The sequence below is a fragment of the Primulina tabacum genome, chromosome 15 (genome assembly GCF_025594145.1).
Source record: "Primulina tabacum isolate GXHZ01 chromosome 15, ASM2559414v2, whole genome shotgun sequence".
In the NCBI taxonomy this organism is placed as follows: Eukaryota; Viridiplantae; Streptophyta; class Magnoliopsida; order Lamiales; family Gesneriaceae; genus Primulina; species Primulina tabacum.
In genome coordinates this window covers 18428176-18500264 of record NC_134564.1, presented here as the reverse complement: position 1 = coordinate 18500264, position 72089 = coordinate 18428176, and the positions used below count along the sequence as shown (strand labels likewise).

The window sequence follows — 72089 nt, the reverse complement described above, 5'->3', positions numbered from 1 at the left end:
ATTTACGTACCGTAAAAAAATAAAATCCTGCATGTAAAAATACCCAATAAAATCCCATTTTTTAAAAATACACTTAAAAACACCTTAAATAAATTAATAAAATTTAATCATGTTATAAAATAATTTTCTTGAAAATTTTCCGGTCTCCGTTCCTTGGTCAAGCGTGAAATGGATCTAGGAACCCTAATGCGTGAACTTTTAAAATTTCATGAAATAATTAATACCATGCATGAATTATGCATAAAATGCATACAAATAATTAACACATAATGTAAATAAAACCTATATTGATGAAATTTAAATAAACAATGAATTAAAACACACAATAATGAAAAAAACAAGCATTTAATGCTTTAAAACAATTTAATAAAATACCAAAGAACTTTAATAACTTGCATGCACGTGGTTCACGTGGACCTTCAAATTTTCGGAACGTTACAGTATCAGCTCCATTCGATGGATCAATCTACGTATAAGCACGGTACCGGACGGCGGAGACATCAGCGACACTATCACCCGTCAACTGAGCATTGACTTATCATATCATCGTATCATGTCAATGAAAATACGAACGTCGGGCTCCCTCTGGGGCCGTCTCCCGTAAACAGGTTCCCTATGGGCCTTTTCCGTCACGATATCTCCAATCATATCATTGTACATATATCTTCAGTCACAACACACTCCCATCTTTCAAAAGCATCATCATTTTTATCACTTATCAAAATCATACATTTACATAATTTTTTCTTAAAATCAAGCATGCAACGTATTTTCATAATTATGTAAAAAGGCGTGTACTAGGAAACATAAACGTTTAAAAACATGTCAAATTGTGCTCAGGACACTGCCAGGACTTAAAACTCGACCCGAGTGCAAAATGACCATTTTTCCACTAAAAACTTAAAATGATCGTTTTATCCCGGGACCTCAAAATTTAGACCCGAAACTCACCAAACTCCTCAAAACACCTCAAAACATATTTATAAGTGTTTTTTAGACGTAAAATCGAGTCCGATTCAAAACTTACATGATTCGTTTTAAAACTTGGATCGGGGTCCCGGTTTTAACCCGAATCAACCCGAAACTTAACCAGATCTCTTCAAGCTTAAACCATGCCTCAACCATACCCTACCTGCCCTTAAACCACCTAGACCAGCCTACTTAAGACCTTCGAACAACACCTGAAATTGCTGTATTTTTCTGCACCAAAGCGAGCCGAACCCTAGTGCACTACCCTCGAATTCTCAACCCTAGACCAAACCAACGGGGACTAGACCTGAACCAGCCCTTCCTAGCCCACCTATGGACCCTGCTGGACCACACCATGGCCTGATTCAGCCCTCTTTGGCCGAGCCTACCCTAGCAGCTTGAGAAAACATGAAAAAAATGAAAGGGGATCGGTTAAGGTGTCCGAATGAGCAACGGAAGTTTCAAAAATATTTTTCATACATGAAAATCGAGCACCCTAAACTATATTGTGTAGCAAATACAATAAAACACAAAATGACATTCATAGAGTGTTTTAGAAAATTACCAATCAATCTTAAAAGATTGATTATGGCTCCAACTTAGTTGTCAAACAACTAAGCTCTTCAATGGCAAGATTGATCTACAAGCTTCCCTTGAGCACTCCTTGCTCAAAATCAAGCCCACCACCAACAAGGAAGATCCACCTTACATTTGCACTAGAAAATGTAAGGCATTTTTCTTTGAGAAGTGTGTGCATTCATCAACAAGTGAAGAAGCAAAATTAAAGGGAAAAAATATGTGTAAATTTCGGCCAAGTCTATTTAGGAGAGAGGGATGAGTGTTTTTCTTGGTGTGTGAAAAAGTAAAAATGAGCATGTGCATGCCATGTCTTGGATGTTGAAAAAGTAGCCTACAACCCTTCACCTCCCATGCATGCAATTCTAGTTGGGCTTGTAACAATTACAAGGCCCGTGGACTTTTATTTAATTATCTCAAACATATTTGAGACTAATTAAATCTTACTTGATTTTACTCAAGTCCACTAGTTTAATAATTATCTCTAATTGGGCTCTACAAGGCCAATGTTGTTTAATTAATTCAACACTTGAATTAATTTAATTATTTGGACTCTACTAGGTCCACTTGTGTTTAATTAATTCAACACTTGAATTAATTTAATTTAGTCAATAACAATGTTTATGAAAATCACAATTTTCAAATACATTATTTGTTTGGCCAACTTTTAATTTAGAAACACTTACTCAAATTAAAAGTCACATTCCCCTTATAGAAGTCATACTTCTAATTTTCCTTGCACTTATAAACTATTTTATAAGCCGTTCAACACATTGAACTACTTTTACTTCTCAACGGGATCTAGAAAGTTAGCACTTGTGCGGCCCTCATGGTTCAATGATACAACTAGCCATGGATTCACATACCAATGTGATTCGGGACTAAACATTTCCTTATATGAGCATACTTCAGTTGCTCTATTCTTACTTATCAACTCATTGATAATAAGAACGTCAGAACTCAAGTCTGATAGTCCCAACCAATCATGTTAAACGCCTAGCAGCATCGCTTACATGATTTGCTATGTATCAAATGATAGTACCTGCGTGGGACTTGGACGCTAACTCTTCTTCTTAATCATCATTAGGATTAAAGGGATCAACTAATTAAATTGGGTCATAATTTTTTTTTTTAATGTTGAACACTATATAAACAAGTGTACAAAATCTATAAAAAAAATAGGTTCCATCTCATTCAAATCACAAGATCAAGTTAATATCTACAACATGATCCAAAAGTACAAGTCTTGTACCGAAGTAAATCAAAACAAATTACCGTTCATTCACTACATATCAAGTGATGAAAACAACTCTACTTCTGGGTCCGAATCTCCACTCTAAGCTCAATCTCTCATCCTCTTCTCGACCCTGATCATGTCCCACCTGTTGTCATGCACACATACAAACACAACAACAGCCGGATAACTCCGGTGAGAAATATATTCCCAGTATAAACAATGTATACATGCAATCATATAAACAGATATAAAAGTATGGAACAGCTATCAATAACATGTATCATAATCTGAAAGACATGAATGGATATAAAACTGTAAATCAAACTCTTTGACTCTTAATCTCTGACTCGACTCTTATCTAGGGATCCCGGTTCCCGGACTTTGGTACATCATATCGAATCTCTACAATAGGAGTCGATCTACTCCTAAGCAACATCGATATAAACAAAATGTCCAATGACTTGGTACCTCTGCCAAAGACTTGGCTCCTCTGCCACAGACTCAATACATGCTTTGCTATAAGTCAATAGACTAAGCATATCAATCTCAAGAATTGCAAACATCCAAGCAATTACAATAAAGTATGTGGTTTTGGAAAACTCAAGCAATCTCTGACTCGAGTTGTATCTTCCCGGTTAAACATTGATTTATACCTTTCTTTTGTCGATCTGTAGAAGTCGAAGTCTTGAATTCGAAGCTGTCAACACTCAATCTGGCAATGACATTATTGAGGAGTACAATATCAATATACAACCCAACACAAGAATTCTCAATTTAATCAAATTTCGACGGCATAATGGCACAATCTCGATATACCCAGCAATACCATATCAACAGATACAAATCGTAACTCATAATCGATAACAACCACAATATGATATTCTCAAATCGGTATAATCTCAATCAAATTCAACCTGAAAATGATAACAATTTCATACGGTATCCGTTCTTCAATCCGGTTTCGATTATACACTTAGAACAATCTCAGGAACAGATAATATTGATCAAATCATGATTCCTTCAATACCATATTTTCAAATCATAACGAAACATAAAAAAACTTACGTCCTTTTGAAGCTCTTGTCGATAGAACTACGGTACTGAATTCGGATTTAAATTCTGACTGGCAGATCTCTAAAAATCACAAGTCTAGAATTTGATATTCCTGAAGCTTTCCTTGAACTATCCTCCTTTTTTGCTGCTGAATCTAAAGGAAAAATGAAGGAATTTACATGTTATATGCATGGCCAAGACATGTGGCTCATTCTTCATGCTGCACGTCTCGCGCATATGCGCGACCATCATCGGCGCATATGCGCGAGACTCTCTGTCTCGGCAATTCCTGAATTCATCATCTCGTGCATATGCACGCCCTGTCCCCGCGCATATTCGCGAGACCTACTGTCTCGGCACTTCTTCATTCCACATGCTCGCGCATATGCGCGCTCTCTTCCCGCGCTTATGCGCGAGATCTTCTGCCTTGCTCGCGCATATACGCGGCTCTTGTCGCGCATATGCGCGCGAGACCTTATGTCCTCGCACAATACAATATCACATGCTATACCAAATCTGGTCTCGGAGTTGTCCTTCTATAATTAAATCAATTCATAATCAATAATCTCATATTAACAGAATAAAATCTCGAGCATTACAATTCTCCCCCTCTAATATCTGATTTCGTCTCACAGGCAATCAAATCACATAAAAGAAGGAGATATACAGAAGCTAAATAAGAAAACTCACATCAATGAAATAACTCTTGAAATTTCTGTCTCATATCTGATTCAGTTTCCCAAGTAGCTTCTTCAATGCCTTGACGACTCCACTGAACTTTCACAAGCGGAATAGTCTTCGTTCTGACCTGCTTTTCTTTACGATCTAGAATCTGAATTGGTTTCTCGAAATAACTCAGAGTTTCATCAAGTTCTGCCTCATCTGGCTAAAGAACATGAGAAGCATCAGGAAGATACTTCCGTAGCATAGATACATGAAAGATATCATGTATACCAGATAGGGAAGGCAGAATAGCAAGTCAATAGGCATGAGTACCTATCTTCTCAAGAATCTCATACGGACCAATATAATATGGAGATAACTTTCCTTTCTTGCCAAATCTGACAGTGCCTCTGAAAGGAGAAATCTTCTGAAATACTCTGTCTCCCTGCTCAAATTCTAAAGGTCGACGTCTAATATCTGCATATTTGGCCTCTTTATCCCGAGCTGTCTTCATTTTCTTCTTTATCAGCTTCACTTTCTCAGTTAATCTCGAATCATATCAGGCCCAAGTTCAGGTACCTCAGATATCTCATCCCAATAGAGAGGGGATCTGCACTTCTTGCCATACAACGCTTCAAATGGAGCCATCTCTATGCTCGTCTGATAGCAGTTGCTGTACGAAAACTCACAAAGAGGCAAAGAATCTTGCCAACTAGTGATAAAATCTAGCACTACAGCATATCCTCCAATGTCTGGATAGTCCGCTCTGACTGTCCGTCTGTCTGAGGATGATATGCAGTACTCAAATGTAATTTCGTACCTAGAGATTGTTACAAATTGTGCCAAAAGTGTGAAGTAAATCGAGGATCACGATCTGATACGATAGACTTCGGCACATCATGCAATCTGACCACTTCTCTGACATAAATCTCTACCATATGGTCATGTCTGTACGTCATTCTGTACGGAATAAAACATGCTGATTTGGTCAATCTGTCAATAACAACCCAAATCGCATCGCAACCTCGGGAGGATTGTGGTAGCTTTGTCATAAAATCCATAGAAATGTGATCACATTTCCATTTTGGAATAGATAAGCTATGCAACAGACCTCCTGGTTTCTTTCTTTCTGCTTACCTGTTGGCAATTCAAATATTTGGATACAAACTTTGTAATGTCTGCTTTCATTTGTTTCCACCAAAACTGTTTCTTCAGATCATTGTACATTTTTCTTCCACCAGGATGAATACTCAAACGACTACAGTGTGCTTCGGTCAAAATCTGTTGTTTCAAGTCTGAAACATCTGGCACAACAATTTGATTATTCACATATAATACATCATCACGAACCTTATATTCTGATTGATGCCCTGATCTGACCATCAAAATCGAGTTCTGAACATTCTGATCAACTTTCTGTGCTTCTTTAATTCAAACAATCAACTCTGGTTCAACTTGAATGGCGTACAGTCTCAGAGGTTGACAATCTATCTCAAATACTAATCCAAAAAGACAGCAATATTAAATCAAATTCGACACACCAATCGTCGATAAGGATAAAGAACATACCTTTCGACTCAGTGCATCAGCTGCTACATTCAATTTTCCCGGATAATATTTGATTTCACAATCAAAGTCTTTCAATAAATCAAGCCATCTACGTTACCTCATATTAAATTCAGACTGTGAAAAGAGATATTTCAAACTTTTGTGATCAGAATAAATCTCAAATTTCTCACCGTATAGGTAGTGTCGCCAGATCTTCAATGCAAATACAATGGCAGCCAATTCAAGATCATGAATCGGATAGTGAGTCACATGTGGTTTCAGTTGTCTCGAGGCATAAGCAATAACATGTCCTCGCTACATCAAAACACAACCCAATCCTCTGTTAGAAGCATCACAATAAACAACAAAATCATCAGTACCTGACGGGATAGTCAACACCGGAGCACTGGTAAATCTCTTCTTCAATTCTAGGAAGCTAGATTCACACTCTTCTGACCAAACAAAAGCTGCATTCTCCTGAGTCAACTGAATAATCGGCTTTGCAATACTGGAGAAATATTTAATAAATCAACAATAGTATCCTGCTAAACCCATAAAAGTGCGTATCTCTGGCACTGATGTCGGTCTAGGCCAACTGATCACATCCTTAACTTTGCTAGGATCAACAGAAATATCATCTCTAGATATAATGTGTCCCAAAAATATCACTTGCTTCAGCCAAAACTCACATTTAGACAGCTTAGCATAAAACTTCCCAGTTCTCAGAATTCTCAATACAGTTCTCAAATGTTCAGCATAATTAATCATATTCTTGGAATAAATCAGAATATCATCAATAAAAATAATTACAAAGTCATCAAGATATTTCTGAAATATTCGATTCATCAATCCCATAAATACAGCAAGAGCATTCGTTAAACCAAACGGCATGACTATAAACTCATAGTGGCCATACCTGGTTCTGAAAGCTGTCTTCGAGATATCAAAATCCCTGACTCTCAGCTGATGATATCCAGATCTCAGAACGATCTTGGAATAAACAGAAGAGCCCTGCAACTTATCAAATAAGTAATCAATACGAGGCAAAGGATATTTATTCTTTATCGTAGCCTTGTTCAGTTGCCGATAGTCAATGCAGAGTCTCATTGAACCATCTTTTTTTCTAACTAATAATACTGGAGCACCCCAAGGAGAAACACTCGGTCTGATGTAACCCTTGGCTAGGAAATCTTCTAGCTGATCTTTCAATTCAATCGGTGCCATTCTGTAGGGAGTTTTAGAAATAGGAACTGTTCCTGATATCAATTCAATACTGAAGTCTATTTCTCGGATTGGAGGCAAACCCGGAATTTCATCTGGCAAGATATCAGCAAACTCACATACCACTGGCAAATCGGCCAATGACGGGCTCGATTTCAGTACATCTACTGAATACACAAGGAAGCCCTCTGCTTCTTTCTATAATAATCGAGTTATAGATAAACCAGATATCAAAAGGATTCGAGATCTGGAACCCTTACCGTAAAATTCCATTCATCAGCCATTTCATGTCTGAATCTCATAATTTTCTGGAAACAATCTACGGTATCTCTGTACTTGGTCAGCATATCAATATCGATAATGCAGTCAAAATCAGACAAACCTAGTACAATACAATCTAACTCAATCTCATTGCCATCATACTGCAGTATACAATGTTTAACAGATTTCACTGATATAAGACCTCTCCCCAAAGGTAAAGAGACAGATACTGCAGCAGATAATGACTCAACAGGCAAATCATGAATCAATGCAAATCGCTCAGATATAAAAGTATGGGATGCACCGGTATCAATCAATACATAAGCAGAGTAACCACAAAGAGAACAGTTACCTGCAACAACATCATCAGGTGCTTCCTGTGCCTGCTCTTCAGTCAATGCAAATAATCTGGCCTGCTGTCTCGGAGGCTGGCTAACAGTCTGGCTTCCTCCTGACCTCAGCTGTGACTGAGTAGTAGGTGTTGGCTGGAAAAGTGAACAGCAGATGATCGTCTATCAGTCTGAGCCACTGATCCAGATGATTCTGCTCCCTAGGATCTTTGAGAACTTTGATGTGGACAGACCCTGGCAAAATGTCCTTGCTGTCGACAGATGTTGCAACTACCAAACACTCCTTAGCATTGCTCTGTGGGATGTCTTCCTCCACAAGTTCAGCAATAGACCAAGGTATAAATTTGGCTCTGTCGTGAACCACTGGAGCTAGATGACCTACTACCAGACTTTTTGAACTGTTTCCCTCGGGCTTTCAAATGATCTTTCTTCCCACTGCTGCTACCGCCACTATCAAATTTGGGAGGGGGTTGGTGGAATGGAACTGAAGGTTGTGGCTGTTTCGGTGCTGGAGCAACATACGAAGATCCCTTCTGTCTAATCAAACCCACTTCTGCTCCTTTCGCTCTATGCATCAGCAAAGTTATTTGGTCGTCCGGCATTTACCAATGTAAAGATCTCGGGATTCAATCCATTGATGAACTGATCAGCCACTGCTTCATCATTTTCAGCAACATGCGGAGCAAATCGTAACAAGGTAGAGAACTTGGCTACATATTCTTCAATATTCAGCTGACCCTATCTCAGATTAGCAAACTCTGTACCCTTGTCTTTTCTGTACGATACTGGGAAGAATCGTTGATAAAATTCAGTCTTAAAGATCTTCTAAGTAATAACTGTACCTCGATGCTCCAACGATCTCTTGGTCGTGAGCCACAAATTCTTTGCAACGTCATGCAACTGGTGCCCAATCAGTCTAACTCTTCGCTCATTTGTGTAGTCAAGGGAATCAAACAGCATCTCAATGTCATCTAACCAACTTTCACAGTCAATAGAATTATCTGTTCCCTTAAAAGTCGGTGGTTTGAATGACTGAAACCTCTTCAGCAAGGTTTCCATGGGTGTTGCTTTGACCTCCATCGGATTATTCGTGGTACTACCCTGTTCTGGGATTTTACGAGGAGGCATATCTGATTATCAAAAGGATTAGCAATCAAATATAACAAATCTGTTTCAGTCCTCCTCTGATCATCTTACTGCTGATCAAGAATTGGTTTTGATTCATTCTCAAGTCATACATGTTTCCAATCAAATCAGATACTCATGTAAACATTGTTAAAGCAGTAAAACATGCTGTCATCACAAAAGCAAGGAAAGAAAACTCAATCTACCCCGCTCACTCTCTTCTAAGTCAGTCTAAGGAACCTACTGCTCTGATACCACCTGTTGTGGGGACCCGGACACTAACTCGTCTTCTTAATCTATCAACTAATTAAATTGGGTCATAAATTTTTTTAAATGTTGAACACTATATAAACAAGTGTACAAAGTCTATAACAAAATAGGTCCCATCTCATTCAAATCACAAGATCAAGTTAATATCTACAACATGATCCAAAAGTACAAGTCTTGTACCGAAAAAAATCAAAACAAACTACTGTTCATTCACTACATATCAAGTGATGAAAACAACTCTACTTCTGGGTCCGAATCTCCACTCTAAGCTCAATCTCTCATCCTCTTCTCGACCCTGATCATGTCCCACCTGTTGTCATGCACACATACAAACACAACAACAGCCGGATAACTCCGGTGAGAAATATATTCCCAGTATAAACAATGTATACATGCAATCATATAAACAGATATAAAAGTATGGAACATTTATCAATAACATGTATCATAATCTGAAAGACATGAATCAATATAAAACTGTAAATCAAACTCTTTGACTCTTAATCTCTGACTCGACTCTTATCTAGGGATCCCGGTTCCCGGACTTTGGTACATCATATCGAATCTCTACAATAGGAGTCGATCTACTCCTAAGCAACATCGATATAAACAAAATGTCCAATGACTTGGCACCTCTGCCAAAGACTTGGCTCCTCTGCCACAGACTCAATACATGCTTTGCTATAAGTCAATAGACAAAGCATATCAATCTCAAGAATTGCAAACATCCAAGCAATTACAATAAAGTATGTGGTTTTGGAAAACTCAAGCAATCTCTGACTCGAGTCGTATCTTCCCGGTTAAACATTGATTTATACCTTTCTTTTGTCGATCTGAAGAAGTCGAAGTCTTGAATTCGAAGCTGTCAACACTCAATCTGGCAATGACATTATTGAGGAGTACAATATCAATAGACAACCCAACACAATAATTCTCAATCTAATCAACTTTCGACGGGATAACGGCACAATCTCGATATACCAGGAATACCATATCAACAGATACAAATCGTAACTCATAATCGAGAACAAACACAATCTGATATTCTCAAATCGGTATAATCTCAATCAAATTCAATCTGAAAATGATAACAATTTCATACGGTATCCGTTCTTCAATCTGGTTTCGATTATACACTTAGAACAATCTCAGGAACAGATAATATAGATCAAATCATGATTCCTCAATACCATATTTTCAAATCATAACGAAACATAAGAAAACTTACGTCGTTTTGAAGCCCTTGTCGATAGAACCACGGTACTGAATTCGGATTGAAATTTGGATGGGCAGATCTCAAAAAATCACGAGTCTAGAATTCGAAAATCCTGAAGCTTTCCTGGAACTCTCATTGTTTTTTGGCTGCTGAATCTCAAGGAGAAATGAAAGAATTTATATGTTATATGCATGGCCAAGACATGTGGCTCATTCTTCATTCTGCACGTCTCTGTCTCGGCAATTCCTGAATTCATCATCTCGCGCATATGCGCGCCCTGTCCCCGTGCATATGCGCGAGACCTACTGTCTCGGAACTTCTTCATTCCGCATGCTCCCGCATATCCGCTCCCTCTTCCTTTGCATATGCGCGAGGTCTTCTGCCTTACTCGCGCATATGCGCGGCTCGTGCCGCGCATATGAGAGAAACCTTCTGTCCTCGCACAATACAATATTACATGCTATACCAAATCTAGTCTCGGAGTGGTCCATCTATAAATACATCAATTCATAATCAATAATCTCAGATTAACAGAATAAAATCTCGGGCATTACAACCTGCAAGAACCATTCAATTATAATTAACGTACAGTATGGTCCCTTCAACTCATATATCCCGACCGATTCGACAACTATTGGTATATCGAGAGCTGTCAAAGAATCGATACTGTGTCATGTCGTAGTTGCATCGATGGTGTAATCTAAGAAACCCCTTTCTTAATTACCATCATACTCTGATCAGAGATTTCAAACTACATATACATAGGATATCCATACCCGAAGGTAAGCGGTGAATCCCTGACTACAATGCATCGACTCCTATATGTTTCGACAAAACACCCAACCTTGCCACCTGATGACCCCATATGAGTCGGTAAACAAGTCAAAGTGAAATGCTAGCATATAGAGTCTCAATGTTGTCCCGGGTCATAAGGACTAATGATGTACAACCATAAACTAGGACGTTTCCACTCGATAAGTAAGAACCACTTGAAAAGTTCTTTATGGATGGTTGTTCAGTGCACTCTACAAGGGGCACCTATCTGCATGTTCGGACATCACAATGTCCCCTGCCAATGAAACATGGTACTCACATCGCAGATACTAGTCTCAAACTCGAGCGGCCTATATCCTTCTTAGCGGCGACTGAATCGACTAGGAACTGTTTAGAATATATAGTATTGCAAATATGAGTTTCATGATACTCATCATATGAGCATCTCATATTCTTTCTACTATTTGTATAATTCAAGGACTTTATCTATACAACTAGCATGGATATACAGATAAAGATGTGCCAAAACAATAATTTCAAATATTATTAAAATAAAGATTGTTTATACATAGAGTTTCATTGTGAAAACTCGGCCAACACTTGGCTCGACGGACACCTACTCCAACAATCTCCCACTTGCACTAGAGCCAACTAACCATATGCTTCAAACCCATCGATTCACGATGCTTTTCGAATAATGGTCCAGGTAAAGGCTTAGTTAGTTGATCAGCAACATCATCTGCAGAGCCGACTTTCTCAATCGACACTTCTCCTCTTTCCACAATCTCTCAGAGGATGTAGTACTTTCTAAATACGTGTTTGGATTTCTGATGAGACCTTGGATCCTTTCTTGAGCTATAGCTCTCGTGTTGTCACAAAACACCGGGACAGGAGCAACTCAATTAGGAATGACACCCAACTCTTGGACGAAATTCCTTATCCAAACAGCCTCCTTTGCTGCAGCTGATGTAGCAATGTATTCGGCCTCAGTGGTGGAATCCACAGTACTGTCTTGCTTGAAACTCTTCCAAGAGACAGCAGCACCATTGAGCATGAATACGAACCCAGAGGTTGACTTCGAGTCATCGATATCGCTTTGGAAGCTAGAGTTGGTATAGCATTCCAAATTCAGTTCTCCACCCCCATAGACCAAAAACAACTTATTGGTCTTTCTCAAATACTTGAGGATGTCTTTCACAGCTTTCCAGTGTGGAAGACCTGGTTTCGATTGATATCTACTCAATATACTTAGTGCAAAATCCATGTCAGGACGTGTAGAAATCATCACATACATAATGCTACCAATCGCAGCTGCATAAGGAATGCCTGTCATCGCCGCTATCTCTGCATCATTCTTGGGAGACATAGGCTTGGATAGGGACACGCCATGACACATTGGTAGATGTCCTCTCTTAGACTAATCCATCGAGAACCGCTTCACGATGGTATCAATGTATGTGGACTGAGTGTGTGGGGTCCTTAACTCCTAATCGTTATTACAATTCAATTTGATTAGGGTTAATTAATTACAGCGGAAAACGATTTTAAATTTTCTTTACAATGAGCCCAAAACATTTTGTTTGAATACTAAAATAGTATTTTATCTCATATCCTAAAACATACCCACACATAATCAAAGCCAACCACATACAAACAACTCATATCCTCGGGACATGCCCCGGTATATAGATACATATACATATATACTGAGAAAGACCACGAAACCTCAAATCAACCATGACTCCCTCCAGAAGCACCCTCTCCGATCTCCTGATATCCTGGAGTACCTGTCATTATCCACATACAAAGACAACAACAGCCTCATCTGGGTGAGCAAAGCTCAGTCTGAAGCAACCCTAATATATACCACATATATCTAAACAATGATATATGATATGCAATGCATGTATGTCGTGGAGGTATCAGGTCAAATGCTCATCCACTGAGCACATGCCAGAATCAAACGAATCGCTATCAAATCAATGCTTGAGCTAGCACACCGGCCTTGATCAGGGATACTCGTATAATAGCATCAACAAAGCGCCATCAAATCCCAAATCTCAATCAATCATCGGGGCCACTAATGTCTATGCTTTAAGGGCCACATAATGCCAAACATAGCATTGTGTTCACAAATTCCAGAGTCAAATCCAATCATATCAGGGTCTCCAAGGATCATAGCTCAACGTGTATGTCATGTATGCCACCTAAAATCAATAAAATAAGGCATATAGACATATATTCTCATTCTAATCCATCAAATCAATCCAACATATGTCATATGATACAGATACCTATCATATGTTAATCGATCGCAACATATCTCAATTCTTCGTTCCAGTCGATGTAGCTTGAAAATATCAGTATAAAAATTTATCTACATCAATAACATATTCATTTCAATCAATAACATCATTCAAAATCAATATTATAAATTTCAAATAACTTTTGAAACTTTGAAAATTCGTATCAAATCGAAATCAGAACATAATTCAATTCCGACTTCAAAACTTAGTTTTTTGTCGGTTATTCTACCACATATATGATTCTCGACTTCAAATACATGTTATTCCAGCACTTCAATAAGTAAAGGTGCTGAAACTAGAAAAAACTTACCTCAAAAGAAAGCTCTCGACGCGAGGATTTCAATTATATAATTTTTTTCGAGTTTGGACAACGTTTCGAGGTAAATTAATACGATAGAACTTGGTTTCTCTTTTTTCCTCTCTCTCGAAGCTTTATCTTTCTCGAAGCTTTAAGAATTTGAAAGGATAACAACCAGGTCTTATCACAATTCAATTGCCTTTCATGTCATTACAAAATTTTCCTTAAAAATTAAATCAACTATTTTTCATATTATTCACCAATTTGCCATCAAAATTTATTTGATTTTTTAAAATTTATTGGATTTATATTTATTCACAATGTTTAAAATTTAAACATATGGATTATATTATGAGTTGATTTGCGACTAATAATTTACATCATTTATGTTAGTTATATCATGGTTATGACGGGGTCTTACATTTTTCCCCCACTTAAAAGATTTCATCCTCGAAATCTTAAGTGTTCATATATGTACATAATATTGGAAAACATCTAATATGTCACCAGTTATAGTACATATCAAAACTAAAATGAGTAAATGGATCACTATATATTGAATACAATGGAACATGTGAAATAGAATCAAACAAGTGCGGATATGATTCTCGCATCTTGCTTTCCAATTCCCACGTTGACTCCTCCACACCATGTCGTGTCCATTGCACTCGAACTAGAGGAATCGATTTATCACGCAATACTATCTCCTTCCGATCCATAATGCAAACATGTTGTTCAAAATAGGAAAGTGAAGGATCAAATTCAACATCATCAGGTGAAAGTACATGTGATGGATCTGCTTCATACTTTCTCAACATAGAAACATGAAATACATCATGAATGGCAGATAAAGCTGGTGGTAATGCCAACCGATAGGCAAGATCCCCAACTCGATCAAGGATCTCGTATGGACCAACATATCGAGGTGATAATTTCCCTCGCATGCCAAATCGAACAGTGCCTCTGAAGGGAGATATTTTCAATAACACTTTATCACCTTTCTTGAATTCTAAGGGTCGTCTTCGTTTATTCGCATAACGCATTTGACGATCTTGAGCAGCTTTCATCCGCTGTCGAATTAACTGAACCTTATCATTCATTTCCTATATCATTTCAGGTCCAGTCAATTGTTTTTCACCAATTTCATCTCAGAATAACGGTGACCGACATCGTCTCCCGTATAAGGCTTCAAAAGGTGCCATACCAATGCTCGTTTGGAAGCTATTATTGTAAGAAAATTCCACTAATGGTAAGGCATCTTGCCATCCCATTCTGAAATCCATCACAACCGCACATAACATATCTTCTAACGTTTGAATTGTACGCTCAGTTTGTCCATCATGAGTTTGAGGATGATAAGCAATACTCATAGCCAAATGCGTACCCATCGCTTCTTGGAAACTAACCCAGAATTTAGAAGCAAACCTGGGATCACGATCTGATACAATTGAGACTGGAACACCGTGCAGTCTCACAATATTCTCGATGTATAAACGGGCCATTCTCTTACAAGGATAAGTTCGCTCATACGGAATGAAATGTGCAGATTTTGAAAGCCGATCAATAATGATCCAAATAGCATCACAGCCCTTGGGCGAACGAGGTAAATGAGTCACAAAATCCATAGCATTATGTTCCCAATTTCATTTCGGGATTTCGAGACTATGGAGTAATCCTCTGGGTTTTTTCTCTCAGCTTTCATTTGCTGGCAAACAAGACATTTCGAAATAAACTCAGCAATGTCCTTCTTCATACGTCTCCACCAAAATTGAGGTCTCAATTTCAAATACATCTTTCGGCCTCCAGGGTGAATAGTGTATTTGCTACAATGTGCTTCTCGAAGAAGAGCGGATTTCAAATCAGAATTATAAGGAACTACCAGCCGACCATTAAGTCGTAAAGAACCATCAGAAGAAATCTGAAATCCAGACTGATGTCCTACAGATACAAGCTCTGTTGACTTTTGGATCTGAGCATCACTTCGTTGGGCCTTTCGAATTTTCGATATCTAGTTCGACTCAATTTGCAATGCTGAGACAGTGACAGAATGTCAATTCGAGTGAAAAAGTCCAACCAGACGTACATATATCCTCATGTACCTTGGCGACACAAACAGAAGCTAAAACAGAATCATGCACCTTACGACTAAGGGCATCCGCAGTAACATTCACCGATCCAGGGTGATACTGAATCTCATAATCAAAGTGCTTCAGGAGATCCATCCACCTGCGTTGCCTCATATTCAAATCAGATTGAGAAAAGAGATATTTCAGACTCTTATGATCTGAATAGATAACAAACTTCTCTCCATACAAGTAATGGCGCCAAATCTTCAGTGCAAACACAATGGCGGCCAATTCAAGATCATGAACAGGATAATGTGTTTCATGAGATTTCAATTGACGAGACGCATAAGCAACCACTTTGCCATGTTGCATCAGAACACAGCCCAAACCTTTACCAGACGCATCTGTACACACTACAAATCCTCCGGTACCTGAGGGAATAATAAGCACAGGTGCTGTGGTCAATCTCATCTTCAATTCAAGAAAACTAGCTTCACATTCATCTGACCAAATGAATCGCTGATTCTTCTTTGTCAGTTGAGTAATAGGTTTAGCTATTTTCGAAAATTCATCAATAAAACGACGATAATACCCAGCCAAACCCATGAAGCTACGAATCTCAGGAACATTCGTAGGTCTCGGCCAATTTAATACAGCTTCAACCTTCAAAGGATCAACAGTTATGCCATTTCTCGAAATGACGTGGCCCAAAAATACTACTTTATCCATCCAGAATTCACATTTGGACAATTTAGCATATAAATGGCTAGTACGAAAAGTTTGAAGTACTAGTCTCAGATGTTCAGCATGCTTCTTTTTCGATTTCAAATACACAAGAATATCATCAATAAAAACAATAACGAATCGGTCAAAATAATCTCGAAAGATACGATTTAATAAATCCATAAAAACAACAGGAGCATTCGTGAGATCGAAAGGCATAACAAAAAACTCATAGTGGCCATACCTGGTACGAAAAGCAGTCTTAGACACATCTTCTTCTCAAACTCGGACTTGATGATAACCAGAACGAAGATCAATCTTAGAGTAAACAGAATTACCCTGAAGCTGATCAAATAAGTCATCAATACGAGGAAGTGGATACTTGTTTTTCACAATATCCCGATTCAGTAGCCTATAATCGATACACATTCGCATAGTACCATCTTTTTTTCGAACAAATAAAATTGGAGCTCCCCAAGGCGATACACTTGGTCGAATATATCCCTTATCGAGAAGATCCTGTAATTGTTCTTTCAATTCCTTCAATTCCAATGGTGCCATGCGATAAGGAGCTTTAGAAATAGGCACAGTTCTCGGCATAAGATCAATACTAAATTCAGCATGCTCCTTTTTCGATTTCTAATACACAAGAATATCATCAATAAAAACAATAACGAATTGGTCAAAATAAACTCGAAAGACACGATTCATTAAATCCATAAAAACAGCAGGAGCATTCGTGAGTTCGAAAGGCATAACCAAAAACTCATAGTGGTGATACCTGGTACGAAAAGCAGTCTTAGACACATCTTCTTCTTCAACTCGTACTTGATGATAACCAGAACGAAGATCAATCTTAGAGTAAACAGAAGTACCCTGAAGCTGATCAAATAAGTCATCAATACGAGGAAGTGGATACTTGTTTTTCACAGTAGCCCGATTCAGTTGCCTATAATCGATACACATTCGCATAGTACCATCTTTCTTTCGAACAAATAAAAGTGGAGCTCCCCAAGGTGATACACTTGGTCGAATATATCCCTTATCGAGAAGATCCTGTAATTGTTCTTTCAATTCCTTCAATTCCAATGGTGCCATGCGATAAGGAGCTTTAGAAATAGGCGCAGTCCCGGCATAAAATCAATACTAAATTCAGCATGCTCCTTTTTCGATTTCTAATGCACAAGAATATCATCAATAAAAACAATAACGAATCGGTCAAAATAATCTCGAAAGACACGATTCATTAAATCCATAAAAACAGTCGGAGCATTCGTGAGTCCGAAAGGCATAACCAAAAACTCATAGTGGCCATACCTGGTACGAAAATCTGTCTTAGACACATCTTTTTCTCCAACTCGTACTTGATGATAATCAGAACGAAGATCAATCTTAGAGTAAACAGAAGTACCCTGAAGCTGATCAAATAAGTCATCAATACGAGGAAGTGGATACTTGTTTTTCACAATAGCTCGATTCATTTTCCTATAATCGATACACATTCGCATAGTACCATCTTTCTTTCGAACAAATAAAAGTGGAGCTCCCCAAGGCGATACACTTGGTCGAATATATCCCTTCTCGAGAAGATCCTGTAATTGTTCTTTCAATTATTTCAATTCCAATGGTGCCATGCGATAAGGAGCTTTAGAAATAGGCGCAGTCCCGGCATAAGATCAATACTAAATTCAGCATGCTCCTTTTTCGATTTTTAATACACAAGAATATCATCAAATAAAACAATAACGAATCGGTCAAAATAATCTCGAAAGACACGATTCATTAAATCCATAAAAACAGCAGAAGCATTCGTGAGACCAAAAGGCATAACCAAAAACTCATGGTGGCCATACCTGGTACGAAAAGCAGTCTTAGGCACATCTTCTTCTTGAACTCGTACTTGATAATCAGAATGAAGATCAATCTTAGAGTAAACAGAATTACCCTGAAGCTGATCAAATAAGTCATCAATACGAGGAAGATGATACATGTTTTTCACAGTAGCCCGATTTAGTTGCCTATAATCGATACACATTCGCATAGTACCATCTTTCTTTCGAACAAATAAAAGTGGAGCTCCCCAAGGCGATACACTTGATCGAATATATCGCTTATCGAGAAGATCCTGTAATTGTTCTTTCAATTCCTTCAATTCCAATGGTGCCATGCGATAAAGAGCTTCAGAAATAGGTGCAGTTCCCGGCATAAGATCAATACTAAATTCAACTTCTCGATGAGGCGGAAAATCAGGAATCTCATGGGGAAATACATCCGGGAACTCTTTCGCAACAGGAATATCAGATAAAGAAGGCTCCGACTTAGAGACAACAATAGCGTATATAAGATAATCCTCATTTCAGCTAAACAAAAGTCGAGACATTTCCAAAGAGGATACCAATGGAATTTTATCTTGAGAACCCTTGCCATAAAAATTCCACTTGGGTCTATCGATAGGTCGAAATCAAACCACTCCATGAAAACAATCAACAGTAGCTCAATTTGTTGTCAGGACATCCATACCAACAATACAATCAAAGTCATGCATTGGGAGGACAATCAAATTCAGGAATATCACATTATCCTCATATATCAATACACAATTATGTACAACTTTCTCAGACAGAATAATCTTCCCTGCTGGCGTGGCTATCGACAATGTATCATATAACAAAGTACACATAATATCATGCGATGCAACAAATATATGAGATATGAATGAGTGAGATGCTCTTGTATCAAATAAAACACATGCAGGATAGTCGCAAAGCATGCAAGTACCTACAATCACACCACCAGGATCTTCTTTTGCCTGATCCTCAGTCAAGGCATACACTCTAACTTGAGGAGGGCCTTGGGCACTCTAACTACCAGGTCCTCGATATCGTGGAACATTTGACTGCTTGAAAGAGGGAACAGGAGCAGCAGGTCTCATCATACTGGGGCCACCTCTAAATCCTGGCTGGGGTTGAGAAGAAGTCGTACCATGTTCGGACATACTTGAGAGAAATGGCTTTCCTGTCCACACTGATAACAAGTACCAAACATACCTCGACACTGCTCGATAGTATGTTTGCCTCCATAATAACTACAATAAGGAGCAATCATGGGATTCCTCTCTGGGATCCACTAGAACTCGAAGAAGAGGAAGAAGCAGAACCAGTCTTCTTAAACTTCCTGCCTCTTGGACGCAAGGTAGGCTTCTGAGCTGACACTGAAGGTGGAGGAATATACTGTGGACCTCCTCGCCTTAGTCCAGCTTCGGTGGCCTTAGCTCGTTCGACTGCCTCCGCGTAGCTCGTAGGTAAACCAGAAATGACAAAAGTATATATAGCAGGATGTAAACCATTTACAAACCTGTTATATTTTGCTTTTTCATTCGCAGCTACGTGAGGTGCATATTTCAACAACGTGGAGAATTTCGAAGCATACTCTGCAACAGTCATCGTTCCCTGCTGCAGACTATTGAATTCATTCTCTTGGGCAGTATAATAAGAAGAAGGGGAATACTGCTCCAGAAATTGTACCTTGAAGACATCCTATGTGACTTCAATCCCGGTCTCTTTCAGTCTAATCTCTGCGGCTTCCCACCAAGATTTTGCTCGGTCCTTAAACTTATAAAGAGAAAGTTTCATTCGCCGAGCCTTAAAATATTCAATAATATTAAACAAATGCTCGATATCCTTCAACCAGGCCTCTTCTCTTTCAGCACTCTCAGTGCCAAAGGACCTCGGTGGTTTCAAATCTTGGAATCGAGTCATCACCATATCCATGCACATTCATTCGAATTGTCAAACCATCCTCTCAGTACTACTACTCGTAGTTTCATTTGTGGGATCCATCTACAATGGGATGAATATCACAAATCAATATCAATTACACATCATCATCATCTCATATCATCAATCTCATCAACAACTCACTCAAACTAAATCAAGTAGGAGCAAGTAATACAAATAAATCAAACACATACGCACAATTCATTTGTGCCTATTCACGTGTACACAAGACTCAATCGAGCATTCCCAGCTATGCTCTGATACCACTCTATGTGGGGCCCTTAACTCTAAATCGTTATTACAATGCAATTTCATTAGGGTTAATTAATTACAGCGGAAAATGATTTAAAATTTTCTTTACAATGAGCCCAAAACATCTTGTTTGAATACTAATATAGTATTTCATCTCATATCATAAAACATGCACATACGTAATCAAAGCCAACCACATAAAACAACTCATATCCTCGAGACATGCCCCGGTATATAGATACATATACATATATACTGGGAAAGACCACGAAACGTCAAATCAACCATGACTCCCTCCAGAAGCACCCTCTCCGGCCTCCTGATATCCTGGAGTACCTGTCATTGTCCACATACAAAGACAACAACAGCCCCATCTGGGGTGAGCAAAGCTTAGTCTGAAGCAACCACAATATATACCACATATATCTAAACAATGATATATTATATGCAATGCATGTATGTCGTAGAGGTATCAGGTCAAATGCCCATCCACTGAGCACATGTCATAATCAAACGAATCGCTATCAAATCAATGCTCGAGCTGGCACACCGGCCTCAATCAGGGATACTCGTATGATAGCATCGACAAAGCGCCATTAAATTCCAAATCTCAATCAATCATCGGGGCCACTAATGTCTATGCTTTAAGGGGCACATAATGCCAAATATAGCATTGTGTTCACAAACCCCAGAATCAAATCCAATTATATCAAGGTATTCAAGGATCATAGCTCAACGTGTATGCCATGTATGCCACATCAAATCAATAAATAAGGCATATAGACATATATTCTCATTCCAATCCATCAAATCAATTTTACATATATCATATGATACAGATACCTGTCGTATGTTACTCGATCGCAACATACCTCAATTCTTCGTTCCAATCAATGTAGCTTGAAAATAACAATATAAAAATTTATCTACATCAATAACATATTAATTTCAATCAATAACATAATTCAAAATCAACAATATAAGTTTCAAATATCTTTTGAAACTTTGAAAATTCGTATTAAATCGAAATCAAAACATAATTCAATTCCGAATTCAAAACATAGTTTCTTGTCGGTTATTCTACCACATATATGAATCTCGACTTCAAATACATGCTATTCCAGCACTTCAATAAATAAAGGTTCTGAAACTAGAAGAAACTTACCTCAAGAGGAAGCTCTCGACGCGAGCATTACAAATATATAATTTGTTTCGAGTTTGGACAACATTTCGAGGTAAATTCAGACGATAGAACTCGGTTTCTCTTTTTTCCTCTCTCTCGAAGCTTTAAGAATTTGAAAGGATAACAACCGAGTCTTATCACAATTCAATTGCCTTTCATGTCATAATTACAAAATTGCCCTTAAAAATTAAATCAAGTATTTTTTATATTATTTACCAATTTGCCATCAAAATTTATTTGATTGTTTAAAATTAATTGGATTATATTTATTCACAATGTTTAAAATTTAAACATATGGATTATATTATGAGTTGATTTGCGACTCATATTTTACATCATTTATGTTAGTTATATCATGGTTATGACGGGGTCTCACAGGGTGAGACCAAGCAAACTTCTTGATCGATCTCTATAGATTTGTATTTCCCAATACAAAAGATGCTTCACCCAAATCCTGCATCGAGAACTTACTCGCTAACCATATTTTAGTTGATTGCAACATCCCTACATCATTCCCAATGAGTAGAATATCAACAGCATAAAGCACAAGGAATGTCACAACACTCCCACTGACCTTCTTATACACACATGATTCCTCATGATTATTAGCAAAACCAAACTCATTGATTGTACTATCGAATCTGAGGTTCAAACTCCTAGATGCCTGGTTTAGACCATAAATAGATCTTTGAAGTTTTGATACCATATGCTCACTTCCGATAGATGTAAATCCTTCAGGTTGAGACATGTAAATCTCTTCCTTAATATCCCAGTTAAGAAAGGCTGTCTTGACATCCATCTGCCATATCTCATTGTCATACCATGCAGCTATGGCTAGCAATATCCTTATAGACTTGAACATTGCAACTGGAGAAAAGGTTTCCTCAAATTCAACTCCTTGTCTTTGAGTATATCCTTTTGCCACCAATCGCGTCTTGAAGGTCAATACATTCCCATACGCACCAAATTTCCTCTTGTAAATCCATTTACACCCTATGAGAATAGTTCCCTCAGGTGGATCCACAAGATTCCATACTTAGTTCGAATTCATGGAATTAATCTCAGATTCCATTGCTTCAAGCCACTTGGATGAATCAGCATCAGATAACACTTCTTTGAAGGTCCTTGGATCACATGCATGGTTAGGCCCATCATGGCCCTCTTCAAGAAGCAGACCATACCTCAGAACTGGTCTCGAGACTCTCTCGGATCTTCTAGGAGCTTGTAACTCCTCTCTTGTCTCTTCGGGTGTGGGTTCTTCAATTGTGGGTGTCTCTCGAATCTCTTCGAGTTCTATCATCTCCCCTTTTCTATCCAATAGAAATTCTTTTCCCAAAAAGGTTGTATTTCTAGAAACAAACACCTTTGTTTCTTGGGGATGATAGAAATAGTATCCAACTGAATTCCTTGGATATCCCACAAAGTAACATAAAATGGATCGACTATCCAATTTACCACTATCTGCTTCACATAAGAAGGGCATCCCCATAGTCTAAGATAAGAATATTTGTGAGGCTTACCCATCCATATCTCATATGGTGTCTTATCAACTGCCTTTGAATGGACATTGTTCAACAACAGTGCCGCTGTCTCAAGCGCGTATCCCCAAAAGGATGGCGGCAACTCCGTGAACCCCAACATAGATCGAACCATGTCCATCAAAGTCCGGTTACAACGCTCCGAAACACAATTCAACTGTGGTGTAGCAGGCGGAGTCCACTGTGAGAGAATCTCATTCTCCCTAAGATACTCTTGGAACTCGGCACTTAAGTACTCACCACTTCGATCCGATTGAAGTGACTTGATGCTTTGTCCCAACTGTTTCTCTACTTCACTTCTGAATTCTTTGAACCTTTCAAAGGCTTCAGACTTGTATTTCATCAAATACACATACACATACCTTGAAAATTCATCGGTAAAGGTGATGAAGTAGGCATGTCCATGCTTAGTGGTGATGCTAAGCGGACCGCACACATCGGTATGGATCAAATCCAATAACTCTTTGGCTCGCTCCACATGGCCCTTAAAGGGAATTTTGTTCATCTTTTCTTTTAGATAGGATTCACAAATTGGGAGAGAATTAATATCAGACATATCAAACACGTCCACTCCCACTAGCTTGTTCATCCTTCTTAGAGAAATATGTCCTAATCGAGCATGCCATAATTGTGTCCGTATTAAGAGTATCTTGCTTTCGCATGTTTGTTGTTGTTATTGCTTGGACATTGTTTAGTGGAATATCTTTCAATTTAAGTTATGGAGATCGTTTTCAAGTTCTCTAGTACCAATCAAACATTCATTCTTGTAAATGTTGCAAACACCTTTGCTAAATAAACAAGAATATCCATCTTTATCAAGCATAGAAATTGAAACAATTTTTTTCAACAAATCAAGTACAAACAAAACATATCTTAAATTCAACTTAAAATCATTATTCAAAAGCAAGTAAAAATCTCCTACGGCCTTGGCAGCAACTCTTGCTCCATTGCTCATCCTCAAGAAGGTCTCACCTTCCATAAGTCTCCTACTTCTTCCCATCACATGCAAATCATTATAGAGATGTGAGCCACAGTCGGTATCCAATACCCAAGAAGTAGAGTTAATTGAAATGTTTACTTCAATATAGAACATACCGTTTCTAGAACCCTTCTGGGCAAGATATTTTCTGCAGTTACGCCTCCAATGTCCAGGCTTCTTACAGTGATGACATATGTCAACAGTCATGTCAGCTTTAACGGGTGTAGCTGCCACAGCGGGACTCGGAGCTTGCCTCTTCAAGGGCACGTTCTTCTTGGGACGTTGGAAAGAACGCTTCTTTCCCTTCCCATGTGGACCAGTCTTCGTACCAAATGAAGAGCACACATAAAGTACCGACTTCTCTTTCTTTATGGTGGCTTCAAACGTAACAAGCATATTCACCAACTCCTCAAGGGTTGGCCCCATCTTGTTCATGTTGAAATTCACCACAAAAGGATCAAATGAGCTAGGCAATGACAAGGGCAACACGTCGGTGGTTAGCTCCGATGGCAATGTAAGATCCATGACAACAAGCTTATCCACAAGCCCAATCAACTTTAGGCCATGCTCATGGACCGAGGCCCCATCTCGCATGCGTAAAGTGATCAGCTCCTTGATAGTAGCATGCCTAAGAGGCCGTGTTTGCTCACCAAAGAGCTCCTTAAGATGCAAATGAATGTCATCAGCACTCTTTGCATCCTCAAAACGCCTCTGCAGCTCATCATTCATAGAAGCCTGCATATAACATTTAGCTCGCAAGTCATGGTCACACAAATCCTTGTAAGTCTGCAATTCCTCAGGAGTGCAGCTAGTCGGAGCCTCAACAGGGGGCGACTCAGTAAGTGTATACGTTATCCTTTTCGAATTCAAGACGATTTTTAGGTTTCTTAGCCAATTGAGGTAATTAGGTCTGGTTAATAAGTGTTTGTCAAGTATTGCAGATAGCAGATTGCGAATCGAAGACATTGTCAAAAAGTACTGAAAAGTATAACAAATAAATGTTAATGACTATTTTAAAATATTTAGTAAGATATAAAGTATGGACTTTTACTTCATAAATTTTCGCTCCCACTGTTTTGGCATTTTTCACTACCCTCAAGTGAAAACGGAAAACTCCTTTCCTCAGTAGGTACGTAAAGTCCAATTAGCAAATTATGATCCCGAATAATATCAGCCAATCATAATTCCTAAATGGTAGTTTCCAATTCCATCACCATGGAATCCTATACGTAAACTTTTGTCTCACGTTTGATTAGGACCCAATAATATGATGTCTTTTATCTTACGTGTCAAGCCTTACCCATCGACGTTGAACCTTAATGGACTGTCGTCATGAGTTCCCTCAATAATATGAGCCAAAATCATGGGAGTTCCACGTAGTTCACATCACCATGTCAATGGATGTCATAACTTTCTGGTGTCCACAGCTCCCCCAATAATATGAGCCGAGCCCCGAACACAGGTAGCGTTCATCATACACCAATTGTCGATGCAATACATGAAAATTATAAACACCATTATAATTCCCCTTTTTGGGCTTGATATTAATTTCGAATCTTATTCAAAATGAGGGTTTTTAATTTTGAAAGGTCTCATCATTAATTTTGTTTAAAAGCTCGCCATGTTTGATCGTATGTTTGCCGGATTCATGCAACTTTGTTATTATCATAATAATAACGCACATACTCATTATTTATAACATATCATGCATATATTATAAATAGTAAACAAAACAAGGATGATCAATTGCCCCAATACTAATGGCCCGTGTGTGCTAAGCACGGGCCTAAGTCCAATCCTAGGGAAATGCATGGGATGCAAATGCTACTTTTACATAAGCCTCTAATATTTACATGTGTTCGATCTTCATTATCATCAAGGCCACCATCTTCCAATCTTGATCTTCCACTACACTAATATTCACAAATAAATATTCATGGCAAATAGGGATACATCTCATGAGGTGGGAACGTGCCATAAACCAAGCCCACTTTTTAAATATATAATTATTACAATCATTCAACACAAAATATCCTAGCATACACCTAGCAAATTGAGCTTGGGCTTTTGAACATCCTTCATGCATAATATCACATATCATACACCATCAATTAATTATCACAATAATCAATTGATCCAATATTATATATCTTGATCCAATCACTAACCACCACGATTATAAACCAAATTAACAAAGTATACAAACTCTTTTGTCTACTTTCTAATTAATTTATTTATAAACGAATTTCTTGTAAATCACCATTTACTATAAATTATTAAAGTCCAACTTCAATTATTTATTTCATGAGAAAATATGTACAACTTTTGTAAATTTAAACTTACGAGCCCAAAAAAAAATCGTGTTTCACCAAAAATATTTTGGCCCATTTAATTTCACAAATTGTATTAGCCATCTAATGGCCCAACAACTTCAAGGCCCATGACACTTTGATATTCCAAAACACTTTTGGAAACCTTAGTCGTCATTGCCGTCGCCGGAGCTCTGTCGCCAAATTCTGGCCAACTTACAAATTTTTTTTTATTTTCAAAGGGGGATGTTCGGGCAGGCTCTTGGGCTGCCCTTGCTGCCCCTTTCGGGCAGCTCGGGCAGCAACTTGCTGCCCAAAACCGTCCCAAAATCCGACCTTCGATTTGTTGTTTTGATTGTCTCATGCGGTTAGAAATTGACCTCATTATAATATCATGTATATGCTACATAAAATAGTGACCATAGCTAATGATACCACTTGAAAGGGGATCGTTTAAGGTGCCCGAATAAGCAACAGAAGTTTCAAAAATATTTTTCATACAAGAAAATTGAGCACCCTAAACTATAGTATGTAGCAAATACAATAAAACACAAAATGACATTCATAGAGTGTTTTAGAAAATTACCTATCAATCTTAAAAGATTGATTATGGCTCCAAGTTAGTTTTCAAATAACTAAGCTCTTCAATGGCAAGATTGATCTACAAGCTTCCCTTGAGCACTCCTTGCTCAAAATCAAGCCCACCACCAACAAGGAAGATCCACCTTACATTTGCACTAGAAAATGTAAGGCATTTTTCTTTGAGAAGTGTGTGCATTCATCAACAAGTGAAGAAGAAAAATTAAAGGGAAAAAATATGTGTAAATTTCGGCCAAGTCTATTTAGGAAAGAGGGGGGAGTGTTTTTCTTGGTGTGTAAAAAAGTAAAAGTGAGCATGTGCATGCCATGCATTGGATGTTGAAAAAGTAGCCTCCAACCCTTCACCTCCCATGCATGCAATTCTATTTGGGCTTGTAACAATTACAAGGTCCATGTATTCTTATTTAAATGTTTCAAACATATTTGAGACTAATTAAACCTTACTTGATTTTACTCAAGTCCACTAGTTTAATAATTATCTCTAATTGGGCTCTAAAAGGCCCAATGTTATTTAATTAATTCAACACTTGAATTAATTTAATTATTTGGACTCTACTAGGTCCACTAGTGTTTAATTAATTCAAAACTTGAATTAATTTAATTTAGTCCATAATATTGTTTATGAAAATCACAATTTTCAAATACATTATTTTTTTGGTCAACTTTTAATTTAGGAACACTTCCTCAAATTAAAAGTCGCATTCCCCTTATAGAAGTCATACTTCTACTTTTCTTGCGCTTAAAAACTCCTTTATAAGCCATTCAACACATTAAACTATTTTTACTTCTCAACGAGATCTAGAAAGTTAGCATTCAATTATGGTTAGCGTACAGTACGGTCCCTTCAATTCATATATCCAGACCGATTCGAAAACTATTGGTATATCGAGAGCTGTCAAAGAATCGATATTATGTGTCATGTCGTAGTTGTATCGATGATGTAATCTAAGAAACCCCTTTCTTATTTACCACCATAATCTGATCAGAGATTTCAAACTACATACACATAGGATATCTATACCCGAAGGTAAACGGTGAATCCCCGACTACAATGCATCGACTCCTATATGTTTCGACAAACCACCCAACCTTGCCACCTGATGACCCCATATGAGTCGGTAAACAAGTCAAAGTGCAATGCTAGCATATAGAGTCTCAATGTTGTCCCGGGTCATAAGGACTAATGGTGTACAACCATAAACTAGGACGTTTCCACTCGATAAGTGAGAACCACTTGGAAAGTCCTTTATGGAGGGTTGTTCAGTGCACTCTACAAGGAGCACCTATCTGCATGTTCGGACATCACAATGTCCCCTACCAATGAAACATGGTACTCACATCGCAGGTACTAGTCTCAAACTCGAGCAGCCTATATCCTTCTTAGCGTGGGCTGAATCGACTAGGAACTGTTTAGAATATACATTATTGCAAATATGAGTTTCATGATAATTATCATATGAGCATCTCATATTCTTTCTACTATTTTTATATTCAATGTGTAACGTCCCAAAAATTTGAAGGTCCACGTAAACCACGTGCATGCAAGTTATTAAATTTCTCTGGTATTTTATTTAATTATCTTAAAGCATTAAATGCTTGTTTATCTCATTAATTTACGTTTAATTATTTTTATGCATTTTATGCATAATTCATGCAAGATGGGATTTAATTAATAAAATTTTAAAGTTCATGCATTAGGGTTTCTAGGTGCATTTCACGTTCGAACGAGGATCGGAGACCGGAGAATTTTCAGAAAAATTATTTTATTACACGATTTATTTTTATAAATAAAGCTAAAGCATTTTTAAGTGTATTTTTCAAAATGGGAATTTTTGGGTATTTTTACCCGCAGAATCTTTAATTTTTACGGTACGCAAATTTTATCGAATCGGGGGACTTTTTAGTAGTTCAGCTAATATTTTCAATATCTTTTCATCACGAAATATTTTACGGGAGTGAGTTTGGGCTTAATGGGCCTACTTTTGAGTTTATAGGACTTATTTATCTTTTTAATCTTTAATTAAACAATTTAGGCCCATTAACTAATATTTTATCTATATAATTAACCCTTAAACACCATTTACCCTAAACCTAAAATTTGTACCAGCCGACACCTCATTCAGAGCACTATCTCCCTCTCGTTTTCATCAATTATAGCTAGAGGCCCCATCAGTTTTCCACTTGTTCTTGCATAGAACTTCCTCCGGCTTCCATCTCGGGTCCCTCGCGTGTGTACATCATTTAAGGCATGCTTTGTATCCCCTTTGCTGTATCATTCACGTATATATATACTTGATGTGTGAAACTATTCGATCGGTCCTTGAACAGGAAGAATTCTTTTCGGTTTTTCATCTTTGCCATGCATTTATTTTAATTGCTACTCATGATTTCTGTTATGTGGTGCAAGGGGCTGCTGTGTTGGGTTGTCAAGGGCATGTGCAGATCAAGAGTGAGAGTTGTAGGTGCAGGAGCGTGAAGTTGATCAGGTTTTGTTCGAAATCGTAAGGGCCATGTAGATCGGGGCTTTGTGCTAGTGGTTCGATCCTTGGTTTCTTGTACACCAGTCGTGCGAGAGTCTTCTCCAGCCCTGGACCAGACCCTGGTGGGTCTGAGTCAGGGTCTGGAATGGCTCGAGCCATGCTGGAGACAAGAGGATGGGCGATCGGGCGAGGTGGGGAGTGATTGGGTCTCGGTAGGAGGTTTGTGGTGAAGTCTCGGTTCCTAGCGGTTAGATGCGTTCATGGGGCTGGGAGCTTGGTTCGGTTAGGTGGCATGGGATCTGGTCTAGGTCCTTGGTGATCGGGTTCATGGCTGATGCGACGGGCTTAACTTGTGGCATGAGTTTTGGGGAGAAAGGTATACATGAGGTGGCTAAATAGGATAGGACCGAGAGGTTTGGGCATTTCTGGAAATATCAGCCGTGAGTTGGAAAGTCTAATGACATTGTTTTAGGACCTTTTAAATGTTTTTAAGATACAGTAAAAAGTTGGGAATAATTTGTTTGAGTTTCGGTTCAATTCGGGTTGAAACCGGGACCTCGGCCTAAGTTTTAAAACGAATTGGTTAAGTTATGAAATTGGCTCGGGTTTACGTCTAAGAATGGTTTTAAATATGTTTTGGAACATTTTAAGGAGTTTGGTAAGCTTCGGGTCAATTTTAGAGGTCCGGGAGTAAAACGGTAATTTTTGGGTTTTTAGGGGCAAAATGGTCATTTTGCACCCGGAGTGAGATTTTGGTCCGGGCAGCACCCTGAGCACAAAATTATGATATGTTTATGCATCATGTTTACGATTTTGACGCAATTATGATAAATACAGTGCATGCTTGGTTTAAAGAAAAAATTACGTATATGCATGCTTTTATTAAGTGATGAATATGATGACACATTTTGAAGGAAGTGATTTAGTTGTGACTGACACGATGACACGATGATATGATTGGAGATATCGTGAGGGAAAAGGCCCCAGAGGGAGCCCGTTTACGGCCCGACGATCGTATTTCCATTGACATGATATGATGACATGATAATGACATGATATGATGACATGATAGGCTCGGGCTCAGTTGACGGGTGAGAGTGTCGCTGATGTCCCCCGCCGCCGGGTACCGCGGTTACACGTAGATGGATCCATCGACTGACATGATGACATGATGATACGAAAGTCACAGCTAATGAACGGAATTCAAATTAAGATTTTAACACGTATATGCTGATACGATGATACATGCTATTACCATGTTTTGACAGGTCACAGTTACGCATATGATATGATAACATGATGAGACATGTTTTGACACGTTACGATTTTACACGACACGCTTATGGTCATGTTTTTAAGCTCATGAAACGTATTTTGATTATGCTATTTTTCACTGCTGTGTGCTACGTATATGTACTTGTTATTACTGGTACAGGTGTGTTGAGTCATTAGACTCACTAGACGTGTGTGATGCAGGTGAGCATTTTGGGTAGGAGACAGGAGGTGCTGAACTCTGAGTAGGCAAACCTGGTGCAGTGACACGACCCGAGGACCACATGTTTTCCGCTTTATGATTTATGAGATATGAGATGATATGAACATTTTTATACGTTAATGATTTTAAGAATTTTTATACGTTTACGTTTATGTTGATTTTGGATGACGTTAGTATTTTTTTTAAACTGCGTCATTCTTGTTGGTAAATAAATACGATTATTTTAAATGCAATTTTATAATTGCAAGCAAAAAAAAATAAAAATATTTCCGCACTTTTAAAACGAGTAGATGTTTCACAATGACTTTATCTATGCAACTAGCATGGGTATACAGATAAAGATGTGTCAAACAATAATTTCAAATATTATTAAAATAAAGATTGTTTATACATAGAGTTTCATTGTGAACACTCGGTCAACACTTGGCTCGACGGGCACCTACTCTAACAAAAAACATGTACAAATTTTCACAGCTTGAGCGAGTTTACGATAAACGTTATATTTCCATCGTTTCTTATAAAAAAATTTATGAATTTCATATCAATCGAAGATAACACAGAGAGATACAAATCATATGTTTAACACATTTCCAGAAAACCAACCTATAAGTTGTAGATTTTTAAATAACAGAGGGTGACGGGTTTTGTGACACAAAAATTTCACAGCTTGTGCGGTTTTACGATAAAGATCTTATCTCCCTCATTTCTAATCAGAAAATAACAAATTTGCTATCGAATCATAGTTTTACAATAAAGATCATATCTCCCTCATTTCTAATCAGAAAATAACAAATTTGCTATCGAATCATAGATAACACAGAGTGATATAAATTATAAGTTGAACTCTTTTCCAGAAAACCAACATATAAGTCGCAGAATTCAAAATAACAGAGGGTAATGGGTTTTGTGACACAGAAATATCAAATCTTGTACGATTTTACTATAAATATCATATCTCCCTCGTTTCGTATCAGAAAATTAATAATTTGTTATCAAATCAAAGATGACACCGAGTGATATAAATAATATGTTGAACACTTTTCAATAAAACCAACCTATAAGTCGCATGATTCGAACTAACAGAGGGTGACGGATTTTGTGACACAGAAATATCACAGCTTGTGCGATTTTACGTTTAAAATCATATCTCCCTCAAGAAGACCGATCGACCCTTCCCAAAACGTGACTAACTCGTGACACCAGCACCTTGAAATCTTAACTCCCAACGTATACAGGCCCCTAGAACCTCAAACCGGCAGCCCCTTACACAAGAAGTCATGAAAACGTGAATTGGATCAAAGTGTCGGTGTATTTCATGTCAAAACTATGCAAAAAGATACCATATAATAGATCAAAAGATTTCTCTTACATAAACACACAAACCAGCATATTATGATGTAAATGATGAGAAAAACGAGATTTTAGGTGTGCCTTTGCGTTTAAACGCTCGAAAACTCGAAGATTTATGCGTAGAACGTGCACCGGAGGGGAGGCAGAAGAAATCTTTTGTAAGAAGCTTTAGAAAATAGAGAGAAACCTTGCTAGAAATTTCAGAAAGTTGCTGCTGAAATGAGAGAGGGCTGCAGTGACTTGGGAGGGGTGGGTTTAAGGTTTGATTAATATGGTTAAGTTAATATAATAATACACTAATGTGCCCTTAATTAAAATTAATGGATTAAAAAGATTTTTTGGCCCATTAAGCATTAAAATATTCCTATCAAGCCCAAAAACATTCCCAAAAAATATTTCGTTTAGGTACTTTTTAGAAAATATTGTCCGAGCCCTCAAAAAGTCCACGAATCAATAAAATTTGCGTACGGACTAAAAATATGACACGACGAGCCCCAAGGCCCATTTTTCATAAACACCCTTATAAACACTTCATATTAAATAATTAAAAATAATTATTCAATAAAATTATTTTTCCTGAATATCCTCGGTCTCCATTCTTCGTTCGAGCGTGAAATGCAACTTAAAATCCTAATGCATGAAACTTTAAATAAACCATGAATTAAAACACAAATTCATGAAATAAACATGCATTTAATACATTAAAACAATTTAATAAAATATAAAAGAAATTTAATAACTTCATGCATTTGGTTTACGTGGAACTTAAAAATTTCGAGATGCTACACCTTAGGACCCTCTTGGACCTACCTAACCCAAGCTCACAGCCCCATGCACGCTTCAAGATGCAAACGACCGCTAGCCTTCAACAACGCACCAACCGAGAACACACTAACACCACTCGCTCAATTGGCCTTTTCACTAACTCCAGCCATTTTTGAGCCACCCTAAGCCACGGCTCAGACCCACCAGGGTCTGGTCCAGGGCTAGGGACGACCCTTGCACAGCCGACGAACCCAAATCTTCTGATCTGTCCATACCGACCACAAAAACTCACAAGCATCGATCGGCCCTCACGTATTCTCACCTAAACCGACCAAGCTTTGAATCTAGCCTTAAGTTTACAACCCTTAGCGACGTAAAAATTGTAGCCCCTTGTACAAATGCTAGAAAACGTGAATGAAGCAAAAAGATGCATTTTCATGTCAAATCCTTGCATAAAACAAAATCTCAAAATATGTAAATAATTTCTAATGCATTTAAATATAACTCAACATAATATTGGCGTGAATGAAGAGAAATAAGAGATACATGTGTGCCTTTGCGTTTTTACGCTCGAAAACTTAGAGACAATCGCGTAGAACGTGCACCGGAGAGGCGGGGGATGATTTCCTTGAAATTTTTGAGAGGATTTTCAAGGTTGGGGGCTGCTGGAACTTCAGAAAGGTGCTGCTGAATGGGGAGGGGCAGCTACCATGTATCAATTAGGTTTAGGGCTTGCTAATGAAGTGTTTAAGTCATAATATAAGCTTTTAATGGGCCATTAATAAAAAATAAAAGGGATTAAAATGATTTTGGGCCCAATAAGCAATTAAATAATCCCATAAAGCCCAATAACACTCCAGAAAAATATCTTTTTTAAGTAAATTTTTGAAAATATTGTCCGAACCCTAAAAAAGTCCCCTGATTCACTAATTTTGGGTAACGGCTAAAAATATAATCCGGAGGATAAAAATACCCAACCAAGACCCATTTTAAAAAATCATAAATAAAAACACCTCATATTAAATTATTAATATTAATTATTCAATGAAAATATTTTTCCTGAATATCCCCGGTCTCTGTTCTTCGTTTGAGCGCGAAATGCAACTTAAAATCCTAATGCATGAAACTTTAAATAAACCATGAATTAAAATACAAATTCATGAAATAAACATGCATTTAATGCATTATAAAATTTTATAAATACTAAAGAAATTTAATAACTTGCATGCATGTGGTTTACGTGGACCTTCAAATTTTTGGGACATTACACTGTTAGAACCACAAACTGATAAGAATAGTGAAATCTCTATCAATTATATTAATTCTAGAAAAATATGGAACCAAAAATATTTAAAAGAAAATGATGAGATATTGTTTTACAATGTTGCATTTTACATCATATATGACAATAAAGATCATGAACCAAAATCTTTTGGTGAATATAAAAATCGAAAGGAATGGATAAAATGGAAAGACTCCATCCAGGTTGAATTGGATTCTCTAAATAAACGTAACGTTTTTAGACCTGTAGTCCTTATACCTGAAGGTGTAAAACCTGTTGAGTACAAATGAGTTTTTATTCGAAAATGAAATGAAAAAAATGAAATAGTAAGATATAAAGCTCGACTTGTTGCACAAGGTTTTTTCAAAGGCCTGTAATTGATTATGAAGAAACATATTCTCCTGTTATGGATGCAATTACGTTTCGGTATTTGATTAGTTGGCGGTATCTGAAAATTTAGAAATTCGTCTTATGGTTGTTGTCACAGCTTACTTATACAGATCATTCGATAGTAATATAAATATATATATATATATATGAAAATCCCTTAAGATTTTAAGATGTCTGAAGCACAAAGTTCAAAACCTAAAGAATGTTATTCTGCGAAATTACAAAGATCATTATATGTGTTAAACCAATTCGGTCGAATGTGGTATAATCGCCTAAGTGAACACTTAATGAAAAAGGGATATTTAAATAATTCAATATGCCCTTGCTTTTTCATTAAGAAGACAAAATCCGGATGTGTAATTATTGTTGTATATGTTGATGATTTAAACATCATTGGAATGAATAAGGAAATTCAAGAAGTTGTGTTGTATTTGAAGGAAGAATTTGGAATGAAGGACCTTGGAAAAACAAAGTATTACCTGGGTTTGAAAATTAAACAAAAAGAATGTGAAATATTTTTCACCAGTCAAATTATACAGAAAAGGTCCTTAAACGTTTCAATATGGATAAATCAAATCTTTTAAGTACTCTAATGGTTGTTAGATCATTAAACATAGAAAACGATCCATTCCGTCCATGTGAAGATGAAGTTATTCTTGGTCCAGAAGTACCATGTCTAAGTGCTATTGGTGTCCTTATGTATCTTGCAAATTGTAAAAGACCTGAAATATCTTTTGCTGTAAATTTATTGGCAAGATTTAACTCATATCCAACAAAGAGACGCTAGAATATAATTAAACATATATTCCGTTATTTACGAGGAACGGCAGACTTGGGACTTTTGTATTCAAAAGATATCAAATCAAAGTATAATTTTTTATGCTGATGATGGGTACTTATTTGATCCACACAAGGCACGTTCCCAAACCGGATATGTATTTAGTCGTGGAGGCACTGCAATTTCTTGGCATTCACAGAAACAAACACTCGTAACAACTTCATCAAATCACACTGAGATTATTGCACTGCATGAAATAAGTCGTGAATGTGTGTGGCTAAAATCAATGACCGAACATATTCAAATCTCATGTGGATTATCATTCGACAAGAAGCATGTGACACTATATGAAGATAATGATGCATGTGTTGCTCAAATGAAAGAAAGATACATAAAAAGCGACAGAAATAAACATATTCCCCCTAAGTTTTTCGCATTCACCTAAGAGTTCGAGAAGAATAAAGATATTGATATTCGTCACATTCAGTCAAGTGAAAAACTCATCAGATCTTTTCACAAAGACAATTCCTATGAAAAATTCAGAAAGCATATATATAATATTGGGATGCGCAATCTACAAAATTTGTGAAGAATCGTTCGTGTTAACATGAGGGAGAGTTTACGTGACTGCACTCTTTTTTTCTTACTATGATTTTTATCCCAATGAGTTTTTCCTAGTAAGGTTTTTAATAGGGCAATATAAAAATACGTAAGGAAGACAATCATTGTATCATGATCATCATCACAATGGAAGTGTTGAAAATAAGAGATTGAATATTGAAAATAAGAGTTGTAAATATTGAAAATTAGTGTGTGATGATGTATGTAAGGATATATTTATTTTTGGATTATTTCCAAAAAAATTCAATAAATAGGTGTCTCAATTTGTGAAAAAAAACACAATTGACTAGACGAAATTTTATAAAGTCTGTAGTTTAATATATTTTATGAATTTGAGATTTTTACTTTTTACCGTTACTTTTTACTTTTAATAGAAATACTATATTATGCAAATTTGAAGTAATAATTTTGTCGCGAGAACCGCATACGGTGGGCACATTACTCTAAATGATTATCTAGGATATCTAGCCTTATTAATTTTTTTTTACATTTTAGTTTATTGTCTTTTATATTTTTGTTTTGAAACCCTGTAAATAACGATTAAAAAATTATGTACCCCACTAATCTCGTCTGATATGCTTAACTTTTAAAGTTTGACCTTGGCGAAAAAAAGCTGAGAGACGGGCTTCATGCACTTCAATTCAACGCTATTCATTTGTTGTCATCCAAAACACTGCCCTTTGGAATCTGCTTTCTCCAATGTCTATCATCAAAAAAGACAAACATACAGCTTGGATTCTTGGCTGTATTGTATATATCACATCGTTCTCTATAATATATATAAATTCACAGTCACTCACAATATTATTTAACGAATGTAAAGTAAATCAAGATGATGGTGGCGGTTGAAAGTCTACTTCCAAATAAAATATGGGTAGTTTCCTTTGGTTTGCTTTTTGCATTGAATGTCCTCATCAATGCATCAAATCTCGAGTCCAAGGAATATGAATCTGATAGAATAAATGAACTACCTGGCCAACCCCAAATCCCAATGCTATCACAATTTTCAGGGTATATCACAGTTAATGAAGAGCATGGGAGGGCCCTTTTTTATTGGTTCTTTGAGGCTCAGTCTCAACCAAATGTTAAGCCCCTTGTTCTTTGGCTCAATGGAGGTATTATTTTTACATATATATATATATATACTGTCCACATTCTCAAGTCTTTACTATTTTTTTATTGATGTTTCTTGAAGGGCCTGGTTGTTCATCAATTGGATATGGAGCAGCGGCGGAGTTGGGCCCTCTGAGAGCTGGAAAAAATGGAGCTGCGCTTGAATTCAATCGGTATTCTTGGAATAAAGGTTTGATTCAATGAATACATCGGGTTAATTGCTTTTTCTGTTTCTATGATTTAATTTGGAACCAAAATCATTTTGTTAAACGCAACCAAATGAGTTTTGGTCCCAAATGATATATGCGAAAGTATATAATTATCCTTTTAACAGAACTACCCATTTTTTTGGGAAAATAAGGCACTTGCAATGCGTAACTTAACGATGAATTAATGTCAGAGATCAAAAGCTTCTGAAATTCACAAATTGGGGGACATTTTTTATACATAACAAAAAAACCAAAATGCTGTTATGTTAGGAGAATAATCGAAAAATGACGTTTGAATTGTAGTATTATATAACATATTTGAATTATAATATTATCGCTGGTTGTAGTTAAAACGATATCCGCTTGATCTAACAGCATATGTAATCTTTCGCGTTAATGTGTTTAATACAAGAGGTAAGGAGAATGGATTCAATAAATTATGGTAAATTGTATGTTAAAATTCAAGAATTTGTTATACAGAATCGAATTTGCTGTTTTTGGAGTCTCCAGTCGGAGTTGGATTTTCTTACACCAACACATCATCTGATTACACCAGAATAGATGATGGATTTGTAGGTAATAAATTAATACATTGTTCATATCATTGAAAGTTTTTCTATTTCCTAGCTAGAATCGTGTGTCTCGAGCAGTTATTTTAGCTCATATTTTCCATTTTTCAGCTGAAGATGCCTACAAATTTTTGGTCAATTGGTTGAGAAGATTTCCACAATTCAAGGATCACGAGTTTTTCATTTCAGGGGAGAGTTATGCAGGTAATTATTTGAATTTGCTAGTGGGGCGAGAAGGAACGATCACCCTCCTTTATATATATAAAAGATCACATTTTTTATGTAACATAACAATTTTTGGTACTGGATCATTGCCTTTTTGTATGTTTAGTTATCTATATTGACACAGTTAAGTTTTAATCATGAATCTTTCAATTTTAAATATTTTTCCGCAAGAATGCTGATGTCCCATTTCATAGGCCAGCGTCATACTAGCCTCACCCCGACACCACATGATAAAATGATTAAAAAAAATTAAAAAAATTCAAAGATACCGGGTTGAAAATGAAATTTGATATTATAGAGGATTAAAAATCGCTGAATTTTTGAAGCATTAGTTTCACCTGTATTGCAAAAATTCTGGCTGTCTCTGCTTGGCGGCCGACTTTATGCAAAAAATATGTTAACCGCTCATGTTACACGAAGCTGAGCGATCTGTCTTTGTTTGGGATTTGTAGGTCATTATGTGCCTCAGCTGGCTGAACTTGTCTATGACAGGAACAAGAATAGAAACAAGTTTCCATATATCAATCTAAAGGGTTTCATAGTATGCATACCTCAACATTGATCCCCTGTCACTTCAAATTTAGAAATCTAAAAATGACCAAGGTCGTATGATCACCAACTATCCGATAATTTTCAGGTGGGAAATCCCGAAACAAATGATTATTTTGATAATAAAGGGATTCTCGAGTATGCGTGGAGCCATGCTGTGATATCGGATCAAGATTACAATGAGGCTAAGCGAGTATGCAACTTCAAGAACGATGACTGGTCCCCGGAATGTAACAAGGCCATGACTATAGTGTTTAATAGATACAAGGAGATTGACATATACAATATATATGCTCCCTCATGTATACTAAACAAGACCTCATCGGTGGCTGATGATTTCGTAAGTCGTAAAGGTTTGACATTTGCTAAAGGTGTAAAAATTCCTCGAATGGGTCATTCTATTTTCCAAACTTCTATGCTGAAGTTCAAGCTTATCAGCATTTTCTGAAACTATTAATCATGATTTGTTCTATGTAACAGGGTCAAAGTTACAGATTTTGGAGAATGAGACTCGTTCCGGGAGGTTACGACCCGTGCTTTTCTACATACACAGCAGAGTATTTCAATAGGAAAGACGTTCAAAAAGCGCTGCGTATTGAATACAGGGGGCTGAGTGATAGCGTAAAATGGACCGTCTGCAAGTAAGATAAGATATTATTGGTCTTTTTTATGGGATTAAATTGTCTTGAAATGTTATGAATGATTGATTTTATTCTTTATTTCCTATTGCAGTGATTCTTTGTTTAGAACATACAACTACACTGTGTTTTCAGTTTTGCCAATATACAGGAAACTCATAAAAGGAGGCCTAAAGATTTGGATGTACAGGTATGAAGCACCTGATTTCAATCTCCTCTAGACACAAGAGCTCAGCTATTTGGCTCCTAATTAACTTCTTTCGCCGTTGAAATCATATATCAAAATGATTCACGATTTAGATCATAGCATGCACACAACCAGGCTGTTGTATGATGAATTTGAGTTGACATTAGAGTAATGTGTGGGATAACTAAGAAGTGTTATCAGGAAAATAACGGTACAAGAGTGAAATCTAAAACTTTTGAAGGTAAAAAATATTTTGGGGTCAGATCATATCTTCGTGAATATATTAGATACATAATAAAATAAAAATAGAGGATAGCGACAGCCCCCGCCCAAACCCTATGACTGCGTGAGCATCTATATCGAATTGTGTCACAAATTATGTCAATGTTATGGTGTGTTACAGTGGAGATGCAGACGGTAGAGTGCCAGTGATAGGTACAAGATACTGCATTGAAGCACTTGGACTGCCTCTCAAGACTCCATGGACTTCTTGGTTCCACAAGCATCAAGTTACTCAACTTCCCTCTCTAGACACACCACTAGAATGCACTTAAATGGATTTTAAAGCGTGTAAAAAATAATAATGCACTTGAATGAAAGAGAAGAACCATTTTAAAAAATAGGCTTTAAAATGACCTGAATAAGGATTTGTACTGAAGCTCATAACCTGATAGAAAGCCAAGTCTAGCCCGTATGATGTTTTTCTCCGATCAATTAAAGCTGTTTACCTTCACATTTTTGGTTCAATCCTTACCTCATTCTTGAAATGTTTCATATCATCCCCAAAATTGCTGAAATCACCTTCAAACATAAAAAAATCGACTGACATGAGACGCATGCGCTCTTATAAGGCAAAAACCATTCTATGGAATTCGAAATGTGAAACTAAAACTTTTTATAAAATATAAACAATTAGTGAAGCTTAGACACATATATTTGCAGGTGGCAGGAAGAATAGTAGAGTATGAAGGATTAACATTTGTTACCATAAGAGGAGCAGGTCATTTGGTGCCTCTAAACAAGCCAAGACAAGCACTGGCTCTCATCCATTCCTACTTGTCCGGCCAACATCTTCCAACCCGCCCATGATATTAATTCTTCTTCTATAATGTCTTTCAAATGGCAGAATTCTATTTGTGCCAGAACAATTTCAAGAAGCAATTTACTTTGATATGTAATTTAATCGTACCATAAAGTATGATATTGTGTGATCAAAGCAAAAAAGCATTAGTCGAAATAAGCACTACGGAATTATGCCACTAATTAAAGAGTAGTTTCAATGACCATTTGAGCGATTTAGATTTTTCTTTATCATGCATGCATTTGTTGTTTTTTTTTATTTCTTATGAAACTCTCTTTGGATTTTATATTATTTTTTATTTTTAAATCAAAATAGAGTAGTTTTATAATTTTAGATGGTTATTGTTGATATTTTAAAAAAATTATCCATATCTCAAACTCAATAATAATAATATAAATAGTATCGATAACAATGGACGTTATATTGTCCAAATATCGTCGTTATTTATTCGAGCAAAGGATTAAATCAAGGACAACAATATTTGTCAAAGATTAAAATTTTAATGTAAAATAAACATATTAATTGGTGAACAAAATCTCAGTAGTATATCAATATCCAATCTTTTTGAGATAAAGCTGTTAGAGTAGGTGTCCGTCGAGCCAAATGTTGACCGAAGGTTCATATTGAAACTCTATGTATAAACAATCTTTATTTTAATAATATTTGAAATTATTGTTTTGACACATCTTTATCTGTATACCCATGCTAGTTGCATAGATAAAGTCATTGAATTTACAAATAGTAGAAAGAATATGAGATGCTCATGTGATGAGTATCATGAAACTCATATTCGGAATATTGTATATTCTAAACAGTTCCTAGTCGATTCAGCCGCCGCTAAGAAGAATATAAGCCGCTCGAGTTTGAGACTAGTATCTGCGATGTGAGTACCGTGTTTCATTGGTAGGGGACATTGTGATGTCCGAGCATGCAGATAGTTGCTCCTTGTAGAGTGCACTGAACAACCCTCTATAAAGGACTTTCCAAGTAGTTCTCACTTATCGAGTTGAAACGTCCTAGTTTATGGTTGTACACCATTAGTCCTTATGACCCGGGACAACATTGAGACTCTATATGCTAGCATTGCACTTTGACTTGTTTACCGACTCATATGGGGTCATCAGGTGGCAAGGTTGGGTGGTTTGTCGAAACATATAGGATTCGATGTATTGTAGTCGGGGATTCACCGCTTACCTTCGGGTATTGATATCCTATGTGATCTCATGTATATGTAGTATGAAATCTCTAATCAAAGTATGGTGGTAATTAAGAAAGAGATTTCTTAGATTATACCATCGATGCAACTACGACATGACACATAGTATCGATTCATTGACAACTCTCGATATACCAATAGTTGTCGAATCGGTTGGAATATATGAGATGAAAGGACCGTGATGTACGCTAACCATAATAGAATTATTCTTGCATGCACTATCATTTTATACCTAGGGAATCATGTAAGCGATGCTGCAAGATGTTTAACATGATTGGTTGGATATTATCAGACTTGAGTTATGATGTTCTTATTTTCAAGGAGTTGATAAGTAAGAATGAAGAAATTGGGATATGCTCATATAAGGACATGTTTAGTCCCGAATCACATTGAGATGTGAATCCACTGCTAGTTGTATCAATGAACCATTGATGGCCACACAAGTACTAGCTTTCTAGATACCGTTGAGAAGAAAAATAGTTCAATGTGTTGACCGATTTATAAAGGATTTTATAAGCGCTAACAAAAATAGAAGTATGACTTCTATAAGAGGATTATGGGAAATGTAACTTTTAATTTTTGGAAGTGTTCCTAAATTAAAAAACTGACCAAATAAATAATGTATTTGAAAATTGTGATTTTCATAAACATTATTTTGGACTAAATTAAACTAATTCAAGTGATGAATTAATTACACACTAGTGAACCTAGTAAAGTCCAAATAATTAAATTAATTCAAGTGTTGAATCAATTAAATAACATTGGGCCTTGTAGAGCCCAATTATAAATAATTATTCAAATAGTGGGTTTGAGTAAATTCAAGTAAGATTTAATTGGTCTCAAATTTGTTTGAGACATTTAAATAAAAGTCCATGGGCTTTGTAATTGTTATAAGCCCAAGTAAAAGCATGCAAGGGAGGTGAAGGATTGGAAGTAACTTTTTTATTAAATAATGCATGGCATGCTCATGCACTATATCATTTTTTCAAGCACCAAGAAAATTTCCTCCCCTTCTCTCCTAACTCACCTTAGTCGAAATTTTGAGTAAAAATTCTTCTTCGTTTTTCTTATTCAATTGTTGATGAAAGTACGAACTTCACAAAGAAAATTGCCTTACATTTTCTAGTGCAAGTGTAAGGTGGATTTAGCTTGTTGGTGGTGGGCTTGATTTGAGCAAGGAGTGCTCAAAAGAGGCTTGTAGATTAGTCTACCATTCAAGAGCTAAGGTGTTTAACATCTTAGTTGGAGCCATGATCAATCTTAAGAAATTGATAGATATATTTCTTAAACACTCCATGTATGACATGTTTGTTTTTGTTATTTGCTACACATATTGTGAGGTGCTCCGTTTTGTTTTTCTTGTTGAAAAACAATTTTTCAAAACTTCCATTGTGCAACTGGGCACCGTAACCGTTCCCCTTTCAAGTGGTATCAAGAGTTATGATTACTATTTTGTGAAGCAAATACTTGATATTATATTGATGTCAATTTCTAACCGCATGAGATAATTTGTTGCAAACAAACCGAGGTCAAATTAAGGGGCATTTTCGGGCAGCTCGGGCTACCCGAAACCCCCCCTTTCAGAATAAAAATTATATTTTTTTTTTGGCGGGAATTCGGTGACGGAGCCCTGGCAACGACAATGACGACTAGGGTTTTCAAAAGTCTTTTGGAATATCAAAGCGTCATGGACCTTGAGTTATTGGGTCATTAAATGTCTAACATAATTTGTGAAATTTAAATGAGCCAAAATATTTTTGGTGAAAAATGTCTAATTGGGCCTTTAAGTTTAAATCTACAAAAGTTGTACATATTTTCTCATAAAATAAATATTTGAAGTTGGATTTTAATTACTTATAGTAAATGGTGATTTACAAGAAATTCGGTTATAAATAAATTAATTAGAAAGTAGACAAAAGAGTTTGTTTACTTTGTTGATTTAATTTATAATCGCGGCGGTTAGTGATTGGATCAAGATATATAATATTGAATCAATTTCTTATTGTGATAAATAATTGATGGTGTATGATATGTGATATTACGCATGAAGGATGATTAAAAGCCCAAACCCAATTTGCTAGATGTATGCTAGGATATTTTGTGTTGAATGATTGTAATAATTATCCATTTATAAGTGGGCTTGGTTTATAGCTCGTTCCCACCACTTGAGATGTATCCCGATTTGCCATGGATATTTATTTATAAATATTAGTATAGTGGAAGATCAATATTGAAAGATGGTGACCTTGAACATTATGAAGATCGAAGACATGTAATATTGGAGGCTTATGTAAAAGTTGCATTTGCATTTCATGCATTTCCCTAGGATTGGACCTAGGCCCGTGCTTAGCTCACACGGGCCATTAGTATTGGGGCAATTGATCATCCTTGTTTTGTTTACTATTTAAAATACATGCATGATATATTATAAATAATGAGTATGTGCATTATTATTATGATAATAACAAAGTTGCATGAATCCGACAAACATACGATCAAACTTGACGAGCTTTTAAACAAAATTAATGATGAGAACTTTCAAAATTAAAAACCCTCATTTTGAATAAGATTCAAAATTAATATCAAGCCCGAAAAAGAGAATTATAAAGATGTTTATAATTTCCATGTCTTCCATCGACAATGGGTGCATGATGAACGCTACCCGTGCTCGGGGCTCGGCTCATATTATTGGGGAGCCCTGGACACCGAAAAGCTGTGACATCCATTGACATGATGATGTAAACTATGTGGAACTCCAATTATTTCGGCTCATATTATTGAGGGAACTCATGGCGATCGTCCATTAAGGTTCAACATCGATGGGTAAGGCTTGACGCGTAAAGATGAACGACGTCATATTATTGGGTCCTAATCAAACGTGAGACAAAAATTTTACATAAATGGTTCCATGGTGATGCAATTGGAAACTACCTTTTAGGAATTATGATTGGCTGATATTATTCGGTATCATAATTTGCTAATTGGACCTTACATCCGCTATCTGCAATACTCGACAAACACGTTTTAACTGGACCTAATTAACTCAATTGGCTAAGAAATCTGAAAATTGTCTTGAATTCAGAAAGGATAACATATACACTTACTGAGTCACTCCCTGTTGAGGTTCCGAATAGCTGCACTCCTGAGGGATTGCAGATTTACAAGGATTGGTGTGAGCATGACTTGCAAGCTAAGTGTTATATGCAGGATTATATGAATGATGAGCTGCAGAGGCGTTTTGAGGATGCAAAAAATACTGTTGACATTCATTTGCATCTCAAGGAGCTCTTTGGTGAGCAAACATGACCTCTTAGGCATGCTACTTTCAAGGAGCTGATCACTTTACGCATGCGAGATAGGACCTCGGTCCATGAGCATGGCCTAAAGATTATTGGGCTTGTGGACAAGCTCGTTGGCATGGATCTTATGTTGCCTTCGGAGTTGACCACCGACGTGTTGTTCATGTCATTGCCTTGCTTATTTGATCTTTTTGTGGTGAATTTCAACATGAACAAGCTAGAGCTTACCCTTGAGGAGTTGGTGAATATGCTTGTTACGTTTGAAGCCACCATCAAGAAAGAGAAGTCAGTTCTTTATGTGGGTTCTTCATCTGGTGCGAAGACTAGTCCACATGGGAAGGGAAAGAAGCATTTTTTCCGACGTCCCAAGAAGAATGTGCCCTTGAAGAGGCAATCTCAGAGTCCCGCTGTGGCAGCCATATCAGTGAAGGCTGAAAAAACTCCTGATATCTTTCATGGAGGCGTAACTGCAGAGAATATCTTGCCCAGAAGGGTTCTGGAAACGATATGTTCTATATTGAAGTAAACTTTTCAATTAACTCTACTTCTTGGATATTGGATACCGGCTGTGGCTCACATCTCTGTAATGATTTGCAGGTGATGGGAAGAAGTAAGAGAATAAGGGAAGGTGAGACCTTTTTTAGGATGGGCAATGGGGCAAGAGTTGCTGCCAAGGATAATGGAGATGTTTACTTGCTTTTGAACAATGATTTTAAGTTAATTTTAAGATATGTTTTGTTTGTACCTTATTTGGTGAAAAACATTGTTTCCATTTCTATGCTTGATAAAGATGAATATTCTTGTTTATTTAGCAAAGGTGTTTGCAACATTTACAAGAATGAATGTATGATTGGTACTGGAGAACTTGAAGACGATATCTATAACTTGAAATTGAAATATATTCTATTAAACAATGTCCAATCAATAAAAACAACAAACAAGCGAAAACATGATACTCTAAATTTAGCACAATTATGATATGCTCGATTAGGATATATTGCCCTAAGATGGATGAACAAGCTAGTGGGACAAGACATGTTTGATATTTCTGATATTAATTCTCTCACGACTTGTGAATCCTGTCTAAATGGAAAGATGACCAAAATTCCCTTTAAGGGCCATGTGGAGTGAGCCAAAGGGTTATTGGATTTGATCCATACCGATGTGTGCGGTCCGTTTAGCATCACCACTAAGCATGGTCATGCCTACTTCATCACCTTTACCGATGACTTTTCGAGGTATAGGTATGTGATGAAATACAAATCTGAAGCCTTTGAAAGGTTCAAAGAATTCAGAAATGAAGTAGAGAAACAATTGGGACGAAGCATCAAGTCACTTCGATCGGATCGAGGTAGTGAGTACTTGAGTGCCGAGTTCCAAGAGTATCTTAGGGAGAATGGATTCTTTCGTAGTGGACTCCACCTCCTACACCACAGTTGAATGGTGTTTCAGAGCGTCGTAACTGGACCTTGATGGACATGGTTCGGTCTATGATGGGGTTCATGGAGTTGTCGCCATCCTTTTAGGGATATGCGCTTGAGACAGCGGAACTGTTGTTGAAAAATGTTTATTCAAAGGCAGTTGATAAGACACCATATAAGATATGGATGGGTAAGCCTCCCAAATATTCTTATCTTAGAATATGGAGATGCCCTACTTATGTGAAGCAGGCAGTGGGAGATAAATTGGATAGTCGATCCATTTTATGTTACTTTGTGGGATAACCAAGGAATTCAGTTGGATACTATTTCTATCATCCTCAAGAAACAAAGGTGTTTGTTTCTAGAAATTCAACCTTTTCGGAAAAAAGAATTTATATGGGATAGAAAATGGGAGATGATAGAACTCGAAGAGGTTCGAGAGACAACCACAATTGAAGAACCCACACCCGAAGAGCCAAGAGAGGAGATACAAGCTCCTAGAAAATCCGAGAGAGTCTCGAGACCACCTATGAGGTATGGTCTGCTTCTTAAAGAGGGTCATGAATAGCCTAACCATGGATGTGATCCATTAAGCTTCAAGGAAGCGTTATCTGATGCCAATTCATCCAAGTGGCTTGAAGCAATGGAATCTCAGATGAATTTCATGCATTCGAACCAAGTGTGGAATCTTGTGGATTCACCTAAGGGAATTGTTCCCATAGGGTGTAAATGGATTTACAAGAGGAAACTTGGGGCGGATGAGAAGGTAATGACCTTCAATGCACAATTGGTTGCAAAAGGATATACTCAAAGACAAAGAGTTGACTTTGAGGAAACCTTTTCTCCAGTTGCAATGTTCAAGTCTATAATGATATTGCTAGCCATAGCTGTATGGTATGACTATGAGATATGGCAGATGGATGTCAAGACAGTCTTTCTTAATAGGGATATTAAAGAAGAGATTTACATGTCTCAACCTGAAGGGTTTACATCTGTCGGAAGTGAGCATATGGTATGCAAACTTCAGAGATCTATTTATGGTCTAAAGCAGACATCTAGGAGTTGGAGTCTCAGATTCGATAGTACAATCAAAGAGTTTGGTTTTACCAAGAATCCTGAGGAACCCTGTGTGTATAAGAAGGTCAGTGGGAGTGCTGTGACATTCCTGGTGCTTTATGTTGATGACATTCTACTCATTGGGAATGATGTAGGGATGTTGCAATCAACTAAAATATAGTAAGCGAGAAAGTTCTCGATGTAAGGACTTCGGTGAAACATCTTTTGTATTGGGAATACAGATAGATCGAGAAGATTTCTTGGTCTCACCCAGTCCACATACATTGATACCATCGTTAAGCGGTTCTCGATGGATGAGTCGAAGAGAGGACATCTACCAATGTTTCATGGCGTGTTCCTATCCAAGTCTTTGTCTCCCAAGACTGATGCGGAGATAGCAACGATGACACGCATTCCGTATGCATCCGCAATTGGTAGTATCATGTATGAGATGATATCTACACACGTCTTGACGTGGCTTATGCACTAAGTGTAGTGAGTAGATATCAATCGAACCCTGGTCTTCCACACTGGAAAGTTGTGAAAGACATCCTCAAGTATTTGAGAAGGACCAATAAGTTGTTCTTGGTTTATGGGGGTGGAGAACTGAAATTGGAAGGTTATACCAACTCTAGCTTTCAAAGCGATATCGACGACTCAAATTCAACCTCTGGGTTCGTATTCATGCTCAATGGTGCTGCTGTCTGTTGGAAGAGTTCCAAGCAAGATAGTACTGCGGATTACACCACTGAGGTCGAATATATTGCTGCATCAGCTGCAGCAAAGGAGGCTGTTTGGTTAAGGAATTTCGTCCAAGAGTTGGGCGTCATTCCTAATGGAGTTGCTCCTGTCCCGGTGTTTTGTGACAACACGGGAGCCATTGCTCAGGCAAAGGAGCCAAAGTCTCATCAGAAATCAAAACTTGCATTGAGAATGTACCATATCCTCCGAGAGATTGTGGAAAGAGGAGAAGCGTCGATTGACAAAGTCGGCTCCGTAGATAATGTTGCTGATCCGCTAACTAAGCCTTTACCTGGACCATTATTCGAGAAGCATCGCGAATCGATGGGTTTGAAACATATGGGTAGTTGGCTCTAGTGCAAGTAAGAGATTGTTAGAGTAGGTGCCTGTCGAGCCAAGTGTTGGCCGAGAATTCATGTTAAAACTCTATGTATAAACAATATTTATTTTAATAATATTTGAAATTATTGTTTTGGCACATATTTATCTATACACACATGCTAGTTGCATAGAAAGAATTTGAATCTTGAAATAATAATTTATATAAGGATCATCTATGGAATTTTTACAAAACATAAAGGATTTATAGAAGATATACCAAAGAAATTTAATAACAAAGGATTTTACCGAGGTCTACCATAGAAACATAAATTCAAAAAAAATCACTCATAAACGACTTAAACGTCATTTCTCGGCTAAGCAGGCTGAAGGGCTACAACATGAATTTATAATTTTCTGGTTAAACTCGAACATTGTATTAACAATTTTCTGGTTCATCTCTTACATTATGTTCAACCAAAAACCATTATATACAATAAGATTCCAGAATTCAAATAAATATTTTATTATCTCAATTTAATTCCAAGTTACAAATAAATATAGATCATATCATAGTAAGGTAATAATTTAGCACGAGTGTTTTGGTCTGTCATTCAGGTTAATTTATGAAATATAAATTTAAAAAAGTAAATAAAAACAGAAAATAAAAACAATAATATAAACTTACAAAGTTGTAATCAGAAGACTTGAAGCTTTTATTTATGTAGAAGGGTTGTTTACAGAAAGAGAATAGAGGGGATCAAACTCGATCGTGTCCTTCTAAGAACACCAAACAATCTACTTATAGAAGGAAGAGCCGGACATGAAACCCCAGATTCCAACTAAAAATATAAACAGTACTATGCTTTTTTTTAAAAAAAATAGTAACATGGTTATAAAATTCAAAAGTTGACAGTGATATTCCACCATCTACAATAGCATCTAATCATCTTTGATATTATCTTTTATTGAATTTTTTAAATATTCAAAAATATCATTAATATGAGAAAAATTAGGAATATCTTCCTCTGGATCTTGTGCATCCTGCATGTGCATTAAACTGAATGAATTGATTTTAACTTGAATCAGACGCCATATATTTATCTGATTTGGAATCTGACATCCAATATTCTTATGACGATCTTTCTTCATTTCTTCAATATAGACTTCAATCATTTTATCTTTAGAATAGATATCAGAAAGTTTCTGAGTCAGAATTTTGAAGGGACTCATTGAGTCTTGTTCTTTCTCTTGTTGCTTATTGAAATCTTTCTGAATACAGAAATCTTTCCCTCCATATTTTGAAGAGTTTCATGACCATAGGGTTTCCCTGTTTCAGGATCACCTTTCAATAATTTGTCCCAAAATTTTGTGGAACTAACCCTCCATAAGCAGGGAATGCCTTCATCAGTATAACCAAACTCTGGTTACCATCTCCAAATCCATGGAATTCCAAATTTCATAGAGAATAGACATAGAGTCTTTCCGTCAATCCAATGTTCAGAAAAACATTTTTTTAATACTTGGAGAAACATTTAACCAATTATTCATTGACTTTATAAAAACTTCCGGTAAAATTTTTGATGATTAACCAAATATTTTCCACCATATGAAAAACCAATTTGGAATCGGGTAATGGAAAACATTTTCACAGATTTTTAGAAATCATGTATGTTTTCTTTTCTCATATTCATAAAATAGCGTTTTGTTAAAACTCTCAATATAATCTCAAAAATTAAATTTAAAATTCATTTAATGAATTTCAAAATAAAAACTCTTTTTCTACTAATGGAGATATACCACATTTTTTAATAGATATAATCTTCTTTATAATAAATTTGGAGAAGTTATAACTTATTTTTTGTTGAGTATTACTATAAAAGTGAGTTATTTCAACACTTTTAGTAGATAATAAAAGATTTTCATAAAATCCTCTCTGTTTATAAAAATCATATACATATGATGTATTGGTTAAATATATTTCCATGATAGTCCATGGAGTTTTTTCCCATTTAATATCTTTTTCTTCTATAAGAAGAATTAAATATTTATATTTTGTCTCTATATAAAAAGCTGAATCACCTTCATCATCTTTAATGATATTATCATATCATGCCTGGGATTGAGAATCTGTATTTTTTTTTTCTGTTTCTGTTTTAAGAAATCTTGAAATTCATTGTATAACGAATCATTTTGCTCAATATTACTGGCTGATGAACTGAAAATGTTATGGGCTATAAGCCTCTGCTTTTCATACCGAGCAATAATATTAGGGGGTTTTCCCCTAAACCTCTTCCTCTATAAGAAAAATCTCCTCTTCCACGAGAATTCATATCTATAAATAAGAACATTAAGATAAATATTATCTGGTTAAGAAATCTGGTAAGTGATTATCTTCACCTCTTTTGTAAATAATTTCAAAATCAAAAGGGGCTAAATGAGCATACTATCTTGCAACATTTGCTTAGAAACATCATGTTTAAAATCTTTAGTAAACATATATTTTGTAGATTTGTAATCAGTTTTTATAATAAATTTTTGATTATATAAATCATGTTGAAATTTTAAAACACATCTCACAATGGCTAAAATTTCTTTTGCTACTGTAGAGTAATTTTTTCTGGGCATTATTCCATTTCCCAGAATAAAATCTAATAAGATATTCTTGTTTTGTTTTGGAATCTATTTGTTTTAAAATTCCCCCAAAACCTATATCAGAAGCATCAGTTTCAACAATTTTATCCCATTGGGGATTAGCAAACTTAAGACAAGGGAGATTTTTAAAATTTTCTTTAATATTTTTAACTGCTTCATTATGTTTATTAGACCAAGGTAATGGATTTTTCTTTAATCTATCATATAAGATAGCAGAATCTTTAGTAAGATTTTCAATATAAGGAGGAATATAATTTAAACTACCTAAAATATTTGTAACTGAGTTTTATCAATTATAATATTATGAAATTTTGAACCAAATTCAATACTTATTTGAATATGAATTATTTTTCTTTTTTCCATTATATGAGCAAGAAATCTAATATTAGTTTGAAATAAAATCATTTTAGATTTTGATATTACAAGGCCATTTTGAATGAACATATCTAAATGTTAAAGATGAGTTTCAATATCATTAGAAAATACTAAAATGTCATCTATGTAAACAATTATAAAATTTCTATTAGAATAAAAAATATCATTATTAATTTGTTGAAATTCTGAAGGGACATCTTTTAAGCCAAATGGCATTATAGTCCATTCATAATGTCATATTGGAACATTAAAAGTTGTTTTATATCTATCAGATTCTTTTATTCGAATCTGCAAAAATCCTGATTTTAAAACAAAATTTGAAAATATAATAGCATGAACAAGTCTATCTAATAAATCTGTTTTATTAGGAATAAGATGCCAAATCCATTTTAAAACCTTATGTTGGGGATCGATTTAGAATTTAGAGGGGGGTGAATAAACTCATTCCTTTCTTAGACATTTTTGCAAAGATGTTAGAATCCTGTTAGAGAATATAGCTTACCTTGTTCGAATATATTTCCTGTAGATCACAGTAACTTCTGCGGAAACGATATGATGGTTTGAGGTGAAAACAATAAAACAGTAGGCAGTAGGCAGTAGTTGTTTCTGGAAGTTCGAAGATGAAATCTTCTACGTCTCCCCTTCTTCTGTCTCCAGAAGGTTTCACTAAAAGACTTTGGTTTTTACAGTACAACTCTTATATACACCCACTTCAGTAGGACTTACTCTTCGCCTACTTAAACTCTTAGTTTCACAACACAATATAATGAATACAACAAGGTTCTGGAAAAGACTCTTTTCAGATTACACTCTTCTCAATAAGATGTAATAAGGTGAATAGCTTGTAAAGAGATAAAGAAACGACAGCACAAAACGATCTCAGAAGATCAAATATCTGCTATAAAGAGTGTGATGCTTTTCTGTATATCGAGCTTGAAGATAAAGAATAGTTCTTGATTGCTCAAAACAACGTTAGAATGATAGACAGAGAATGTGTTCCTTGTTAATAACAATCGTTGTTTTTTATATTAGATTGATTCTTTAATGTATAGAAACCTTGAATCCAACGTCTATAAATAAAACAACTTCTTTGACTCTGAGTGAATCAGCTTTATCAGCGAAAAAGGGTCATGAAGAAAGCTTCAGAATAATCAGTCTTTATTTAATACCAAAACTAGTAAGGCGTGTTAAATATCTTCATACAACATTAAATTGTGCAATTAATGCTAGTACTATGTAAGGTAACGGTAACATTAAGACTTGTAACGACCAAAAAAAGGACGTTAAGTTCTGCTTCTGTTTTGGCTACGTTCTGATTCTATTTTAGCGATACGAGTGCTTCTGCTATTTATATTTTCCTTTATTTTTACTATCACCACCTACTAGTTTTGACTCTCATCACCACAATTAAAGTGAGTCTAACAATTTTCCCCTTTGTGGTGATGCCAAAACCTAGATGTTAGTAATGATAAAGATCAACAGTTATAATGAAAAGCAGATAGAGTTTATAACAAGATAATCGATAAGCAAATAAACAATAATAAAAAATAATTCGATATAAAAGAGCTTAATCAGTGCCAATGTCTCTGAAAATAGTTTCCTGGTTCTGAGGATCTTGGTCTTTGAAAGATGACTCTGCATGAGGTCTGCTATCTCCAGTTATGCCCCTTGTTCTGCTTTCTGATTCCCTTTTTTTGGCATCACCAGCCTGAATTCGAGTGAGCAAATCATCCACCCGGCTAGTAAGAGTATGATTCCATCATTTAGCATCTCCAGATACGGTGCTTGGTTGGAAATGTACAGCCGGCTAGCAACAATCTGTAACGTAAAAGTGAAGTGAGAGAGAGAGGAGACGGTTAAATTCAAAATGTACAGCCGTCATTGAAAACATAGGGACATGTGTCAATATTTTTACAGTGAGATTTGAAAAGTTAAAAGATGAGTGTCAGTTGAACCAATTATTTTAAAATTTTAAAAATCAATAAAAGGAGGGCTGTCTAAAGCGGTTACTAAAAATTCAGAAGAGGATTGGTCGTTTTATGATGATATCTACTGGAAGTGATAAAGTAATGAAATATATCCAGCACTTTTGATAAAGTCCAGTAGACACATTGTTTTATCGAAAAGACAAATCTCCTTCTATTTATGACTTAAAACTGAAATATCAGTCACAATTAAACAATGTTCCCCCTAAATTATTGAAAATAAAAAAAATGAAATGTGAAGATTGAAGATCAGAGGAAATAACTGATGACTCTTGATATTCTTCCAATAAGAACACACAGGAGGCGAATAGTAAAGTGAATTTTCAACTAGCCCGAGGATAATTTATGGGGCCCCAGGTCCGATATCTAATACTAATAATTATAATTATAACAAACCAAATGATTGAGTAAAATACATAATTTGTGGTTCACAAATCCACGTAAACATCGTCAAAATAATTTAATTATCTCAAATGTTCGAAAAATAAATTTCTACATGCCCAAAATAAACTAGCGAGCCAAAGTAATCAAACATCATCAAATAGCTCCTAAGACCCGAGAATTCCACTCTAACTCGTATCTCCTTGCCTGGAACTGGACTCTGCCAAGCCTCGCCTCACCTACCGTCAACACATGAAAACAAGAGGTAGCCGAAGTGTCGGTGAGTATAAATCAAGTATGATACAATCAATAACATATGAGAATTAAAATTTGACATAATTCATATAAACTCGTAAAGATGCAATATAATGCAATGTATGATCAGAAGCTGTTGGCTATCAATAAATCTCAAGATCAAGTGAATCATCTGGTCATAGGGTACCCAAGGGAAGAGAAACCACCAGTAACATCATCGACTCATCCGCTCGGGGTGGGGTGCTGTGTTCTAGAATCCCAGGACTATGGTGCACCTATAGAGAGTGTTCAGGCCATAGCGGCGACCTCCGCATACACTATGCCAACTCAACTATAGCCCCATACGTCCAACAAATCAATAAATCAAGGTTACCTCCGCCATATCAAATCTGAATCAAAAAGAGACTCGAAATGCAATGCAATGATGCATTTCAATCTCATCAAGTCAATATCATAATAAGCTCATCTCAAAAGATCAATCATCAACAAATCACAAGTAATTCATCAAGCCATAGAATTTTCAATTTAAAATAAAAATGATACTTTTACCTCGTATGTTACCGACCGTAACATACCTTTCAAATATTACCGAAAGAAGATTGAAACGTGTAGGTGAGAAGTCTTGCACCTTTGAAGTCTATTATAACTCAAGAACTCGGATCATTTAACAAAACAGAGCAGTTTCTGTACAAAATTTATAATTAACTTAATACTGCTTCAAATCAAGATCCGCAAATTGGATATGCAAGAAAACTCAAATCCCAACAATTCTTCTTCACAAACTTTTGTCAAATAAAGTCATTTACTCAGTCGTTCATAATGTGAAACATACAAAATAATTTTCGAAATCCTGCATCAGTACAAATTTGGTATAGTTTAGTATTTGGAGTATAACTCCCTCAATACTCAATGGAATCAAGCCCATTTTATATCATTTCGAAGACAAGACAATGTTTATAACTTTTATCGGAACATCAAATGCAGAACCCTAGCCAATAAATCACAGAATTCGAATAAACAGAAGGCATGTACACAAATTTGCACTAAGTCGGATTTCCAGACCAGCTTTAGTAAAAATCACATATCTCTCTCATTTCTTCATGGAACTGAGTGATTCAAAAACCAAATCGAAGATAACTTGATTCTCTACAAGTGTGATGAAGACCATAACTCCAAAATACAAACACAACTGTCCCATATACTCAAAATACAGAAGGCATAAAAACTGATCTTACACAGAAACAAGAAACCATACTCATGTCCATTTTAATTTAAAACCAACTCAAATACAACATCTTCAACATCTTAATATCTCAAATATCAACTCAAATACAAATTCTAAAATTAAACCCATTTTCAAACTTGAATAAAATTTGGAAATACTTACATCCTCGTGAAGCCCGTTATGAGAGGATCACAAATATACCTTCATTTCATAATTTTTTTGAACAAATCTCCCATATATTGAAGAAGAAATGTAGAAAATGGAAGGAGATGGATGAGGATTTGCGTGGAGGAGAAGGAAAATGATTGAGAATGAGTGGTGGAAGTCAAAGTGAGCTTAAAAAATCAATTTTCGCATCTGTAGTGCCGCACCACCATTTTTAGGCCCCAGCGCTGTTGGTCCCACGTGCGTAATTTGAGATAATAAAACCCAAAAATAAAGAATAAACTGGACACCGAGATTTACGTTGAAAACCCCTAAAATGTATTAGGATAAAAATCATGGGCAAGATGAAAAGAATTCCACTATAATATTTTGTGGTGTACAACTCACTCACTGTGTTTTCAAATAGAACACGAACGCTCTTAATACAGGAGAACAAAACACCTCACAAATATTATAGAGCTAAGCACTCAAATGCTTATAAGATGAGAGAAAACTCGAAGAAGGGATGATTTCAGAATGAAAGGGGGAGCTCTATTTATAGAGCCTCTGTCAGTGTGAAAGCGCGTTAAAAACGCGTTATTTGCGTCAAATTTGACAATCCAAATTTCTGCCCACATTTTATACACGATATCCTACCTTTCTTGACTGACCCTATTTTCTTTGAAAATCTCTTGCCGGACATTTCTCCCACTTGGAGATTTGATTGTGAATCAAACACATCTCCACACATCTTTTCAATCTTGTCATTACCTGCTGCTTACGTTTTTTCTAGGCCACTTGAGGATCTATACCACTCAAACTTATCAGTGTTCACTGGCTTGGTCAGAAAATCAGCTATGTTGTCCTTTGTATGGATCTTCTGCGTATCCACACTTCTTTCCTCTACTACTTCTCGCACAAAGTGAAATTGGACTCCAATGTGTTTAGTCCTGGAATGAAAGGCTGGATTCCTTGCGATGTGCGAGGCACTCTGACTGTCACAAAACAAAAGAACATTCTCTTGTTTGTGCCCGATATCTTCCAATAATCTTTTAATCCAAATTGCTTCCTTGCAAGCTTGAGTAGCTGCCATGTATTCTCCCTCTGTTGTAGATAACACCACAATTGTTTGCAATTTTGAAACCCAGCTTACTGCTCCTCCTGCAAGTGTAAACACATCACCAGTAGTAGATTTCCTCTTATAAGGATCACCTGCATAATCTGAAACGACATAGCCCCTGAGTGTAAAATCTGATCCTCCATAATATAATGCAGCATTTGAGGTACCCTTAATGTATCTAAGGATCCTCTTAACAATGCTCCAATGCTCTCGTCCAGGATTCGCCACATACCGACTAACTGCTCCCACTGCTTGAGCAATGTCCGGTCTTGTACATATCATGGCGAACATTAAACTTCCCACTGCTGATGCATATGGTACTCGAGACATCTCCATCCTCTCTACTTCACTGCTAGGACACATCTCGGAGGATAACTTGAAGTTAACAGGAAGAGGGGTCGATATTGGCTTGCTATCTTGCATGTTGAAGCGTTGCAAGGATTTCTTCAAATAATTTTTCTGGGAAATCAAAATCTTTCTGTTACTTATTTCTCTGTGAACTTGCATTCATAGAATCTTGTTTGCTGGTCCCAAGTCCTTCATATAAAATTCCCTAGCCAAATGTGTCTTCAATCCTTGGACCTGATCTTTGTTGGGGTCTGCTACCAACATGTCGTCCACATACTACAGCAAAATAATATAATCATCACCAGACCTATTGAAATATGTACAAGGGTCTGCACTCAATCTGTTGCATCCAAGGCTCATGATATGGGAATTAAATCTCTTGTACCAACACCTCGGCGCCTGTTTGAGACCGTACAGAGATTTCTTCAACCTGCAAACCAAGTTCTCTTTGCCTTTTTTCGCAAAACCTTCTGGCTGGAGCATATAGATTTCTTCTTCAAGATCTCCATGAAGAAATGTCGTTTTCACATCTAGTTGTTCTAGATGTAGGTCAAACACCGCACACAATGCCAACACTACTCTGATTGTTGTAAGACGAACCACGGGAGAAAATTTCTCATTGAAGTCAATGCCTTCTTTCTGAGTATACCATTTTACCACCAATCTAGCACGATACCGCTCCACTTGGTTATTACCATCACGCTTGATCTTATATACCCATCTGTTTCCAATGGCTTTCTTTCCTCACGGTAGTGTAACTAGATCCCAAGTTTTATTTCTGTCTAATGCCTCCAACTCTTCTTGCATTGCTATCATCCATAAAGATGCATCCAAGCTTTGAGTAGCCTCGTGGAAACTCGATGGCTTACCATCCTCTGATAATAGAAAATATGCAATATTGCTTTTAGTGACATAATCTGAAAGCCAACATGGTGGTCTTCTGTCTCGAGTTGACTGCCTCACATTGGAAACCTCAGACTCAACATGTTCTTGTTCTTCGTGCTCTGGTACTGCTTCACAAGAAATTTGACCTTCGTCTGTCTTATTCTCCAGCTGAAATATAGTGGCTTCTGAATTCAATGTGCCTTTTGTCTCCCTTTACTGTATCTTCCTCGGAGATAACATCCCTGCTGATGATAAGCTTGTGAACAGTAGGATTCCATAAGCGAAACCCCTTTACTCCATCAGCATAACCCAAGAAGATACATTTTCTGGATTTCGAATCCAACTTCGATCTTTCTTGGTCATTGTACAGAACGTATACATGACTTCCAAATGTATGCAAATGAGAATAATCTGTCGGCTTCCCAGTCCACCATCGGAGTCTTTAGATCAATCGCCACCGAAGGAGAATGATTGATAATATAACAAGCGGTTTTGACTGCTTCTGACAAAAATGACTTTTCTAGACCTGCAGTCCTCAACATAGCTTTTGTTCTGTCCAACAAGATTCTGTTCATCCGCTCCGCCACTCCATTCTGTTGAGGTGTTTAAGCCGTCGTAAACTGTCTTTTGATGCCCTCATGTTGACAATATGCATCAAATTCGTCATTGATATATTCTCCTCCATTGTCAGTCCTCACACACTTGATTTTCTTTTCAGAATCAAGTTCAACCCGCGCTTTGAAATCTTTGAAGATCTGAAAAACATCTGATTTCTTATTGATTGGATACACCCAACATCTCCTAGAGAAATCATCAATGAATGAGACAAAGTATCTCGCTCTTCCTAGGGATACAACCGATGATTGCCAAACATCCGAATGAATCAGCTCCAATATTTTTTTTCTTCTGTCAGTAGAAGTGCCAAACTTTAATCTGTGTTGTTTACTGGTAACACAGTGCCCATAAAAGGGTAGTGACACTTTTGTAAGTCCCGCAGCAGCTTCCGTTCTGAGAGAATTTTCAACCCTTGTTCTGACATATGCCCAAGCTTTCTATGCCATAACATTGTTAATTCTTCTCCTGAACCAATTGATGCAACAGCTAGTTTTTCCTCTTTGTGTATTTCTTCCAGAAGTACATATAGATTTGCAGCAAATTTTTCCGCCTTCATAACCACAAGCGCATCCTTCACAATTTTCATGATCCTGTTCTCGATATGAGCTTTGCACCCGATGTCATCCAATTGTCCCAAGGACAAAATATTTTTCGTCAGTCCTTTCACATGTCATACCTCCTGTGGTGCCATCAAACATCTTTATTTTGATAGTACCGACCGCAGCGATTTCCAAGGCATGATCATTTTCCATGAATACAGATCCTCCTGAGACTGGGTAATAATGATCAAACCATTCTCTTCGCGACGTCATGTGCCACGTCGCTCCCGAATCCATAATCCATGTATCACAAAAATTTTGTTTGTCTTCTGCAACTGTTATTGCTTCGCTGAATAATAAGCCTGAAGTACTGGCCACATTTCCTTGAGAATTCTTCTCGATACTCGTACACTCTTTCTTGAAGTTCCCTTTACCGCAACATTTAAAGCAGTAAATATTTTTCTTCTTACTTCTCGACTTTGATCTACCTCGTCTTTGGCTCCCACTAGAGTCACGGTCCATAAATCTTTCTCTTATCATCGGTAAAGCCTCTGTCTGCTTCGAGGTTGTGACACCTCTGACCCATTTTATAAAACAACAGCGGAATTTAAAATTTTCTTAAAAATGGAGGAAGGATTCAAAATACATTTCATATATAATCAAAAGTATACATATGATCAATAAAATGATACAACAAAAAGCAAAATATCATTCTTGTAATCATGTCCAAAATGCCATCAAAATATCTTCTTCTTTCCATATTGGGTATGCATATGACTCCGGCCCACAATCAACGTCCCGGCCCATCGCTCTTATCTGCATCACATGAAATAACTGAAATGAGTATAAAACTCAGCAAGTGGAACTCTTACATAGCAATGGGTACATAGCATACTCTGAAAACATGGCTTGGAAATCAATAAATACCATCAACTCTTGAAGCATGAATAACATAGCATAATATAACAATAAGATGGTATTACTCTTTTCTCTGTTGGATTGATATCTATATAGTATCTCTGTCTCTGTACCTATATCCCATCGATATAAATCGATAACTCTGAGGGATATAAGCCCGTGGTCGTTGATCAACTAATTGCATGCAATCTATGACTATGTATCTATCAATCCATAAATCATTTTAAACTCTCTTTGGGGCATTTAATCAAACACTTTGTAAACTCTTTTCTCTTGTATTCCTTTTTTCACAATTGAGACATTCAATTGTCTCAAATATACAATCAAGTAATTCAATACATAATATGGATCAAATGGAAGGGAATAACATGTTAAAACCATTGAAACACAATACATATACTATCATGTGAGCACAAGAATGAGATTCCACTTACAACCACTTGAAACCTTGATTCTATACTCTTGGTAGCAATCCTACAACAATAAACCATAATTTGCACCATCAATAACCCAATAATCCAACAACAATACCATAAAAGCCAAAGAATCAACACCATCACAAACCCATAACATCTCCAACACCAAAAACTAAGAAATAACCAAACCAAAAGCTTACCTTAGCTTCCTTGATCCCAAAATAATCTTGCTCTCAACACAAATAACTAACAAGAAGCTTGGATTAAAGAAAAGAAAGGAGAGAAATTGAAACCCTAGTCTCCCAAGAGAAGAATAAACGAAAAGGAGGAGTAGAAATGAGGAAAAATGAGACCAACTCTTGCATTTAAACACTTAAAATCCGAAAACACGTTTTTGTACTGTGCTCGACGCTCGGGCGGTCGAAAATTACCGCTCGGGCGCCAATTATTCTGCCCGAAACCCAAATTTCCAGAAGTATCGGCGCTCGGGCGGTCATATATTACCGCTCGGGCGCCACTCTGCGCACTTCCACGTTAAAGATTGCTTCAGAAATGCCTCTTGCATTCCGAACTAGAAAAAGTTGTAAACTACAAAGTTGTAGCCCTATGTCTTTCCTTGAAGCTTTTCAAATTTCAGATCATTTAAAGGTCTGAGTAAAAAGTTATGCTAAATCTCCCAACATGTGTCACTGGAGAAACGACGAAACGCACGACATACTTCGGGGCTATTTTGGCTTATCTTCCACAATGATTTGAACAAAACTCAAAATAAGAAAGTTACACCTCTATGTCTTATCTAATCATTCCAATTGGCCTCATACCAATTGGCTCAACATACGAATTATCATGAATTTAATCGTAGCGCCGCTACAATAGCACTACACATCATCTATAACCAACCATACTATAAATCCTAAATCGAAACTCTTAACATCCAAACTATACTTAAAATTGACCAAGTAGTCAATAAACTTATGAAAACTTAAACCGTACCATACACCAGGCTTGGCTATTACAATCTCCCCTCCTTAAAGGAATTTCGTCCCCGAAATTAACGTCACTGCGCAAAAAACTCGGGATACTTCTCTTTCATCTCATCTTCTGGTTCCGACGTGGCTTCTTCGATCAAATGATTCCTCCAAAGGACTTTAACAATGCCGATCTCTTTGTTTCTCAACACTTTAACTTTGCGATCCAGAATCTGGACCGGAATCTCTTGGTATGTCAAATTCGGCGTCAAATCCAATGGCTCGTGACGAAGAACATGGGAAGGATTCGCAATATACTTCCTGAGCATCGAAACATGAAAACATTATGAACTCTAGGGCTAACCTGTAAGCTCGATCACCAACTCTGTCCAAGATCTCAAATGAGCCAATAAATCTCGGACTCAACTTTTCCTTCTTGCCAAACCGCATCACACCCTTGAGAGGTGATATCTTCAAGAACACATGGTCACCAACCTCAAACTGCAACGGTCTACGACGCACATCAGCATAACTCTTCTGTCTCGACTGCGCTGTCTTCATCCTCTCTCGAATAACAGCAACAACATCAGCTGTCTGTTGGACCAACTCTGGACCCAACATCTTCCTCTCACCAATCTCATCCCAATACAAGGGAGATCTACACTTCCTGCCATAAAGTGCTTCATACGGTGCCATGCCAATCGTCGCTTGGTAACTATTATTGTACGTGAACTCAACAAGAGGCAATTTGGAATCCCAGCTACTAGGATAATCAATAGTACAAGCTCTAAGCATATCCTCTAAAATCTAAATAACTCTCTCTAATTGACCGTCGCTCTGGGGGTGATATGTTGTACTAAATGCTAACCGTGAACCCATAGCTCTGTGCAAACTCTTCCAAAACTCTGAAGTAAATCTAGGGTCACGATCAGACACGATCGACACCGGAACACCATGAAGTCTAACAATCTCTACTATGTACTCTTCGGCATACTGGTTCATAGAATACGTCGTCTTGACTGGAAGAAAATGCGCTGACTTGGTCAACCGATCAAAACATTTCTGCATTCTGGGAAGAACAGTCACGAAGTCCATCGTAATATGCTCCCATTTCCATTGAGGAATCGGCAAAGATAGCAATGTCCCAGCAGGTCTCTGGTGCTCGATCTTCACCTGCTGACAAGTTAGGCACTGAGAAATAAACATGGCAATATCTTTCTTCATACCTGGCCACCAATAGAGTCTACGAAGATCCTGATACATCTTGGTACCACCTGGATGTATCGAATATGGCGCGGTATGTGCCTCTGTCAAGACGTCTCTACGAATATCATCACCAGTAGGAACACAAATACGGCCTATAAATGTCACTAAACCATCTCCATTCAACCCAAACTCTGAATTACCTCTCTCCTTTGCTCTGGCTCTCAACTCTGTCAACTGTAAATCATTGACCTGCTCTCTACGGATCCTGTCCGTCAATGTAGCCCGAATAACCAACGCTGACAAACGAGCAATGGTTCCCGGAACCACCAAAGCTATCTCCTCTCGCTGCAAGTCTAACAACAATGGCTTCTGAATCATAGAATTCAAAGAGGAACTCGACTTACGGCTCAAAGCATTCGCTACAACATTCGCTTTTCCTGGGTGGTAACTGATCGTCACATCATAGTCTTTGACAAGCTCTAACCACCGTCTCTGTCGCATATTGAGTTCTTTCTGAGAAAACAAATACTTCAAACTCTTGTGGTCCGTGAAAATTTCACGCTTTTCGCCATATAAATAATGTCTCCAAATCTTCAGGGCGAAAACCACAGCTGCCAGCTCCAAATCATGCGTAGGATAATTCTTCTCGTAGTCCTTCAACTGGCGAGAAGCATAGGCTATAACCTTTCCACGTTGCATCAGCACTGCACCAAGACCCTTCTTTGACGCGTCAGTATAAACAACAAAATCCTCTGAACCACTGGGCAATGCAAGAACAGGAGCTGTCGTCAACTTATCTTTCAGCTCTTGGAATCCACTCTGGCATTCATTGGACCACTCAAACTTCACAGTCTTCCTCGTCAGATTGGTTAATGGCAGGGCAATCTTTGAAAAATCTGAAATGAAACGACGATAATAACCCGCCAAATCGAGAAAACTGCGTACCTCTGATACAGTGGTAGGAATAGGCCATTTCTGAACTGCCTCTATCTTCACTGGATCAACAGCTATACCATCCTTCGAAACAACATGGCCTAAGAAAGAAATCTGCTCCAACCAGAATTCACATTTCTTCAGCTTAGCATACAACCTCTTCTCTCTCAACAACTGAAGAACAACTCTGAGGTGCTCTGCATGAAGCTCTCTGGTCTTGGAATAGATCAATATGTCATCAATGAAAACAATGACAAAGCTATCCAAATAAGGCTTGAACACTCGGTTCATAAGATCCACGAAGACTGAAGGAGCATTAGTCAGACCAAAAGACATCACAAGGAACTCATAATGACCGTACCTGGTCCGGAACGCCGTCTTAGGGATATCAGACTCCCTAACCTTCAACTGATAATAGCCAGATCGCAAATCAATCTTCGAAAACACGGTAGCCCCTTGCAGCTGATCAAACAAGTCATCTATCCGTGGGAACGGATACTTATTCTTGATAGTCACTTTGTTGAGCTCTCTGTAATCAATACACAGCCGCAAAGACCCATCTTTCTTCTTGACGAAAAGAACCGGAGCTCCCCAAGGCGAAGAACTCGGTCGAATAAAAACTTTATCCAAAAGATCCTGCAACTGCGTCTTCAACTCCTTCATCTCTGTAGGGGCCCTTTTGTACGGAGCCTTGGAAATAGGTATCGTACCTGGAACTAGGTCAATCACAAACTCCACATCTCTGTCCGGCGGTAAACCCGGCACATCATCCTCAAAAACATAAGAGAACTCTCTCCCAACATCAATATCATCAATATTCAACTTCACAATTCTATCCACATCCACAATCGAAGCTAAAAACCCATCACAACTTCTAAACAACAACTTCTTAGCCTCATGAAACGAAATAAAAGGAAGGACCAGCGAAGTACCTGCACTGGCGAGCATACCTTCCTTATTGCCATCATCTGCAAATTTCACCGTCTTAGCAACGCAATCAATCAATGCACGATAGGTTGATAGCCAATCCATGCCAAGTATAATATCAAACGCAACCATCGAGATAACAATCAAGTCGGCATAAACCACTCGCTCATCAATTGAACAGAGCACGCATACACAATAGATATCGGGCACAACACATCCTCTGAAGGCAATACAACATTAAACTGGAGGGGAATAACAAAAGGAACTATACCCAAAGATCTCAAAAATAGTTCAGACATAAAAGAATGAGTAGCACCTGTATCAATCAATGTCGTAGCTACTCTGCCTAAAATTAAAATAGTGCTAGAGATCACAGAAGAATCATGGTTTATACCTTCCTTTGTCATGGTAAAGATGCGACCCTGAACCTTCTCTTTACTTGTTCCTCTAGGACAATCTTTGGCAATGTGGCCTGCAGTGCCACATCGATAACAAGTGTGAGTACCAAATCTGCACTCTCCCCGATAATGTCTACTGCACTTGGGACACAATGACTTCTCAGGATCAGATGGAACTGTCGGTGGTTTAGGACTCGGCTCTAACTTGCATTTCCCCTTGAAACGATCCTTTCCTCTTTGGTTCGAGCCCTGACCCCTTTGAGCAATAGCCTGTTGCCTCGCCTGTCTCTCTCTTGCAATGTCCTTCTCATCCTGTTCGGCCAACAAAGCCTTAGCCACAATCTCCTTGAATGTCACAGCCTTCGACATATTGATGTCCCTTCTGATTTCTGCTCTAAGGCCTCGAATGAAATGAGCACCCTTGTCTTTGTCGTTGGAAGCAATGTATGGGGCAAACAGACAGCCCTCCTCGAACTTCAGAATATACTCATCAACATTCATACCTTCTTGTCGAAGCTCCAAGAACTCAGTCACCTTCCGTGCTCGAAGTGTATCTGGGAAGTACTTGTCGTAGAAAAGATCAGTAAACTCTTGCCACTTCAATGTCGAAACATCCCCACTAACTTTGGTAGCATTCCACCAAATGCGTGCAGCCTTGACTAACATGAACACTGCACAACTGATTCTGTCTTTGTCTTCGTAGTTGAGATGATCGAAAATCGCCTCAAGAGCTTTGATCCACTCTACAGCTACCAAAGGATCAGTGCTACCTGCAAATTCTGGCGGATCCATCCTCTTGAAAGCAGTAAAATCCCATCGGTTCCCACTTCCTGATCCACTTGGCCTCTACCCTATCCTCTACCTTGACCTGTACTTTGCATACGTAGCAACTGTTGGATCTGCTCACTATGGACCTTGGCTTGCTCTTTCAACAACTTGCCGAACTCATCGACAATTCTAGAGGAAGAACTATCCTCACCCTCTACGGCTTTTCTCTTAGGAGGCATCTATTCCTACAATATGCTCACACAATACAAATCAATAGATAACAATGAATAGATGTAGAAGAAGACATACCCGGACCGTTGAAAGTAGACGAAGTCATATGCATTGGTCCGAAGAATGGTGCTCTGATACCACTAAATGTGACACCTCTGACCCATTTTATAAAATAACAGCGGAATTTAAAATTTTCTTAAAAATGGAGAAAGGATTCAAAATACATTTCATATATAATCAAAAGTATACACATGATCAATAAAATGATACAACAAAAAGCAAAATATCATTCTTGTAATCATGTCCAAAATGCCATCAAAATATCTTCTTCTTTCCATATTGGGTATGCCTATGACTCCGGCCCACTATCAACGTCCCGGCCCATCGCTCTTATCTGCATCACATGAAATAACTGAAATGAGTATAAAACTCAGCAAGTGGAACTCTTACATAGCAATGGGTACATAACATACTCTGAAAACATGGCTTGGAAATCAATAAATACCTTCAACTCTTGAAGCATGAATAACATAGCATAATATAACAATAATATGGTATTACTCTTTTCTCTGTTGGATTGATATCTATATAGTATCTCTGTCTCTGTACCTATATCCCATCGATATAAATCGATAACTCTGAGGGATATAAGCCTGTGGTCGTTGATCAACTAATTGCATGCAATCTATGACTATGTATCTATCAATCCATAAATCATTTTAAACTCTCTTTGGGGCATTTAATCAAACACTTTGTAAACTCTTTTCTCTTGTATTCCCTTTTTCGCAATTGAGACATTCAATTGTCTCAAATATACAATCAAGTAATTCAATACATAATATGGATCAAATGGAAGGGAATAACATGTTAAAACCATTGAAACAAAATACATATACTATCATGTGAGCACAAGAATGAGATTCCACTTACAACCACTTGAAACCTTGATTCTATACTCTTGGTAGCAATCCTACAACAATAAACCATAATTTGCACCATCAATAACCCAATAATCCAACAACAATACCATAAAAGCCAAAGAATCAACACCATCACAAACCCATAACATCTCCAACACCAAAAACTAAGAAATAACCAAACCAAAAGCTTACCTTAGCTTCCTTGATCCCAAAATAATCTTGCTCTCAACACAAATAACTAACAAGAAGCTTGGATTAAAGAAAAGAAAGGAGAGAAATTGGAACCCTAGTCTCCCAAGAGAAGAAGAAACGAAAAGGAGGAGTAAAAATGAGGAAAAATAAGACCAACTCTTGCATTTAAACACTTAAAATCCGAAAACACGTTTTTGTACTGTGCTCGGCACTCGGGCGGTCGAAAATTACCGCTCGGGCGCCAATGATTCTGCCCGAAACCCAAATTTCCAGAAGTAGTGGCGCTCGGGCGGTCATATATTACCGCTCGGGCGCCACTCTGCGCACTGCCACGTTAAAGATTGCTTCAGAAATGCCTCTTGCATTCCGAACTAGAAAAAGTTGTAAACTACAAAGTTGTAGCCCTATGTCTTTCCTTGAAGCTTTTCAAATTTCAGATCATTTAAAGATCTGAGTAAAAAGTTATTCTAAATCTCCCAACATGTGTCACTGGAGAAACGACGAAACGCACGACATACTTCGGGGCTCTTTTGGCTTATCTTCCACAATGATTTGAACAAAACTCAAAATAAGAAAGTTACACCTCTATTTCTTATCTAATCATTCCAATTGGCCTCATACCAATTGGCTCAACATACGAATTATCATGAATTTAATTGTAGCGCCGCTACAATAGCACTACACATCATCTATAACCAACCATACTATAAATCCTAAATCGAAACTCTTAACATCCAAACTATACTTAAACTTGACCAAGTAGTCAATAAACTTATGAAAACTTAAACCGTACCGTACACCGGGCTTGGCTATTACAGAGGTTATCAATCTATCTTCCTTATTCTTGCGCCGGCTTTCTTCTCCGAGAACCGCAGTTAAGACATCGTCGAATCTTAGAAAGCCTATAAGAATATTGTTGATTATGTTGATGATAAGTTGATCATATGAATCTGGTACACTTTGAAGTAGAAGCTCCGCACGTTCATTTTTCCCTATTTTATGCCCCATGGAAGTGAATTGGGCAAATAGAGTATTTAGTGTGTTGATATGGTCGGTCATTTATGAAGATTCCGCCATCCGAAGAGTATAAAGCCTTCTCTTTAGGAAAATCATGTTGTGTAACGACTTGACCTCGTACATCTTTGTCAGAGTATCCCAGATAACTTTGGCTGTTTTTATCTCAGAGATACTTGACAAAACTTCGTCTGCTATAGCCAAGTGTAAATTGGCAACGTCATTATCATTCATCTCATTCCATTTTTCATCATCCGTAATTTCCACCGGTCTATCTCCAATATCCGCCAAGCAATTCTCCTTTCTTAAAACTGCTTGTATCTTTATTTTCCACATCATAAAATTGCTTCCATTGAACTTTCCTATCTCGTACCTTCCCGCCATTATGTCTACAACAATTTTAGTAGACTGGACAAAATAATCCCGCCTTAAATAAAAAATCTAAAAAAATCTTTTCTGATGTGGAAGATCAGTCTAGGCTGCAACCACAGAGCATACTCAAAATTTTAAAATTTTAAACCAAGGCTCTGATACCACTTGTTGGTCCCACGTGCGGAATTTGAAATAATAAAACATGAAAATAAAAAATCAACTGGACACCGAGATTTACGTGAAAAACGCCTAAAAATTATTAGGGTAAAAACCACGAGCAAGATGAAAAGAATTTCACTATAATATTTTGTGGTGTACAACTCACTCACTGTGTTTCTAAATAGAACAAGCACTCTCTTAATACAGGAGAACAAAACAACTCACAAATATTATAGAGCTAAGCACTCAAATGCTTATAAGATTAGAGAAAACTCGAAGAAGGGATGATTTCAGAATGAAAGGGGGAGCTATATTTATAGAGCCTCTGTCAGTGTGAAAACGCGTTAAAAACGTGTTATTTCCGTCAAATTTGACAATCGAAATTTCTGCCCACATTTAATACACGATATCCTACCTTTTTTGTCTGGCCCCATTTTCTTTGAAAATCTCTTGTCGATAAGTGCCAAATTTTCGCAAAACTAGTGCCTAGGCACTACTATTCTAGCGCCGCAGCTCATGAATAGTAACCCGATGAACGATAAATTTTTTTATTTTTTTTTAAAATTTTTTTTCGGGCATTACAATTTCTCTCCTATAAAAATAGATTTTTTCCTCGAAATCAAATCATCAATTTCAAGTCTAACATGTAATGATCACTACTGAAAATAAAACCGAGAATAGAAGCGTACTTCAGTTGAATAACTCTGGATATTTATGTCTGATATTATCTTCTAATTCTCAAGTTGCCTCCTCGACACCATGTCTGTTCCACTGTACTTTAATCAACGGTATCAACTTATTTCTGAGTTGCTTATCTTTTCTGTCTAGAATTTAATCGGTCTCTCAATATAGCTCAAAGTCTGATCTAACTGAACCTCGTCAGATGGAAGTACATGAGAAGGATCTGGATAATATTTCCTCAACATACACACATGAAAAATATCATGAATACCTGATAATGCAGGAGGAAGAGCTAATCTATAAGCCATATCACCAACACGTTCCAAAATCTCATACGGACCTACAAATCTCGGTCATAATTTTTCTTTCTTTCCAAATCTAACTGTACCACGGAAAGGAGATAATTTCAGAAAAACTCTGTCACTTTTCTCAAAAATCAATGGTCATCTCCTGATGTTCGCATACTTAGCATGTCTATCCTGAGCAGCTGCATACGACTCTGAATCAATTTCACCTTCTCTATTATATCTCTTATCATATCAAGTCCTACAATTGGTGCTTCAGATAAATCGTCCCAATACAAAGGAGATTGACACTTCCTGCCATATAGTGCTTCAAATGGTGACATTCCAATGCTCACTTGATAACTGTTGTTGTAAGAAAACTCGACAAGTGGTAACGAATCCTGCCAACCAATACCAAAATCCATCAATACATCTCTCAGCATATCCTCTAATGTTTGAATAGTACATTCTGACTGTTCGTCTGTCTGAGGATGATATTTTGTACTCAAATGCAAACGAGTACCAAGGGCCTATTTTAAACTCTGCCAAAAATGAGAAGAAAATATGGGATCACGATATGATACAATAGACTTAGACACACCATGCAATCTCAAAACTTTTCTGATGTACAATCTGGCCATCTGATCATGCATATATGTCATCTGATAAGGAATGAAACACGAAGACTTGGTTAATCTGTCAACGATGACCCAAATTGCATCGCAACCCCTCGACGACCTCGGAAATTTCGTGACAAAGTCCATGGTGATATAGTCCCACTTCCATTCTGGAACCTTAAGGCTATGCAAAAGACCTCCTGGTCGCTTTCTTTCTGCTTTCACTTGTTGACAATTCAAACAAAGATATACAAATTCTGCTCTGTCAGATTTCATTATTTTCTACCAAAATTGTTTCTTCAGGTCATGGTACATCTTTTTACTTCCAGGGTGTACACTGAACTTACTGCAATGAGCATCACTGCAGAATCTGTATCCTCAACTCGGAAATATTAGGAACTACAATACGATCATTCACAAACAAAATATCCTCATTATTGACCTGAAATTCTGATCGATGTCCTGATCTGGCGAGTTCAACTGATTTTTGAATGCTTTGATCTAACTTTTGTGCCTATCTAATTTTGACAGACAACTCTGGCTCTGCCTGAATCATAAATACTCTTACAGGTTGAGTATCTATCACAAAATCCAAACTAGAAAGACAACAGTCTTCTACTAGATCAGATACATTGCTAGTGATCAAGGACATATTGCATACTTTTCTTCTCAAAACATCGGCTGCTGCATTCGACTTGCATGGATAATATTTTATCTCGCAATCATAGTTTTTCAACAAGTCTAACCAACGCCTTTGTCTCATGTTCAACTCCTCTTGTGAAAAGAGATATTTTAAACTCTTATGATCAGTGAATATCTCAAATATCTCCCCATACAAGTAGTGACGCCAAATCTTTAAGGCAAAAACCACTGCTGCTAGTTCCAAGTCATGCAATGGGTATCTAGACTCATGTGGTTTCAACTGTCTTTAAGCATAGGCAACCACACGATCTTGCTGCATTAATACACAGCCCAGTCCTTGATGTGAAGCATCAGTTGTGCACTGTAAATCCTCCTACACCTGATGGGATAGTCAGAACTGGCGCACTAGTCAATCTCTGCTAAAGTTCAACAAAACTAGCCTCACATGCCGGTGACCAAATAAATGGTACATTCTTTTGTGTCAGCTGGGTAATTGGCCTCGCAATCTAAGATAATTCTTCGATAAATCTGGGATAATAGCCTGCCAAACCAATAAAACTACGTACCTCAGAAACAAATGTCAGTCTAGGACAATTGATGACTGCCTCAAGTTTACTCGGATCAACTGATAAACCAGCACTTGGAATCACATGTCCAAGAGAAACCACTATATCCAAGCAAAACTCGCATTTGGGTAATTTAGCATACAACTTTTCAGTTTTCAAAATTTGCAAACAGCTCTCAAGTGTTCGGCATGCTCAAATTCAGATTTTGAATAAATAAGAATATCATCAATGAAGATCATAACAAAATGATCTATATACCTTTGAAACACACGGT

The 72089-nt window shown here is 37.1% G+C and overlaps 1 protein-coding gene across 1 annotated transcript; it reads left to right on the top strand.

Moving 5' to 3' along the window:
* Positions 1-37248: 37248 nt before the first annotated feature.
* On the top strand, positions 37249-41214 carry LOC142527700 (serine carboxypeptidase-like 26). Its single transcript, XM_075632592.1, has 10 exons — positions 37249-37569; positions 37650-37757; positions 38257-38352; positions 38457-38549; positions 39023-39111; positions 39208-39459; positions 39600-39760; positions 39852-39947; positions 40348-40453; positions 40887-41214. Exons 1-10 carry the CDS (start codon positions 37287-37289, stop codon positions 41031-41033), a joined length of 1431 nt encoding a protein of 476 aa, XP_075488707.1. The 5' UTR covers positions 37249-37286; the 3' UTR covers positions 41034-41214.
* The last annotated feature ends 30875 nt before the right edge of the window (positions 41215-72089 follow it).

Coding starts and splice junctions, on each gene's coding strand:
- LOC142527700 (XM_075632592.1), top strand. CDS start 37,287: ATGATGGTGGCGGTTGAAAGTCTACTTCCAAATAAAATATGGGTAGTT. Junction 39,948..40,347: donor CTAAAGATTTGGATGTACAG/GTATGAAGCACC, acceptor GGTGTGTTACAG/TGGAGATGCAGACGGTAGAG. Junction 40,454..40,886: donor CTTGGTTCCACAAGCATCAA/GTTACTCAACTT, acceptor ATATATTTGCAG/GTGGCAGGAAGAATAGTAGA.